This window comes from Homalodisca vitripennis, chromosome 1, assembly GCF_021130785.1.
Source record: "Homalodisca vitripennis isolate AUS2020 chromosome 1, UT_GWSS_2.1, whole genome shotgun sequence".
Classification (NCBI taxonomy): Eukaryota; Metazoa; Arthropoda; class Insecta; order Hemiptera; family Cicadellidae; genus Homalodisca; species Homalodisca vitripennis.
The window spans coordinates 144,778,134-144,844,267 of NC_060207.1; the positions used below are offsets into that span (position 1 = coordinate 144,778,134).

A 66,134-nucleotide genomic window follows, 5' to 3' on the forward strand; every position below is an offset into this window, starting at 1 on the left:
TACAATCAAAACATCCTTTAGTTTGTTACGTCCAGTATTTTTCTGTTTCTTATGAACAAACAGTGATCGTTTGTGTACTTTAACGTGCAGCTCTAGAGAGCAATGTAAAGAGCTGTTTTACCATTATTGCTACCCATTTGTAACAAAAATGTAAGCTATAGAGATTATGGTCAAAACCAATTATATTTACAGCACATTACCTAAAATTACATTTTATTAATTAAAATTGGAGTGAGAGAGGAAACAGTATGGCGCGGTAGGAAAGTTCCATGTAACCCACAAGAGAATTGCCACCCTCGGCTATCTCAGGTTATCTAAGTTGAACTTATAACTAACTCTTGTTAAAAAAACCCCAATGTTTATCTTAAATTTTATTTTATTTGTTTTACGTAAAATGTGTTGTAAACATTAAGGCGCAATGATATATGAAGATTATTAATTCTAGTAAGTTATTATTTGGGTTTTTTTAGTTATTCTATTAAGTTTATTGTATACATATAATATAACTCACAACAAATCTAATTAATTTATTTAAAATTAAGCATATATACGCCAATTAACTGTTCATACGTTCTTAACGTGTATTTTATTTGTTAGCGATTACCAACTAATACGTACCTGAAAGAAGGTCTAGTAGTAGCCGACGACGGCCATGTTGACGCTGGTCCTTTCCTTGCCCATGTTAAGTAAGAGTCGGATGTTTCGCTGGGGAAATATCTGATACTGGAGTAGGCAGAGCGGTGGCTTTTATAGTGACCATGTGACCTTGTTAATGTATGCAATAACGGGGTCAGCACATCAGGCGATAGGTCAAAGTAACGTTTTCATTTTTATCACTGGAGTCTGTTAAAAAAACAAATATCTAATGGACAAATTAAGTGACCATAATAATCTATTAATACTATTTCTTAAAATTTACGTTTATAGTATTGTTAATACATATAAGTATTAATATCTATGTTGAAGTTATTGAACTCTTTTAATCTGATTAATATAAAAAATTGTATACAAATTAACAATTTCGAACTGTTGTTTTCCATTTGTAACGTCTTTCAGTTTAATCTAAATTTTCTTTTTGGGGGAAACAAAACCTCATTTGAATCAGCTGGAAAAAAATTAAACATAATAGTTGTACAGTGTAAAATACCTTTAATTTAATATATAACAAGGCCTTCCATAACATTTGAAACTTGTTAGTTAATCTAGGTTTTGCTTACTGAAAAAATGGGGTAGAGGCAGTAATCAACAAACATTTTAATAATTCTGTCTTTTTGGAGTATAAGAACAACAACATGAGACAACCAATAACTATTCGGGGATACATACTGTATCTTAAGATGTTACTTCTCTGTAGCCTAAGATGAAAACTGCGCTTCTCTAATACAAGATTGACCTCAACCGATACATTTAACATTAAAGAATATATTCTTCTAATTAATATATGTAAGAATCATTTTTTGCTCCGGTCCAACAATCTGTCATTTTTACTGCCAAACATATGGAACAGCGATGGGAAACCCTCTCCCTTGTTTAATTGCAAATATTTTTATGAGTAATTTCAAAATTGTGATTTAGCGACTCTCTAACATGCTCTCCTTAAATATGAATTCCTTAAATCTTGATGGCTTTATAAATGAACTATGAAAAATAAACTCTTGAAATTGAATCCAACAACTCAAACCCCTTTTTAAATGTCTTAGTAATCAAAGATACAGCTTAAAGTGATTATAGTTTCTTATATTTATCGTAAACTAACCCACACTGATCGCTTTATAACATATCAATGAAATCATCCACCAGAACAAAAACAAGCAGTCTTCCACTCATTATTTTACTAACTTAAATTATTAACCATTACAATGCAGGGTCTTATGTAGACTGTGACGACGATTTATCCGGCGCTCAAGGTTTTATCCAGCGATAGTCAAGTAACTATATAATGTGTTATTAAACCAGATTCAAAAAGAACTATATAAATAGTACGCTTTTAATGGAAATAAGGCAGATTTCAGTTTTAAATTTTGGTGGAAGATATCGTAACAGAGCTAACCACCTGTTCTTCCAAGGTGACATGATTAAGATTGTACCCATTATCTCGCAATGATAACATGGAATCTCGACAAAATGCAGTCCCTACTCCTGCGTTACTCATCCTGAATATATTTTCACTCCTGAAGCAGCGCAAAGGTTCTGTTAGGACGAAATGCAATGATATGTTTCTGAAATGTTTGGCTTACAGTATTACAGGATTTCGGACATTTGTCATCGTTATATTTTACAAAAGGAATAACACAACGTTTCAAGGATTGGAATCTATTCTCTTCATCAGGTGGGGATATATTAATACTTACAAAAATAAAGAACAGAAAGAAGAAAAGAAGGGAAAGAAACGTTAATTTTTGTACTCCCCCCCCACCTGGCGAATAAGATAAATTCCAATTTTCGAAACGTTGTGTTACAGCTTTTGTAACATATAACAACCCGAAATCCTGCTATACTTTAAAATCTTCTATCGCCAATATCAAACGTTAAACAAAGAACATTTGACCTAAGTGAACAACAAGATGGACCACATTGTTATACATTTTGTCTTTTAACGCAATATGCTCTTAAGACATGTATATAACATTTTAAAATTGGTTTAAAAATTCATTTTTCTATGATATGGCTGCAGCCTCTCTAGCCTCTAGAGCTCTCCACCACGTCTTTGGACAACATCTGAACAACAACCTCGCGAGCTTTCCTGTCGCCGGCGATCCTTTTTGTACAGTTTTTTTTTACAAAATAGGCTTAAGAAATTTCGTAGAAATGCTCTCTTTGATATGAAGACATCCTCAAGTACCCTATAATTCAGTGACAATACTCGGCCAGTTTTAAAATCGTCTAGAACGTATGTTATTTTTTGAACTGTTTTCTCTTAAAGCATAGTTTATTGTATCAGTTTATGTCTAGATCATAAGTTATATAGTTTGTGTTTTCAACAACCAGATTTTTAAAAATTTCGACACCTATATCACTTCAAAGTTGTTCTCTTATTTTTAAGCTGTTTATTTTTATACCAATATACAGAAAATAATTGACTTACAGACAAGGTAGGAGTATACCACACGTAATAGGCTTCACAAAGGTTGCATGCAAATTTTCAGATCTACAGTTCAGTTCATTCTTGAGATGTCCTACATACAGACGGAGATGAAGAAGAGATTTTTAACCCCCCACCGGAAGATGAAAGAGATATTGGTGAGCTTCCTGAGTGAGGATTCAACGACCCTCAGCAAAATCCCATGGAGTGACATACACCGTCATAGAACTAATTCTTGTTTATGTAGCAATGAACTTTCTCGCAATGCCTTAAGCCTACAGGTGAAATCTTCCCAAGATATCTTACAGATAATTAGGCTTAATGTGTGACATGTTAGAAAGTCATGTGATTATATTTAATTTTTTATACTGGCCATCTCGAATTAGTTCCCTCCTTTTGATACAATTGATAAAATTGTGGATGATTGCAATTATTTAAAAATGTAAATTCTCTTAACCTGGCTGTCGTCAAAATGACCTGAGGTAATATTCAATTTAGATTCAACTTTATGTTTCTGTGACAAATACTAGACTTCCAGTGTGGTAAAGGTAACTCTGTTGATGTTATTTTACAAAAATATTCTTGTGTGTACCTGGAATTTCTCTTTTCATAAAATGTCATTATTATTTTAGAAGTTAATGATGAACAATAAAGTACAAGATTTTTTATTGTTTTTACAATAGTATGATGAGTACATACAATGTTACATAATTGGATCAACCCTCCGCCACCCCTCAGCCATGTGTTATGTACAGGACCAAGACTACTCCTCGACGTACAATTTTGAAGTACCCAGCTGTGGAGAGTATGTAAACAATAGTAAGTAACATTAATTGTCAGCAAGGATTATTGTCCTTGTACCCAGTGAGCAAGCCTGAAGATCGGTTACTCAACGTAGAATTTCTTTACCGCTGATGTCCAGTTCAGTTGGTTTCAGCAGTACGTAAGACACAGGATTTCGTGTTCACGAAGAATTTCTTTACCACTGATGTCCAGTTTAGTTGGTTTCAGCAGTACGTAAGACACAGGATTTCGTGTTCACGAAGAATTTCTTTACCACTGATGTCCAGTTCAGTTGGTTTCAGCAGTACGTAAGACACAGGATTTCGTGTTCACGAAGAATTTCTTTACCGCTAATGTCCAGTTCAGTTGGTTTCAGCAGTACGTAAGACACAGGATTTCGTGTTCACGAAGAATTTCTTTACCACTGATGTCCAGTTCAGTTGGTTTCAGCAGTACGTAAGACACAGGATTTCGTGTTCACGAAGAATTTCTTTACCGCTGATGTCCAGTTCAGTTGGTTTCAGCAGTACGTAAGACACAGGATTTCGTGTTCACGAAGAATTTTCTTTACCACTGATGTCCAGTTCAGTTGGTTTCAGCAGTACGTAAGACACAGGATTTCGTGTTCACGAAGAATTTCTTTACCGCTAATGTCCAGTTCAGTTGGTTTCAGCAGTACGTAAGACACAGGATTTCGTGTTCACGAAGAATTTCCTTACCGCTGATGTCCAGTTCAGTTGGTTTCAGCAGTACGTAAAACACAGGATTTCGTGTTCACGAAGAATTTCTTTACCGCTGTTGTCCGATTGCTTTGGTTTCAGCAGTACGTTTCAGCAAGATAGACGATTTGTTATCTTGCGGAGATTTTCATTGAATATGGGTGACACTTGTTGAATGAATTCACTGATGCATCACTTTACAACCATGATACCAAATAATCACCTTTAGTCATTTTAAACCGGAGGTGGCATCGTCTTCTTGGCCCATTGATCAGCCCCATTGATCAGCTTCTAACAACATTTCTTTAATTAACATTACTTATGGAGAGCGATTCAAAATAAATTGGTACAGCTGGGATTGTGAGTTTGTTTAAATCGGACCTAAACTTCATAGCATGTTGATGCTCCAATTTTGAATTTAGAATGATTTCAAATATTAATTACCATGGAAACAATTTTCCTCGATTGTTTGTATTTTTTGTTTAAATTTAAATTTCTAAATTTTCTCCAGCTGCCTATTCAGGTGAGTGCTCAGAATACTCTAGGATATCAGTTGTCTGGACCCCCCCCCCCAAAAAAAAAATAAATTCCTGGCTACGTTCTTGAAGGACAAGTTCCTTTATTATGGATAAGCTCCAAAATACTTAATTGAATAAAAAAAATTATACCATGTTATACGACAACTTAAACAGATCTAGGAGTTCCCAACTGATTGTAAGTATATTAACAATTATTATTAATAACTTTATATATTGCCTACTACGTGCTTATATTTTACTAGCTTCATACACACATGATAAACGACGTGATATTTGAAATCGCTACAGCATTTTTATACTTTTTAGCGGTTTTTTGCCTAGTTCAAAACTTATACTTGTAAATGAACATACGTTTACTACAATAACTAAAGCGGTATGTAATATACATAGATGATCCGCATGCATGAAACGTTCAATATTCTGCGTCAAACAGGAATATAATTACATTTTAACTTAAATACAAGTTATAAGAATTTGAATTGTAAGTTTTAAGAACATTTCAAATTAACTGTGTTGTAGACTACTTGAACTTTCAAAATGTAAATTTTGTAAATTGTACGTAAATAGAGAACCGCGTAAAACGTCATATAGGAAGTCTTCCTCCGAAGGAAATTTACGTGAATAATAATTTTATTACATACATTATAACCTAATACGGGGGAAAATTTATATTTCACTAGCAGTTACACGCGGTTTCATACGCAATTTCTTAAGCTTTGCACGTGTATGGGATCTGCTGGTTCGAGTGAATTATATTTACGATGTTGAGTTTGTCTTGTCACGATTAAGACAATATGTAAAAAAGTGTATATGAATGTCAATTTTAATTTACTCCGCTCTTAGTGTTTATTGTTCCATAGTCGATTTTGCCTTTTCCTATCAAGAAAATGTATATACATACACAGCTTTGAGAAGCCTACTTCTATCAAAAAGCAACTAATATAGGTTTCATAACATTCTTTAGATGTATAGTAAATATTAGATTACTTTGTATTTTGTATCTGTAGCGGTTGTTTGTTCAAGTGAATTATATTTCCGTCTCAAATATTGGGTTGATTTTGCATAGTTTTCTGATCAAGAAAGTATATATGGGAGATCAGAGAAGCCTACGTCTGTCAAAGACAACTAACATGGGTTTTATAAAAATTTTTTAAATCAGGCTAAAAAATATAAACTTGTCTTTTATATATTATACTTAATAATTGCAAAAAAACGTACAGTTAGAAGTACATTAACGGTGACACTATTTACGTATTTGTTTCTTTATAAACTGAAATATATTTCTAATATCTTAGAGCATTTTGAGCTGGAATTGGTACATTAATTCAAAGGCATAGTCCAGCTAACTTTCATCTGGCATAATTCTTGCCGACTGCTTCAAAGGCAGTCTTCGAGTCAAATTCTGACTATGTTATGTTGTAAGACATATTTTAAGGTAGATTTCTAAGTTAGAATACTTACCTAATCGTTGAAATCTAAAACCGGCATGAAAACTAATAGTTACTTCTTTTACATGCCATAAATGTAAACGATATTAAAAATAATATCATATATTTGTCAAAAATCAATTAAAGATAAGTTTATATTGTCATACCAATCTTTTTACATAGAACAGTTTTGATTACAATTTAAAGGATATTTCAATTTTACAACTTAAAAGACCAAGGTGGGATGTCTGCAACTTTAGAGACCAGTGGGGCAAATAATAATAGGCCTGTAATCATCCCATGGACCGTAGGAATGTCCATGTGAAATTTCAATACAAGCGTTTGAACAGTTTACGCGTGAACGTAAAACAAACAAACAAAGTCACTTTTGCATTTGTAATATTATTGGGATTAGGATCGCAGACATATTTGGCTGTATACAATATATGAGTACAGACGATATTGTATATGTATTGACAATATTCTACTACTCTCTCTCAGTCGCATAACAGAAATTCGGTTGAATGTTAGTAGTACAACTATCCTATAAAATTAGTAGTTGGTAAAATAAATAAAACAGGGGGAAAAATCAATAAATGTACAGACAAAAATTATGTATATCCATGTTTAAAACAAAGGAATAGTTAAGGGTTTTAATAATTTTGGATGGTTCAGCATTATGTTCAAGTTTCACAGTACGTTGGAATATACCACTACAAAAACACAATGTTACCATGGATAACAACCTGATTGAAAGACTTACTTACTTTTATTATTTAGAAATATCAATTTCTGTTGTCACTACCTCCCGTTACCAAAACAGTTTACACCCTAGTCTCAACGAATAATAACAACACAGCATACAACACTAAAAATGTTCATATTTAATTTTTACGCGATTACTAACCAAACATAATTTAATTTTTTGTTGATTGCCTGATCGAGATTCCTTTAATTTTGTAAATATTGCTATATTTTTGAACAAGATTTGCTAAACTTGCGTAAAGAGGTGATTACGTAGTGGAAAATTAGACCTGTTTTAACATAGTTGATCAGGAATTAATAGATTTATAAAAGAAGCATATTCTTATTTCTAACAACCATCTTTATGGCATATTTTTAAAAGGCTAAATACTGTTTAATAGTTCAAATTTAATGTATCATAAAACCAGTAGAATACCATTTGGTAAAGAAATATAGTTTTTACCTCTATCAATTAATTACTGAAACTTACATCATACTCTCTTTAATTGTACAAGAAACAAACACATGTCAATTGAAGTCATAGGATTTTATACGTGCAATGCTCTAATAAACTCCATTGTGACTATCAAATATTTGACCTTCTCGCTTTGTCTAATCTTTAATTTTCGTTTCTTGTCAAGAATAATGTGCTATAGGAAAGAACATTCAATAGCTGTACTTTGACATGTGGCTACTTGCGGAAAAACATAATAACCAGAACGTCCCTAGTAGAAATTTGTTACCACCCTGGTAGCTGAGAGATTACTGTCTCAGCCCATAACAATTAGGGCTCGAGTTCAAGTCACGGTATGAGCACGCTATTTTCGCACGCTAAAAATCGCCTTAGCCTAGCCTGAAGTAATGAAGATTTATAAAAATGTAAACATCTTCGTTAGCAATATAAATTTAGTAACAGTATCAATAAATCCTAAAAATTGCTATAGAGTGTTACTGCAATAATTTTGCAATATATTTAAAATTACCCTTGACCGTCGCGAATAATGTTGGACATTTAAAACAGTAGAATCAGTGCACAGTGATTTCCTTTCATTTGACGTCCGGAAATCAATTTAATTTGTTGCGTCGTCTTTAAGATTTTGCACTCTGACGCAACCTTTTAACATAATATGTAAGCTTTTTATTCATGTGTTCTTACATCCCTTTCCATGAACGGTGAGCTTGTTTTCTTTTGCTGTTTTTAAATGGTGAAGATCTCTAAGATACCTTTCATTTGAGAGCGCTTTCGTTTCCAACTTTATTTGGATATTCGATTTATTGGCATTTAAATCTCTATAGTTTTTTTATATTATTAAAACAAAAATGCCTGCTATAGCAACAAATGGCACCTGGGTTTTTATATGTTATAGTGGTAGTAGATGATGTGCAAGGTACAAAATTTGTTTATCTGAGAGTATGTATGTATATTAGGTGAGATTGCCCACACACTATACACACCACTGTTTGATTTATAGTGGAGGTTTTTAACACCAAATTTCACTATTGGATAGAAAGACACTGAAGTCACCTTTCATACTTACTTTAAGTACCATGAGTAAATTAAAACTCGTTTGTTGGTAGGTTTAAAATTTAAGTCTAAGGTATTTGGCACATTGATTACACTTTGGATCTGAGCATACATAATTAGTAAAATCTATTAAAGATTAACTATTTTCAAAATGATGTCTGACAGACAACTGTTGAACAATTTACAGTAGAGCAAATATTGGCAAATTAGTGTATGCTAGATAACTGATACTAAACTAAATAATATATCTATTATGTTTAATAATTTAAAATTAATTCATATTACAAACTGTTTCAGACAGTTTAGTGGAGCAATGTAGTATATTTAGTAATATAAATGTAGCAAAGTATATGTAGCAATGTAGTAATAGACTCACCATATCTAACTATAAATATGTCATAACCTGTAAATACTTAACTTTTTCGCTGTTACGTTCTGTGACTCAATAGCTCGCCCAAAATAATGCTTTTCTTTCTTTAGTAAATACGTTTTATAAAAATGCTATTAAGAGTATTTTTGGGCGGTATTTCAAATAATATGTTACTGTGATTGAATATTATATTTTCGAATTAAGTATTTCAGAGTTAACTACTAGAAATTTTACTTTAAGATGTCCTACTTTTGAATGGTATTAATTAGGGTTCACTAATCACATTTGACATTTTGATGTGTACATATTACGAAAAAATATATTGTTCTTTCTTTGTGATCGGAAAATTTTCTTAAAATTCTTTAGAAGAAAAAATAGAGTAATAGAACGCTTGAGTAATTGTGAGTGATTTTAAGTTCTTTACGTAAAAGTATAATCTGTTATACAGGATGCTTATATGTATATCCTAATTTGTTTGTATTTCTCATAAAATTCAGAAACTCCCGTTTTAGAACACTCATCTATTGTGCATAAAATGCCACTAACGTACAAGAAAGTGTCATAAACGTGATAATAGTTATACGTTGAGGGAGTAACAGTTACACTGTAACGCTGCATATGAACGCAAAATCTCAATAAATATTTATCCTAACTGATAGAAACGTGAAGTGATCTGCACTTAAAACAAAACCTTGATTACGTGCGCTTTGCTATTAATCTATAAGCTTACTAAATCTATTATATACCCTCTGAATAAAACGAAATATTCTATGTCATATGTCTATATAGTTTTATTAGTTAGAACTTCGTGCATATGGTTATGAATATTTTTTTTAAGGAACTTTGAAAGTTCAGTATGTTGCCCATTATTTAAATTAAAGGTAAATTTTAAAAATCGATGTGGGGTTTCTAGATGTAGTGAAAGCGAATGGTTAATAAGCATGGAAACGTGTAACCAAAACTTTTAGAGAATTTAATTCCGAAGAGAATAATATAAAACGGGCTAATAATAAACTAATACACAGTTTGAAAAAATCATGTTTAATTAAATCAATGCAATTTCCCTAAGTAAGAAAATATATATTAGTTGTTTGAAAAATAGACTTTAGCCAAACATCTACTGTGGATGTTTTATCTTTATTAAATTTATTTTAAATTTCCATATAAGACGTGAGGCACGTGAGTGCCAAATCTTATTTCTCTAGGACAAAAGGAAGTTAAAAAAAACAAAAATAAAGTTATTCTTTGTGAGGGTGCAGCCCCGTTTTAACATCTAGAGATGTTTAATATTTATGAAAATGCTTTAATGTTCTATTTAGTTCATAAAGTATACTTGTGCCAAATTTAAAATTCCTGAGATATTCGGAAACTGGAGACTTGTGATGAGTGAGTGAAGGATTTGCCTTTTATATTTAAAGGTTAATGTTTATTCTAACAATAAAAGAGCTTCTTCTAACTTGCAACTAAGGAATTTATGAATTTATTATATTATTAAATATATTGTTTTGTTTTGAACAATATGAAAATGTTTTTAAATGTTTTCCTTTAAAAAACTTATCTTATAACGATCTCCATACCGATTTATTTAACACTATGTTAGGTGCTAGGAACATGAGTGCATTAAGTCGAATGTAACAATCGTATACTTAATGTTGAAGTAAACATCGTAAAAACTTCTATTAGAAGTAAAATGAGGTGTCCTGACCGTACTAAATCTTTAGAATAATAATCGTACCCTTAAATCTCCTAAATAATTCAAGAAACAAAATAAACCACCAAATTACATGAAGGGGATTTTTCCTAATATTGTAATCATGTTTTGTGTATAACACGTGGAGATCTCGCGTTTTTGCACATTTAGCCTATAGATTTTAACTCACAGATAAATACATATATTTGTCTGTGATGTCAATAGTCTAAGATGACATGAGATGTTTTGGAAAACAGTTGTACTGAGAAACGCTTGCAATAAAAGGCATTTTTATTTATTTCTCATATTTCCATTTTAAAATGTTCAAATGTAATCTGACGACAATTTGTACAAAAAGCTTTAGTAAAAATATTTAAAGAAATATTCAGGGCCCCCCGTGATAATTGGAAAGAAATATACTTAATATTGGTTACTAAATGGTGCATATTTAAGGAGTCGAAGTCTAATTAGAAGGGAATAAACACCTATTCTAGATTTTACTCAAATAACGAAACTTTTTGAAGTAAAATTGAAAAATTCTAATTCTGAATGTAAATTTTTTTAAATCAAATAACATTTGAAGCTATATATATGGCCAAACAACCAAACTAAACATTCCAGAATGTGCCACCTAATATAAAAACGTGCTCAATACGCAAGCTTCAAAATGGTATGCTCGTATTTACAACAATTTCATGCCATAAAAATATTTTGAAAAAGTTAAAATCTGTAATAATTGTAAATGTGTAAATGGAAGATTATATCATGTGATTCCTTATTTTAAACGTCGTGGTATAAGAACATTTTATACTCAAACCATGCATTATAACTAACAGCCAAATAAAAACTGTTTTTATTTTTAAAAGTTAAGACCCTGTGGCTTACTATTTCTGTAGGTTATCAATTGAAAATATTTTGGTTTGTGGTTTTAAAAATACTTGTAAACAAATAAAGATTTTGGTAAAAATCAATCCTTATTTAATTTAATGTTTAATTCGCTAAGCACACGTTAACTGAACCTGTATAATATCCAAGTATTTCGTTACTTATATCGTTTCAGTGTATTCTTAACACATTATACATTTTTTTCGTATTCAGATATACTTTAAAAATTGTTTGCGTATTTACCTAAAACCTATTTTATTTTCTTCGTATAATGCCAATGTATATCAAATAAATGTCATTGACAAATATTTGTCATCTTTTCATGTTCAGATAACCAATATTCTGTTTAATGGTCTTACTTTATTATTAATATAATTAGTATTTTGTTATAAACAGAAGTAAAAAAAAAGAAAAGGATAGAATAATTGAACAACAATTACGGAAAATTTTGATTTATTTGGTTATTGTAGGCCTACTGAAAATAGTCAATCAGGTTGAGGTGTAATCCGGGAGAGCTAGCATCGTGTTGTCCGTGTCCAGAGCGTGTCCGTGTACAGAAGCCGGGTCATGTCCGTGTTGTACTAGCCTTCCATCTGCTGGAACATAATTAATTACAAATTAATCAAAACGGAATAATTGTTTAAAATAAAGTAAGGTTGAAGGACAAATAATATTAATTTCAATGAAGTAAAATTACATGGAATTAAGTATAGAAAATTGCACATAGACCACGAGAAAATATTTATAATTTAGCTATAAAAATCATTTGAGAAGTAGTAAAACTCAAATACTTTTTCATTGGATTATTGTTAAGAATCGCAAGTCGAGAATCATAATGTAATGATTTTTATTTTTATTTTGTCCATATCCTGTTTAGTAAATAGTTACTTGCAATGGAAGTTTTATATCCTTGACGTTGACAAGGCCACAAATAAATAATATACAAATGGAAGGAACGTCGGAAGTACATAACAGTGATTTTCAGTAAGTGAAAAACGTATGATTTCTAGTAGTTTGTAAATTATTATAAATTCCTTCACCACTAAGTTTTCAAAAATTGTAATGGTTCTACCACTCTTAATGAAGCCAAAATTAAATAAAATGTGACGAAATGTACCACAATGAAAATTTAGTGCATTAAAACAAAGATAAAAATACTTTATAACCCATATACATAACACGGCATTGGCTGTATAAAAGCCTTAAAGATAAATTATTGACCAAATTTATAAACCTTTATGTATTTACACATTAATAATTCGAGTTTGATTCATATACTTGTTAATAAAATAAAGTTCAAGCAGCTGTAAACGTTTTAAATTTTCGTATTTCATTGAGATTAATAAACTGATGCAACTTATTTTAATATTATGTTATTAAAAGTGAGCTCAAAAATACCTGAAGAGAGGTCTAGTAGTAGCCGACGACGGCCATGTTGACGTTGGTCCTTTCCTTGCCCATGTTAATAAGAGTCGGATGTTTCTCGGGGGAAATATCTGATAACGCAGCAGAGAGAGTTGCAGCTTAAATAGCAACTATGTGACCTTGGTTGGCCAATCAGAGCGCGGACTAACATCAGGCGATTGGTCAAAGTGAGAAGTTTATTTTGTTTGACATACGACTCCATTTCGCAAATAGAAGTTATTATATTATCAATTGTTTGTAATGAATACTCTGCACCAAAACGCCATTTAATGTTATTTTGGCAAGCTCAAGCTATTACCTCCAAGTTGGACTTAGAGACTGTAGTTAAATTGTGATTTAATTATACATTAATATTAATACACAACACATCTTTTTAAACTATGAACTGAGCTGTACAATTCTAAGCATTGTGAAATACAGTTCTAAAAGTAATATATTTAAAATTGTATGGTAATACAGGTTAATATGCTGCTAAAATTACATGTTTTATAATACTATATGTACTTTTATTAGTAAAACCTTATTGTTAATAATTTATAGTATATACTTGATGCGAAAGCTGTTGTTATTGCCATTGTTTTATACTATCAAGCATACCAACTATAATATCTATGATGTTATTAAAATATTAAAATAAATTTATTAGAATTAATTAACAATTTTCTTGCTAGCTATATCAAATAGCTTTGTCTATGCTTCGTGGATATGAACCACCTATACATTTTATACCTTCGTTGAAATACAGGAAATACGTACTTGTTGTACGTAAGACTTATCGAATTATTTTGGTGCCTAATAACATAAAAGTGTAGAAATTACTTTATTTTCTTGTGCTATCGTGTGTATATTTCAGATTTTTGCAACTTTCTTTATAGGAAAACAACTTAGGAATCTATTCAAACAATACAAAATTGATAATAAGGCAGAGATTTACAACTTCCTGTATAATGTTTGTAAAATAATTGTTGCTATTTACATCAATACTTTTCAGAGGTTGGAGGAATTATTTGATTACATAGCGAATAAATAAATAAAATACAATATATGGTAAAAATTACATAAAATTATTAATAGTGTATAATTTAATAATGTGTAACGATTAACAATGTTATTAAATATTAAATCTTACTTTTTATTGATTTAGTGTCTATGACTGACTTAAGCCTTATAGTTTTCTATTCAATTTTAATTAGTAGACAGCTCTGATTTGACTTATCATAGTAAGTTGATATAGTAACTAAGCAGAGCTTGGGGTGTCGCATAACTTCATGTAAGAATAATATCTTGAAACATTGTTATTCCTTATTTAAATTTTTAATTTCCTCATTTCCTTACTTAAATATAATGAAGCATGCGAAAGAAAACCTGTAGTAACTGTCCAACATTATTCATAGTTGTGTTAGGTTGTTTTTAACTCGTAATTATGAAACTGAAAGTAAATAACATATTTTTAATTCCAAAAATTGCTAATTATACCAAATTATTATTAATTATTATTAATTATTGCTTGGTATTATTGCTATACCAAGAGGTACCCGCTCTAAGACACTTTTCTGCAGAAGATTTAGGCCCACATATTATGCATCAAACCATGGAATATGCAGACTTCTAAAACTGGGTAGCGAGGCAGCGCACATCGACTTTTTTCACGATTCAAAATACACCCTGAAAAACAAATTATTAAATGTAAACACCTAACACATGCTTAAACAGATCCACTTACAGTAACTAACAGCTACGATTGTATTAATATTATTGATAGTATATTGTTGAGTTTCTAAATTTTATTAATGTTATAGCATTGGTCAACTATTTATTTATCGTTGCTGTTACTGTATTGTTATTATTACTTGTTATTTATTGTTGTTTTTGTTATTTATATTTATAGTATATCACTCTGTTATTGCCTATGTTGTTCAAGTTAGAGCTTACATAAGACTGTGTATATTGATTATGATTTGTCATCTTGATTGCTAAGTACTTGATTTGTTGAATTACTTTTGTAAAAATGGTGGAACCGTTGAAATAAATAACATATTTTTAATTCCAAAAATTGCTAATTATAAGTAATATCGTATAACATTTTATACAATCACTCTTAATTTTAAAGTCCTTAAATTTGCAAGTCAAAATAAATATGTCATAACAGAACAGAAACAGATTTTTATGATCATAATCATCAGCATGATTCACACAGTAGAGATATGGAGGGCGAAAAAACTTGATTGACGTATTTTCAAAGTTGTGCCATGGATGATACATATACTGTACTTCAAAACAGTATTGAATGAAATTTTAATAGCATTACACAAACCCTAGAGGCATTAGCTCAAAGTAACTAGAGAATCTTCACTTGTTAATCGGGTAAACAAACGTACTCACACTTGCGTAATTACTGTTCTTACACGCCCATTCATCTGCCGGTGCCAATAGAAATAGTCACACTCCACCCCATATTATGTCGATCGTAGGACTAATAATCATGCATTATCAATGGCAAGAGTTTGTACAAGCATCGGATAAGGAACTAAGTTTTCAACAACATAAGTAGACAAGAACTATCTTCTGTCTCCTGTTCTCAAATTTATGGCAGATTGGAAAACATACGTTGTTATAAATTAAGTTATTCTATCAACGTACCTGAATAACCAGACATGTATGATACTTACACCTTTCCACCAATAACTCACAAGTTTTTTTCTGGTGTAGTAACATCATCCACACTAGATGTGGTGGATCGTTGCAACTGGAACTGTCTCACCGTTTGCTCCGTAACTGGAACGGTTACAGAGCTAGTACATCGAATAAGTAATAACTCCACTGGAATTATCTCTAAAACACGACAGTGGCAACGGATTCTGGACGGGTACCGTACTGGTACTTGATCGTTAACTGGAATCATTGATTCTGGAATGAAAACCGTGACAATAAACGAGTTCAGAGAGGCTATATAATATTCCCATCTTTCTCCTTCTTCAACAAAATATGATTATTTTATTTCTATTTAACAATTTTTAAAACTATTACGTTTCTATGTTTTACTTATTCGAAATCTTGAATTATATTTGTAAACAATTATATAATTTATTTCCTGTTTTATGCCATTATCAACATTTAATTTGTATCTTAATCAAAATATAAATTAATGTTTTTATATACTATAAATTGGGTAATTTTTGTATGTTTAACACAAAAAACTAAATATAAATGTTGAAATAGAAATATTTAGATGTCACGTGTTTGTAAAAGTTTTTATAATTTTAACTACGGATTATTAATTGGTACGTCCTTTAACTTGGTCACGTTGTGTCCAAGACAATCCTATATATACACGATGCAACGCTGACGGGTCGAATGAAATGAATAAAAGGCGATCTGTTGCAATTGAATTGCTAGCCGAAACTGCTCCAAGGTTGCCACGAACGTATTTAACGGTTCCACGGTTGGAACAACTTGTCACACCTCTATCGTCCTGTTCCTCATGGCTTCCTCATGTTTGGCTTTTAAATCACAAAACAATGTCGACAAGGTGGTCTGCTAATTTAATTTATTGACTGTACAGTTTATATGTATACATATATTAAAGAAATGCCGATTCATCTTTCCTTTATAAAACAATTTAACCTAACTCGATCACAAAATAAATAACACTTCGCATAGTATGATAACCCACAACGGAAGAATTGGAGATACAGCAAGAGTAATAATGAGTTTTACTTTTTAATTCTCAGTTTTCTTACATTATTTTACAAAAAAATAAATTATGTACCTCATGCGCTGTTGCTATACAGTTACATAACTTAAACATAATCATGGTTTTCCTGCAAATTTTGCCTGCCTCAATACAGATATTGAGGTGTATTATAAACTAAGTACACATACCTTATTTCGTATACATTTGGTGTTTTCAGGCTTAAACGAAAACTAGAAATTTTATATCTTAAGCACAAAGTTGGAAAATCCGACATACAAAATTAACAGAAAACTAAAAAAACTGTTGTGGATTGTAACACGAAACTGGTTGGTTTCAAAATACATATAAATGTGTAGAGCACCAACTTTAAATACATACAGTTCATGTAATTTCCCATGAATTTTCATGAAAATTGTATTGTTGCGTGTAATCTCAAATACAGATCAAAGAAGACCATGTACTTCCGGCTATTAATTACTATACTGGCAGTTAGTAGCCTAATAATACATTGCATTTCATTTCCATCACTATAAACTACTACCTGGCATACTCAATAACAAAATATCTCAAGAACTATATTCGTACCTTTAATAAAGCACATTCCATCCCTCTAATATATATATATATATATATATATATATATATATATATATATATATATATATATATATATATATATAAATTAAACAATTTAATTAACATTAACAAAACATATCATTCAAAGGGCTGGTGAAATTGAATTTCTGCCTGTCTGTATGCCCACACGATATGTATGAATCGATACATATGATTATGAATTTCATAAAAAGCTTCATTTCTTTAAGTAAAACATTTAGTTAAATGATAGTAGGCCTACATTTTGGCTACGCGTTAGCGAACATTTTTACATTGGTCTTTATGAGTAATCATGATAGCAAAGTGAACATGAGTAACACATTTAGCTATAGTCTTGAAATTGTGCATACTACCTCAGCAAACCATATTACACGATCCATATGGGGAGTGTGTAGCAGAAAATGTATTTGGTAAAGTTAATTCTTTTCGTTCAATTATTGATAACACTTCCATAAACAATTACGTTCAGACTTTTAATCCATTTCAATCTCATAGCAAACCCCTAATTTTATAATTATATTTTAAATGTTGAGTATTTTTTATTATTGTCACAGTTTACATAATATAATGTGTTTAATAATTTGTTGTTGTAATACATTTATAATCGCTATTTCCTTGCTTTGCCGCAATATGGCACACAACCACAACGTTTCAAGTAGGAACAAGTGTTTGTATACATAATGAAGTTCCCATAGCCTGACACATAATGAAAGGCGGTACATGGTGTCGCATACTCCTACCTTCTATTTTAATATCGCATGGGGTCAACTCTGAGTACAGTCTCAGATATCTTGGCATAGTCTGGTGATGTGACGGTTGGCTCTCTAATTGGCTGAATTAAGTCACGCTATCACTATAAAAGGCTTTACTCTGTCTACTGCAGTATCAGATATTTCCTCAACGAAACATCCGACTCTTACTTAACATGGGCAAGGAAAGGACCAGCGTCAACATGGCCGTCGTCGGCTACTACTAGACCTGCCATCAGGTAAATTAATATGTTTTCTGGTTTAATTGTACCAGATTTTAACTAAAATTAGTTCTTCATTTTCTATTTATTTGTCACCAATAATATAGAAAATTTATAATTTCATGATTTTACATAGATAGTATTATGTAATATGAGAATATTATACAAACTGTGAAGTATACAATATACGTATTATAAATACGTGGTAGATAGACCAGAGTTCATTATTGAAATTAAGAGGCAATGTTAAATATAGCGGTTATTTTTAATACTATTTAATCACGGAGTTCAAATTTTGCCTTATATTTCAATAAATTCCTCTATAAACTTTTGATGGATGCGGTCATTGGGCATACAAAGTGGGATCCGTAGCTATTTAATAGTATCAAACATTTTTGTATGTGTTAATCTTTAATAGTATCAAACATTTTTGTATGTGTTAATCTTTAAATTTATGTTTCTATCTTTCTGAAATGTAGTTTGATAATGTAACCAATCACTTTGGTTTACATAGATTGGTAAAGATTTAAATTTTGCTTTAATTATATTCTGCTACTATTTTATTTATAAAAGTTGAAGAAAAGAACCGGTATACTTCTCTTTCTCATTTTATGTTATACTTATTATCAGAATAATAATGATATTTATATGAACAAACATGTAACATTCCTTAAACCGTTTACTCTATTCATAAACTACCAATATCGAATAAACTGGAAGTATAATGTGAAATATTTTGCTACACTAACTCTTCATCATTCTTTTGTAGTAACAATTAAATTATCCAACAATATACTATAAACAATGTAAATTAAAAGTATCTGTACTAATACTCAGTTTGAAGCAAAAAGGAGGGAAAAAAGTACAGCTCCCGATTATTGAGCTCCGGTCTAGTGAGTGTTTCATTGAAGCAAATATAGGAAATTAGTTTTTAGTAAATATTTGATAATTTTATACTTAACATAAACATTTCATTATCTTCACAACTATATCTATCCACTAACAATGTTTCAATAGGGAAATATTTATTAACAAAATCTCATATTGATAAAGTTTCCGAAATATTTTATTGATTTTAAAGTATTATTATTTGCTTCATTTTTAGGATGATTGCATATAAATAAATTGAATGAGTTTTATGTGTTCCAGAAGATGGACAGCTAGTACATCACGGATATGACCCGGCTTCTGTACACGGACACGCTCTGGACACGGACAACACGATGCTAGCTCTCCCGGATCACACCTCAACTTGATTGGCTTTTTATACATAATAATTAAATAAACATAAAATTATCTGCTTATTGGACGCTTTATTAAAACCCTTAAAACGTAGAATTTTCAGCATGGGTTAGTTTATTAGATTCACGTTTATTAGTATAGAATAACTGTATATTCATAACGTGAAAATTTTATCTAGCATAACGTCAACTATATTTATACTGCTGTTTTTTTGCAATGTTCTAAGTTATAGAATTCAAGAATTAGGTGAAAGAAGAATGCATAGAGATATATTTACAACGATAGTTTTCCACAATATATTGATGGGGGAGACCCTACGGTGTCATTTATATTTGTAATTTATCTATGTACTTTTTTGTCTCCACCAAAATTTAACAGTGAACTAATTCAATTTTTTAAACTTATTAACCACTAATGTGTAAATAAAATATCTGGTGATTTAATTTTCACTAAATAGTCAATAAAAGACTGTCTGCCAAGTCTTTATATTTTATTTTGTAACCTTTGTACGATTATCAATTAATAGGACACTAATGCATAAGGTATACTTTAATTATATATATATATATATATATATTATATATATATATATAATTTATATATAATATATATATATATAATATTAAATTAAGTTTTCTATGAACGTAGAAGTTGTGTTGGGTCCATTACATTTTATGGAACTCAAGTTTCAGCCTTTCATGTTAAAATTGAGACTTTCATATCTGTTTATTGAATTTAGTCCATTCCATATCAAAATTAAATAATGACAAAAATTAAAACCATTTCAAAGGCTACATGTTTTGCTTATTTAAGGTAGAAGCCTAAATATTGGCTTCTTTGCATTAATTACAATCAACCACAATTTACAGTTAAAAATACTCTATATTACTCCCTTACGCGTAAAAGTATAAGTAAGTAAGTATAAGTTATATAAATCCGGGTGTTAGTGATTATAGTGTAATACTCGTATAATCCAATCTTATGTTAAGTATTTAAAACTTGTCCAAAGAAAATGTTAAAATGGTGTACGTCTTTATACAAGAAAAAAATCTTTTAAATGAAATGTACAAATGAAATAATTGAAGGTGTAAAAACATAGTCCCACATTCTTGCAATCCCGGCTAACTGGTATTATAATTATAATGATCGTATAAGAGCGTTTTTGTAGGTTTCAAGAACTCGGTCTTATTGTAATCATGCTTATGACAGAATTTCTTAAAATATTTAATTATTTTCGCCAAATATAAGTCTTAAAATCCTAAAATTGAAAATTATTGTATTTTGGATTACGCAACCAATTGTGAGATTGTGAACAGGTAACGTACAGCCAACCAACACCTCATAACTAATAATTCTGGCCAAACTTGGTATAGGAATGATACTTACACGTGCTTTTGATCATTTCATTAGCGAACATCATTCAATAAACATTTTCAAGAATGCGACCACTTCTATTTGTGTAATATTTCTCTCTCGAATATTACATGATACAGATCAAAAATAAAACTTCAGCTTACACAATTTTAATGTTTTAAGAAGATAGCCGTTCTAAGATCTATAAGACAAAAGTTATACCTCAACATAATACACCACGAAAATTCTCAGTACATACACATTTATAAGTGTATTTCATTAAGTGCTAATGCAGGTCGTAAAACATTTGCAGTAATATACAACAATAGGAAGATGTACAGTAACTGTCATATTTTCAACTGACACTAATCAAACTGGCATAACATTCTTACAAGTGCACATGCTCAAGTTTTTTGGACAGTTTCCAGATGGAAAACGTTCGCGTTTGTTAAAATATTCTGTCTCGCCATTACACAAAACAAAACAGAAATAAACAGATTTTGTAACTAGGCTACACGTAATTCAAAACCAGTGTTATATTTATTAATTTTTCATATATTAAAACATATGGGTGGCAGATTGTTAAACACTTCCATAGTCAATGTTATATCTCATTTATCAAGGATTGTGGAGTAAAACTTTGTAGACTATATGACGAAGAAGGTAACACATGTCTTTGATTTCCTCTCATACCCTTCCCCTCAATATAAATCATATCAACACAATAACCTGGTGGCAGCAATTACGGCCAGTTCTGAATCCAGATTGGTTCACCAGGGATGCTGGGATTGAGAATGGAAGAGTCGAGCGTACAGGAGCTTCTAACACAAACTTATAACAGATATTGGGCGGTTACTGATTGCTCAGATTATTTCCTTACTTGAAGACTGCGATTGTCAGATACTTTAAAGGATGTAGGCACTGGCAGCCTACCGTTTGGTAGGATTTCATAGCAGACAGTCAATAGCCAAGTTCTTACCTTTAAGCCAGTGTTCTTCAAATATTCTGAAAATACGATGTCCATTCCGGCCACTTTTCCTACTGATTGTGATTGCCACATTTCAGGTCTTCCAAAGTAAAGTTTCTACAAGAAAGGTTGCTGACTCTTATTTAATTCGTGAAGCCTATGTATGTCACAAACATAAGTATCAGTAGGTTATCGTTTTATTTGTAATAAAGCACAACTACCACTAAATACGATAATTGTAATTATTTAAAAGTCATCGCAATCAAATCTGGCACGATTGAGTTTAAAATGCTCTGGGTGAGTTTTAACTCATGTTTTCTCAATTAAAACTCTCAATATAGTCCTATACATTACATTTTCTAATTTTTTATGTTTCTACATAAATGTAGACTAAATCTAAATGTAGGTAGCGTAGTTTGTACAGTTTGTAAAACAATTGTGAGTTTTTAAACCTATACAACTTTTTTATGTAGGTAAAGACACATTAAAAAATAATGTGTTTGGAAACCACATTTGAAAAACCACATAATAGATACTTATAAATATCTAGTAGCGTTCAAAGATAGTGGGGGATCTTTTGATGACACAACATATATTTAGACGACAGTCCTCGTGTTGGTATTCAAGGTAATAACTTTGTACAAATTAAATTAACCTTCAAAACTATTTATTTATATATCCAGGCAGGCACAAATGGAATATAACTTCCTTTCGACTTTGCCGGAAATATTTTTTGTACGCTAATGAAGTTTCATTTCATGCCACAACAACATCCCTTTTTTAAGGTATCCCTTTTCTGATTTATTGAGATTTTAACAAATGAATTTTAATATATCAGTTTGTTATATAATTTTATGTCGTTCTCGTTGGTAATTAATTACTACTAAAATGATTTACATAATTATCTATAATATTTCACTTCTACTTATTCATGTATTGACATATTTCATAAATATTCTGTGCATGAACACATTTTAAGAGGGCTGCAAAAAAGAAATTAAACGAAATAACTGTCAATCTCATCAGAATAATTAGTTATTTACAGAAGCAATAGTTTGTCTCTGCAGAATTTACAAATTTGAATTTGGCATCACTAGGATCTCCTGTTACCGGTTAGCAAGAGCGTGTTACAACAGTGCGAGAGAGCGTCTTATACACTTTTGTTAGTGGCTTTTAACATGTACTTTCCTCTCTATTTTTATTGTTTACTCTACGCAACAAGTATGTACCGTAAATTAGTTAATTAAATTTCATACAATGTAAATTTCGCAACCTAATCAGCCAGTACAATATAATATTATTTTACATCCAATGTTTTCGGAACTAAATTATTGGGCGGAGTAACTACCTAATTGGCACGCGTATGAATCTTTTCTTCTAACCCTTTGTAGCAGCCCAACTACGTAACCGATCAGACCTCGCGCGCTTTGTCCGTAAGTAAAATTTATCTTTTCGTATTATTAAATTAACCCTTTGATGCCAAACGTATAAAATGAATGTAACGTAAAGTAAAGATGTGAATAGTAAAGTAACTTACCCTTGAAGATCTTTTAATTGCTTGATTGAGATAGATAAAGGTTGTGGCGTCGCCCTTATGGCGACGAGCACGTTGTTATAAATAGTAATTTGTATCATTAAATGGCTAATACCGTCGCGAATTTGTTTTAGGCGAGTTTACGTAGCTGATGTATCTCACGTGTTGTTTGAATAGATGGCTACCACTTCCCAACTCTACTCCTCTTCTAGAAATAACCGTTCTTAGACTACAGCATCAATGTCTCGTGCCAAGACGCTGACACCCGGGTTGTGAGTCTACCTATTGCGAAGGGAAGTGAAATATTATTGTTTTGTAAAGTAAAACGTCGTACGCATAATTCAATAGAACATTGGATATTTTAGGCCCACCTAGAAGATATACTTTTTAGTTATTATATTCTAATTGGCAGCAACGTGGCATTACATAAATTTTCCTTTACCATCTAAAAGTGGTGCTTTTAAGTTTTCGTAATTAAACTGAACTTATAAGTAAACTTTGTATTTCTAGTATTTATTACTACGACCTCAGAAGTCACCACCCCCATGTGTTATCGTCATACGGTACAAGTATATAAGACATGCTCATGCTAACTACAAAACAGGATGAGAGTACCAGGATGCCAAACCAATTAAGGACGAACACATCAGTCTGTAGCCAAACAAACAATAAAATGATTTTGCAAATGTTCTGTTGTCAGAGCACTTGTAAAATCATCAACCATAAAAAATCATTGTGGTATTTACAGTGGCGTGGTATTATGTATTGGTAGTCAGAATTGTTGCCAACCAACAAAAACAGAATTACAGATGTAACTACAACAGTAATCCATAAATTACAGATTTTTGAGACTAAAATTGTTTGGATTATAGAAATAGACCTTGAATTTATATACCCGGTATATTCCATTTTTATAAATGAGCTGCCGGTTGAGTGTGAGAAGCCTAACTCTTCATTGAAGTAACTATACTATTAATAAAATAAATAATATAAATTGAAAAGAATTATATTCGTAGGAAACATATCCATGTGTGGCCCTTTCTTACATTTAACCTGCAGAAAGTAGTTCTTGAAATGTAATACATTAATTAATTAAACCTATAGATTTAAAAAATGAATAATTTCCATTCCATATTAAATATACAAAATAATCGAATACGAGTATGTTAACATGCAAATGAAATAATTGACAAACAAATTTAATAAACCACTTCAAAGAGTTAATAAACAAATCTTGTATGGATACTAAATAAATTTTTAATTCTAATGTGCATAGACACATTTTTAGTGTCTTAGGAATTGTAAAATTGTGGGCAATTAAAATATTAGGAATGATAGGTACTTCTTGACCTTTAAAATATTTATGTTGTTGGTAATATCAAAAACAGTGCAAACATTCAGTAATGAAACTACAGTATGCTACCAGGATATCAAATGTACCAAATTATATTTGTTCTATTTAGACTCTGTGTTCACCTTGCACTAATTAAACATTTCACACAATTCGTCTCCGATAATGAGGAAATGACGCACTTGGACCAATATTGTTGGAAAGGATGAAGAATCAAGATGACCCGGTTGCCGAGGAAGTTCCGACGCGGTCATGTGGGGGGGGGGGAGCCGCAGGCAGTGGACCGGCTAACTACAACTGGACAGACAGGTGGAGAAAGGTGTCAGCTCACAGAGGTGTTTAGCTTCCTTCTTTCCTCTCCACAGGTACGCTAATATTGCTCAGTGCATATTTTATATAGGGATGCTCATTTTAAATTTAAATAGGTACTAATGTAGCCCGATTGTTCTAGTTAAGGTTACACTATTATGCATTTATGTCAATCCACTTTATAGTATATACCTAAGTTGCATCTCTAAGGTAAAATATATCTTACACAGCCAAGATATGGCCTAAATGATTTTGTAGTCACACTTTGTAATTGTAATATATATATATATATATATATATATATATATATATATATATATATATATATATATATATATATATATATATATAATATACACTTCTTTTGATTAAAACATCTATAAAAATATCATGACTCAAATGATTCAATTGACTAGGTTATTTTCGTAAAATTAAAAAATTAAAGTTGTATTACCTTGTCTAGAAAATAACCAATAATAATAATAGTATAATAATGATATCAAAATATTAAAATATCTTAAGTATATTCATCATTTGGCATGAGATAGCCAAATAGCCGCTTGTACATGAACAAATATTTATTCTCATTTATTTTTCACATACTAGCCTTTATTCTAATCAAACCTATTCAAAAAAATATTTTGCCAGCCACTTTCGCTATCAACTCAATAATAAGACTGTAAAAGATAACTTCTCACAACAAACATCAATTAACGCATTTGATAACGTTGACTAATGATGCCATTAAAACATCAACATAACTCTTTTGATAGCCCACAGTGATTATTTGTGACAATATTTGTATTTGTTACAATACAACTTTATTTCTTCCTCCTTCAACCCATAAAACTAATATTCCATGTTGATAAAATTTAATGATTGGTTGTATTGTTTTATAATCAGTGACATTTAATAGGTGATGCAAAACAAATACAATTTTCTTTTTTTAAGAAAAATGAACCGATTTTAAAAATTTCAACAGCGAAATCGGTAGTACATAAGTAGCCATAATAAACATTGAATGCTGTGTTGGCCCCAAAGTATTGAGTATTATTATAATAGGTCTGTAGGAGGTTACTTCATCATGTAAACATAAATCACTAATACAGATATTTAATCTTTCTTTTCACCGAAGAGAAATGCGTCCAAACAATCTAATTAGTCTGGCCTTACCATGAGATTTTACACGTATCATTTTTTAAATGATTACCTGGTTATAAACTGGTCCAATCCGTAAGAACTGGGGTGGTCCTCTTTTTTAAACAGCATTCATCAAAATAGATTCGATAGTATCGAAAACATGTGCGGACAAACATAAAAAGATGTATACAGGCCGATTTTATAAGTTTTATAATATTGTCTCCTTGTTTTTAAGGTCAGTTAAAAATACAAAAATATAAGAGTTTTTATAGTAGGAATTTGGACAACAAAAACAGAGGAATTATGGAGGGTACAATAAGCGTATCATTATTATACTATATTACTACATGTTCCATGAAACAAGGAGTAGTGAAACACTGTAGCCATTTAACATAACTTGTTCAACAAGGTTATGTTACATCACTGTTATTCTAGACAGACGTTATATTGGGTATTACCTCTATGGTGTGAAGACTGGGTTCGATGTGTCGTGTTTTCTTATTCCGCCCGTCGCGTCGTTCAAAAGAGTACACTATTCATTTGTAATTCACCGGGTACCATCTTCTGAGAAGACAATCATCCTGGTTGATGGTAATAACCTGTAAGCCTCAAGCCTCTAAGGGTTGGGTTTGTAACTATTTGGTAGAATTAGTCTTTGGGAAAAAATAAGGCCGTAAATGGCATTTTATTGCCGAGCTAATCAAGATTTTCCCTACTATTTATCGTGTTGTATCCCATATATCCATACTAAAACCAATAATATATTATTTCTTATGCTTATACTGTTTTATAAAGCCATTATATTTTTCAGGAAAGAAAATGGAATAGCTTTTGTGAAAATGATACATTAATAAAAACTCAAAATGATCAAGTTTGATTACAAAATCTGTTCATAATATTGAAATGCATATTTTTAAAACAATCATCAGAATTTACCATATCATGTATGTAATAAACTTATTATTTAATATAAATTCAGTAGTACATGATAAAATAATAAATGGTTCTTGTAATTTCAATACAAAAAGTGTAAATATTTTATACCATTTGGGGAACTATTTTTTATAATACGTAATTTATTTGAAGTTACAATACTCCTCGTGAAGTTTGACAATAATTTTAATTATACTGCTATGCTGAGTCTTGCAAAATTGTTATTTCTTAAGTTAGTTCTCAATAAGACAAATCTTGAAACGTTACACCGTTACAGTTCACAGAGGTTTGAACTATCGGTTCATTAATTATACTGCTATTCTGAGTCTTGCAAAATTGTTATTTCTGAAGTTGTTCTCAATAAGACAAATCTTGAAACGTTACAACCGTTACAGTTCACAGAGGTTTGAACTATCGGTTCATTAATTATACTGCTATGCTGAGTCTTGCAAAATTGTTATTTCTGAAATTAGTTCTCAATAAGACAAATCTTGAAACGTTACACCGTTACAGTTCACGGAGGTTTGAACTATCGGTTCATAAATTAAACATGTACTGAGAAAAAGATGTTAAAAGAAATTAAGCAAGGTTGTGGTCGGAGCAAAGTTTTAGTAGTTCTAACAATAGTTAAAAACTTCAAAAATGTGTGTACGTTATAACATAACAGGACTGTCCGTGTTTAGTGTGTTTAGACATCAGTGTAATTATTTACACATTTTTTCAATATTTTTAAATCGTTGGTGTGTTTGACAAATTCAATACTGTAAATGTGCCGTAGATTTTTATAGATACTTTATAACAAACGAGAATAATGTTTTAAGTACAATATTGATTTGCTAATCATCAAATATATTATAATGATTTATTTATTGTATGTTTGTGCAAAGGTACAGAATTATTTTTATACTGTCATATTTTTGTGTAGGATAAACTATGCATGTTTGTTGAGTAAATCTATTATAATGGACATTATAAACAATGCACAAACTTTGTATGACAATACGATTGTTTCATATTTTTAAAATATATTTTTTGTAAAACCAAAATTATGTCAAAATTGCAATTTTATGTTAGCAATGTTTTGACGAAGTGTGAACCGGTTAATAGAGTAAACGCGGAAGACTAAGAACTGAAATATAAAATAAATCATTGTTTTCAGCCCTAATAGATTTTTAAAATAGTTTTGATAGCTCATTTTCAGTTAATCCGTTTGAAAATAAGTAAATAATTGTGATATATAAGTATTAGTTAATAAGATTACAATACTGTTGCCCAACAAATAGAGATTTAGCTCAGGAATACACTAACTTCAAAAGAATTATAGCAGTATAAACTCGTAGTTAAGACAGTACTGTAAGCGTCAACGTTCAGTAACCTTAACATTGACCTTGAGCGCGTCAGCTGATCGTATAATTATGTCACGGCCATTGCTTTCATAACAGCGATAAAGATTCTTACAGATTACATTTTCTTCGGCTTACCAAACTTGAAAGTGACATACACAAGTTAATTTAGCTTCAGCCAACAAAGCACTTTGGTTTATACATCTCACAGTTGGTTATTAATAAAATGAATTATAAAAATTGTAGTTATTGGTTTTAATAAAAATACATCTCACGTTTCAAACTAAATAAAATGAAACCTTATATAAAAATGTATCGTTTGATTCTTTAACACCTTCAATATCCTCCCATTCTGGTTTCCAGCAAGTCTGGTACGGCTGACAATCAACTTCTTTCTTAGGAATTATTCTACTATTGACTTCACGAAACCATGGTTGTGAGCTTATTACGAAGCATATTGGCTCTTGACTCCTCCCGTGCGAAGAAGCCAGTTTTATATATCCCGTCTTAAAATAATTTAACAAAATCATCCAAATTAAAATTCGTACGTAAATAAGTACCAAAAAAAAAAAAAACACAATGGTTTATCAAAATGTTTGACAGAAAATTAATGCTCAATTTCTTAAACTGTAATGGCCAGTGTTGTATATTCGTAGTAAACAAAAATTTAAAAAATACATCAGCCAATAAATAGCTTAATCATTAACACAGTGATAGGTTTTGCTTATACATTGGTGTACAGTGACAGTTTTGAAATGACATTCAAAAAGTACAACATTAAGTTCCTAAAACGTACATACTTTACATTTTTACACGTACATTGAAATAAAAAAAAAAACAGGTATAGTATTTAATTTAGGATATAGGCTATTTACGACGATTGCCAGACTTTTATTAGGGTAGGTTTACGACCGACCCAACCGATATATCAAAGGTGCGTTGATGATCAGTTTCTATTGTAGGCCTTCATCTCCACAAGCCGTCTCTCCCGATCCTCAGGAGCGGCGTTAGGGTAGGGCGCGGTTGGGTGACCGCCCATGGACGCCGGACGAAAAGGGGCTCCGGTAGCCTTTTTTCGTATGTAATTGAATTGCAGTTAGGGGGCACCGAAGAAATCTCGCCCAGGGCGCTAGTAATGCTAAAAACCGGCACTGCCGATCCTCCTGGTGCGGCAGATAATCCAATTCTGAGCAACTAAGCTTATTGAAGCATCTTAAACCACATATGAATGCTGTATGCCAAAAAATTGACATTTTGGTTTTTATTTCTTTTATGAAGTATGAACTCATAACAAATATTTTGATACATAATACATTAAGAAAATATATCTTTAAGTGCACAAAATATTTTTATTTTTATTGTTGACCAGCACGAAATGTCAAGAAATAATGTTAGTCTGTTGTTATTACTTACAAACGGTACTGATTTCTGTTTTTGAGGTTACCTAACCTGGTTTACTACCAACTGTCTTTATTATATAAACTGTGATGTGTTTGTTTACTGTTGTTATAACAAATTTTATTTCTGTTGGACGTTACTGGAAAGATAAATGAGATAAGGATACATGACATGATATTAATAATGTGTTCTGATTATTTAGGAACTTGCTATGGCGTAACGAACCTTAAGTTTTATATCATATAATTATTTAAGGTTGTAGAATTATGGGACATGTCTCATTTTAAGCGGCAAAACTTACTGAGTATAAATCAAAGGGTTGTCCTGGTTGTAGTAAACGCAAACAGGATTTGTACTATAACTCTGAAATAAGAGCTTAAAATGGGAGTAAAATTCAAATTTAATCTAAATGTGTGATTACAATATGAATAATGTTGATGTAGTGACCCTATGACTATTCTATTGAAACTAAACCATTCCACTCATTATTTATTTATTAATACTAAGTTTATATGGTAGTCTTTGGGATATTGATCCATTGTCCCATTGCATTTAGTTACTGGGACAAGGCAGGGGGAAATCGGCTGTTAATTAAAAAGCTAAGATAATGGTATAAATTACTGTTGGTGTAAGTCGAAACTTGTGTTTAACATTACAACTAGATAATACTTTTCACATCATTCTTTTAGGTTTTTAGGAACCTTAGGTTTTAAAAAACTTATTAGCTAACTTAACTATTTCGTAATTGTCACTACAATTATTATATTATCGCGAAATTTGAGAATTTGAGAATCCTCATTTGTGTTAAAGAGATGCTTATCTTCATTGCTGTATTATCTGTAGTAAAACAATAAAATGATTTGTATACATTATTATTAATATAAATTACTAATATAAATAATAATAGAGTTTTTTGCTACGTTCTATTTATATACTCGTATTTATTTTCAGTATCAATTTAAGGAAACTATGCTGATGTGAAGAGATCGTCGAAATTAATTATAAACAAACATTTATCACACAAGTTTTGTCAGCAGTACTATCAGACTGGTGGCCTTTATCATTAAGTGTATGTATTGGCTTTCAGACGACCATCATTTTAAGAATTTGAAGTCAAATCTTTAAAGAGCTTTTACACTTTACTATTTATGTTCAAAAAGCTTCATTGTAATATATATATATATATATATATATATATATATATATATATATATATATATATATATATATATATAATTTATAATTCAACAGGTCCAGTTTTCAACTAACGAGATGACCTACTTCGTTTTACTGCCATTGCTGGCTAACCTGATGTTCCTGTCAGCCAAAGCATCCTACTCTGCAGGTTGCATAGAGCGTGATCTCTTCGGCACATACCGAGTGCCAGAGCGGGGCGGCCTGGAGATGCCGGTCTACCGCTATACTCTGACCAACGGACAGACTTCGGCTCAGGTTGTAGAGTATGGAGCCACCCTCACGTCAGTCAAGGTGCCTGACAGCAGCGGTTTCGTAGAAGATGTCGTCCTGGGCTATGATACCCTTACAGGTTAGTTGGATGCTCTATGGTTGCTATCACTAGGGTACGGTACATACGATATGTAAGGGTCATTTTTTGTAGAAGATGATATGCCGTATTACGAACTGTTATAGATCTTTGTAAAGACATTTTAAAGGATGTCCCTAGAAAGATATGTCGCAGCGTTCACGTCCACAATGGCTGAGCAGTTAACGCGGACTGGCCAAGGTCTGCTTTCGAGATGTTTGACACACTTCCGGAAGGTGAAGACGTTTTCACATGGATTTAATGAGTGAATTTCCCTCAAGAACAAATTCTTTTAAACTAATTTTAATAAGGGTCACTTTATAAAATACTTATTTTTTTTGTTTTATTCTAATCAATTTCCTATAATTTTCTTTTTATAAGTATACCTCATGTTTCCACGTTAACTATATGTAATACGTACAAACTGATGTTTAAATCAGTTTAAAATTTTACCCCATTTCACTAATATTATACTACCTTTCAAGCGTATTGTTGTTATTATTTTGTCCATAAATACATTTCTTTTTTTTATAAACTGGCTACATTACATGGAAAATGTATCAAACTAAAGACTAGGAGTAGAAACGAATCTTTAAATAACCAACCTTTTGCTACGAGAAACTATCCTGTCTGGAGCTATTTTAATGGTAACACTGGTAACAACGCCAGAAACGTATCTTTCTTGTTCCGACTTAATCCACAAAGCACTGATGATGGGTGCAAGCTTATTTTGAATGCAAACCCGTTTCAACATTATCTTTATAGAAAATAAGTTAAAAAGTTAAGTTAAATTAAACCTTACCATAATTAAAAGAATAATTTTGAAGAAGGGAAGGATAGAAATAGATATTCTATCGTATGCTCCTTAGATGTATTAAAGTGGTTCGTTAAAAATATATTGTGTAGTTTTTTACTGTTTCCCTTGGGTTTAAATTATACGCAATAATATGTTCTCTGAATGAAAACTATTAACATTTCTAATAAGAAATATGTTTGTTAATATATATTCTTTTTAAGAATTGACTCATTTAAAAAGTTGTTACTTAAAAAGGTACAATATATCCAAATATTTTCTTAGAGTCACATTGTTTCCTTCCAGCTATATATTATGATCTTATGACTGTATGAAAAAGTCCTTCGAAACTACAAACATAAGAAAGAATTAAGCTGATTCAAAAGATTTCAATTGTAACTGTTAATTTTTCAAGATTATTAAAGCTTCAACTCGGTAAATATTCTACAACCAATTGCACTAGTTGTATGTAATTTTATAATCTTTGGATCAATCTCCAACACGACTATTAAAAGTTCGTTTTCACAATTCAACATTTACTTGAGAATTATTGTTTCTGCACCTTAAGTTAATCTTCTGATAACTGATAATACTGTAACTACAGCTAAGATGTGTAAAATAACGGGCCGAGCAATCTAGGAACTAAAACATGTAGGTCTATCATCAAACTTAATCCACGAAAACTTAATGAATTATCAATGATGCAGCTCACCTAAAGATAAAGAGTACTGGAATAGTAATGTTATATTAATTTTAACTCTACATAAAAAGTTGTTTGTTCAGTATTTCTTCACCTCAATTACAACCGCATTCAATAAAAACAATTCATGTAAGAATTACCTTTTTATAAACAATAGATTTCGATAACGTTGTACTAATTTAATTAATCACGTAGCAGGTGTCTTGATCAATTCAGAACTAATCCTTGTGTGATAGAAGAGCTATTATAAATTACCAAATATATTAACTGATGTAAAATAGTGTTGCTCTTATAAACCTTATCATTTCCACCCAGAGATATTACTAACCCTGTTTCAGAAATGTTCAGCCCCGACAACCCTTACTTCGGTTCCACGGTGGGGAGGGTGGCCAACAGGATAGGAGGAGGAGAGTTCATTGTGGACGGCGTAAAGTACAGAGTGTCCCGGAACATCGGCAACGACACTTTGCACGGCGGCTTCAGGGCGTTCGACAAGGTCAGTTTCCTGTATGAGGTACAGTACCTTACTTTGCATTCAAGTTAGTTACTGTTGAATGGATCTCCATTAAGGTTCATCATGTTTCAGGCAGTTTCTCCAGAAAATTAAATTGCCGATTCAACACTTTGATAGTGTTCAGAACTTTCTAATTTTATTCTGCAAACAAATATTTATGTGTAGTAAATAACAAAAATTGTATACATTCTAGTTGTTACCTCACAGCTTATACTTATACTATAGGCTACATCAGTGATGAAACCAATGGAAAGGAATAGAGACTGAAACCCACTTTGGACTTTAGTTCAATTATTGTTGTTAATACTACGACTTGGAGCATTTTAACAGTTATTGTTTAACTCCCATGTTAAATAGTGCTAATTAAAACTATTAAGTATTGCCATTAATGGTTTTATTTCCTTTAATATGACAATTTCGTTTTTAAATTACTTTTTCCACCAGAATTCTAAATTAACTAGAACTGCAATTAAATCTATATTGGAATAAAAAATTATAAAGCAGTGACATTTTTTTGTGTACAGAAATTATGGAGCAGCCGGATGGAGGGAGGTAGAGTTCTGATGGAGTACACCAGCGAGGATGGAGAGGAAGGGTTCCCAGGCCAGGTGTCAGTGACTGTAGCGTACTCTCTCCTGGAGGATAACACTCTCGTCATCGAGTACAAGGCGACGTCCTCCAAGCGTACTCCCATCAACCTCACAAATCACGCGTACTTCAATTTGGCTGGACATGTAAGTAATAACACACTGACATCTGGCAGTTGTGCGTCATGCAAACCCTCTTCTTTTTAACCCTGATTTAACCCTCTTTATTTTGTTAATTAGTTTTTTTTCTTTATGTGTATATATTTCCAATATTTAACAGTAGTTGGGATGATCTTCATAAGGAGCTATTTTAAACCGTACGTTTATGAAATAAATACTAAATCGAAATATGCTTAAATCGTCGATAATGTTATTTTTATAATAAAACATATAATTAACAAAGATTAAAAATAATTAAAAAGCTTATTTTATTGTGGAAGATAACTGGTAGAATGGGTAGGATTCCTTTAGTGTTAAAGGAGTTTTGCATACTCAAACGTTTGGTAGATACTCCCGCCTCCCCTGCGCGCGTTGAATGGGAGAGGCGGGAACAGAGCTATATTTCCATTCGACTGAGATTGTGCCTGTTATCAATCCATGGTGGATGTCAATTGAGTTCTCAGCAGGCGGCCATTACTACTTCCAACCTTACAGATCTTGATTATCCTGTCACACCGGAAGAAGTTCACAATTCCTTCTAGGACCAATGCAATAAGTTTCCTTAGCTTTTTGTCTCAAGTGAACAAAAACAGCAAAATACATCCTACAGATCCATGATTGTTAATGTAAGTAAAATTATTTTACTGTGTCATAAAAGGCGACTCATTCCTAATACTGTAATTAATTAATGTTTTGTCAATGTCCTAATGTTTTTACAATCAAAACAATTACTCACTTGTTTTAAAATACAATTTATTGTTTAAAATGTTTGTAACTAGAGATAAATAGAGACAGTTTAGTATGAAATCAACAGAATCTTTGAGTGTTGTCGTTAGTTTAATGTTTTTACCGAGATCTTTGGTTCTCTCCTGTAGAAACCAAAGAATGGGCATTTAGCCAAAGTACTCATATCATTCTCATTTTATGGCATTCATTTGGAACTAGTAACAAAAAGACAAGAAATTATCACAAAAGCATATTCAAATAATGTTAACTTTTCTTGTATTAATTAGCATTGCAACAGGAACGTCGTGATATGGCAGACGTATGTAACAAATTATGCCTGAACAATATCTTTAAATTAACATTTTACAGGCCAAAATTAAGATGGAGCTAAAAACATTGTGATAGTCTTCAGTAATGCTCTCTACTTCGCAAATATTCTCGTGGTTTTTTCGAAAATTTTTATATGTTCATAACTGGCGTATCAATGGATGGCGTATTGGCGTGGGTTTTTATTGAGTATCACAGTTAATATGATTATGTTTCGAGCAATAACACAAAAGATACAGATTATATGCCTGAGTGTAATTATTGTGCAGCTATGTGTTTTGTATTATTCTTTTTAGTGTCACGTCTAAAATATTTCATATAATAACGTATATTACATATGCATATACATTATATATTTTTATTTTTATATAATATAAAAAATAATCAATTCTTAGTTTATATTTTTAGTTTCCTTTAGTCTGAGCTGAACTATGGTACAAAAATTGTAGAACACTGCTTGTAAACTATAAATTATTACGTAAACGGGATGGGTATGTTCTATACTTTAGGAATACCTGCTTTAAAACGTAGTTGTTTACTCATATATATGCATTGTTCTGATCGTACTTATTCAATTGCATTTCTATTTTAACACATATTTTAAAAAGAACCGACAAAAGTTATTCAGTATGATGACTGGAAGTTGTAGACCTTTTGGAGAACGATTCGCTTCAAATTTTAATAGTTACGTTATTTATTTGTTCATGAAACTTCATCCGATAAAAAATATATTCGAACTTTGAAACTTGTCAATATTCAAAATAGTCTCATTTTAGTTTATTACAAAAAAATATAGTATGTTGATTTGATGTGTTCCTTTTAGAATTTAGAGAAATTCTAATTCATTTCAGAAATGATTATATAGTTTCGATACTCCTTCAAAAGTAAATATTAACTCAAATTTTCACATGCATATGAATAAAATAATTTAAGGTTAACACTGATATAAGAGGAGAAACGAATTATAGCCATATTTAACTGAAATTTATATGTATTTACTCATTATGTACAGACAATATTGCCAATTAGGTTGAGGTATAGTCCGGGAGAGCTACCATCGTGTTGTCCGTGTCCAGAGCGTGTCCGTGTACAGAAGCCGGGTCATATCCGTGTTGTACTAGCCGTCCATCTGCTGAAACATGAAACATATTTTTTATGTGCTGGAACAAAACATAGGTACAGACTTTAAAGTTACTGTATTTATATCGTTTCATTAATATTGGTACTACCTTTTTATTTTTTTATATACGTATAAATATAAAATCTTTGTAGAAATCAATCTGATTTTCATAACAACACAAATAGACTGTCTAATGTACTTTTTGAAAGAAGATGTCCAAAACATCTTGTTGATAAACAAATCATAGCATCTAAAAACAATTTCAGTGCTATTAATTCTAAATTTAAATTCTAAATTCTAAATGATCCAAAATTTATTACTCAAAAACTTCCTGACCTTCATGAAATCAAAACAATTCTGAAGGTTTTTTTCCCATTTTGGAATATTTCCTGAAACTAGAAATGTATATAGGTTTATATATATATATATATATATATATATATATATATATATATATTCTTTTAAGAAACGTTTCGTTCTATCATGCTTGCACTTTACCATGGCATTGTTTTATTAAAATTATCTGCTTACTTTCAAGAGTAATACAACTATAATCATGTATACAGAATGATTAACTGAATACATAGGTAAAAGAGTATGATGAAAAGAGTACGCGGTTTACATATTTAAATTCATGCACTTCCACAGTAATGCTTCAAATTTAATAAAATGCTTTATTCTTTATTAGTAATACTAATGTTTCATCGTGGCATTTAGTCAGATCTTTTCCTGGCTTTACGTCTTACATCTTATGCTGGAGTGTAAGAGAACAACAACCAGAAGAATCAAAATATTACCTGTAATGGAATTTTTAATTTACACCAAGAAGGAACTAATCAGTAGTAAACATTGTTTTTTTAATAATTTATGCATATAAAACGTCTTAGTAATTGCTCATTAAATAAGGATCAGCAACTTTCCTGTAGTTCAAATATTTCATAACAAGTTTCGTTAGAAATATCTGGCACTTTTTATATTTTTAAATAAAATTATCTTCTAATAGTACAAATAACAGTGCGGAATTAGGCATTACTCTAAGTCATTTTATATAATATAACAAAGATGACCATATAATAGTTAATATACTGACTTCCTGCCGTCATAAAAAATCTATGCATGATCTGGAAGGATTGCAGCTGTTCATGAAATCGGATTTTTTATTGTTACTTTATTTATATTTGTATTAATTTACCTGATGGTAGGTCTAGTAGTAGCCGACGACGGCCATGTTGACGCTGGTCCTTTCCTTGCCCATGTTAGTAAGAGTCGGATGTTTCGCTGAGGAAATATCTGATACTGCAGCAGACAGAGCGGCGGCTTATATACCGATTAATTGACCTTACTCTACCAATCAGAGAGTGCTAAGATTACAATTACAGTTTGGACCATCGCGCGATGGATTATCAGTCCTAATTAACTATTTGACTCAAAATAAAATATTGACTCTAGTCAATGAACAAATTAAATAAAAAAGAGTAACATAGTTCTTGACATAACAACTTCTTGACTTTGGCAAACCATTACTGATACACCTGCTGTTGTTTGATCCAAATTTTTATTTTTGTTTCTATGTTTATCCTTCTTTATGTCTATACAATCTTTAGTTAGGCACTAACTTTCCTCTTACACAAAACAAAACGTCAATCATTTATTTAAATGAGAAGCGCACTTTTTAGAGTAAAGTGTATTTTATAGAAAAGTGAGAGTAATCTTACTAAATCATATTTGCATTGTTAAAGGGCAATTTTACCAATTTTTTAATCGCTTCTAAATTTAATACTCGACTGAGATCCATTTGAAATAAACACTATAGAGTTTAATAAAACATCAATATTTAATGCTGCTCCGAAAAATTTGTCCCATTAATTTACTATATTTATAATCTCTATGTATGTTAGTCAATGTTCACAACAAAAGTTATTAACGACACATGTATCCAATCATGTGAATTTATAGTTGTTTGTAAACTGATCGTTTAATTATTTAAAATAAAAATACTAGGCAAATAAATTATTTTAACGTTGCGTTACATGTAAGAATATATTTAAGGATTTAACTACCCAGAGAAAGTCCCAACATTTAATGTGTGTTTAGAAATCGACGAGTTAATTATATTCTAAATGTTTTATCGTCACAACTTCTAATAATAATTTAAGAAAAATTCTAAAGAATAAAAAAATCCTTCCCAATAATTAAAAAAATTAACAGATTCAGTAAAAAACTATACCAGTATACCATTAAACTAAATATTCTTATCGTGAACTAATATGTTTGAATGAATTATATACACAAGTCAACAACCAAATTTAAAACATATACAACACAACAAATAAGAATATATTAAAACCATCACCGCTTAGAGTTATTGAGGGAAACCTACATATGTTTTAAAATTGTAACTGAACACATAGAGTAAAAGACATTCAAATATATTAATTATGCGTATAAAAATTGTTTCCTTCATTCCCTTGGATATATAGGCTAGTATGGATTACAAGTTTCAACCTGTAAAATAAATTGACATTCTCGTACGCGTAATTGTTAAGAAAAATCCAAAGATAAAATATTTTTAATATTAATATTACACCTTCTTGTAGTGTTCTTGTGATTCTCATTAAATCAGTTGTAAAGAAATGTTTATGTCATAGGACCGACGTTTATTGAATCAGTAAAATAACTTTGGACAAAATAATAGTAAAATATCAGTTTTTGAGCGATAACAGCAGCCGTAATTCGGCACTTTAAATTTTCCTTATAGATGTGATGAGATAGAAGGTTAGTAGAGTCAAGTGAACTACTTCAAACCAAGACTTAAGGCTGCAGTGAGTGATTCACTAAGAGGAAGCTAAACTCATTTTTCCGTAACAGCAATCTATTATCGTGTATAACATAGGTAACAATTTTATAACTAAAGGTAACTCTTGTACAATACGCGGATCAATCCTGGTTCATCAAGTGGATTAGCAGTGCAGAAATTGGTGCTGTATAGCCTACACTGATCCGATTTGAAGAGTTACTACGTCTGTCTAAGGGCCAAGAGCCAATTATCGTATAAGCACAACCTGCGTTTTTGATATCGATAAATAATTGTTTTTAAAGATAGGGATTGATCTTTAAACAGTCTAGTTTTAGTTGAGGTCGAATTACAAGGATTACCTAAGGGATTCAAAATATAAAACAAAAAATTTTCCTCAGATTATGTTTTTCTGGCTTTAATACACTTAAAATCAAACGTCAGACCCAAACATTAAAAGCTGTAAGACCGCCAGACGACTACTAGATAAGAGACTGAAACCCACCACTTTATTTATGTGTCTGACGGTTGAATTTAATTTTGGTCAAACTGAGAAACATAATCTGACAAAAAATATATTTTTGACTATCTTGATAGCCTCCTATTCCGGCCTCTACCAAATCTAGCGATGCTAACGATTGATTTCTATCCTACATCGATTTTAATTAAAACCTAGGTTGTGCTTATACAGTGACAATTGGCTTTCAGCTCCTGGACTACATCTGAAACAAGGAATTTACGTCTCAAGGTGTATATTTCTTTGCTATATTTTACAATAATCGAAGAAATTGAACTTGCTGGGTAAAAAGCTTAGTATTAAGAAACGAGTATAGTCTCATATTCGAACTGATCTCATATCAGAATGAGGAAGTGAAAGGAATTAAGGGTTCATTAATGATAGCCATGAAAATCATATTATTACGGGTTGTATTACAACGAACTCAGTGATATGCATATGGAGGAGAGTTTATAATTAGTAACTACTTTTAAACTGTTATTACGCACGTTTTGATTGTAGGTATTGTAAATACACTTTTTAATGTACATTACATGAATGTATGTGGGTTAACTGATTTAAGTCATTTATTTTTGTCAAACTGTATACGTGTGCAATTTCTGTTCTTCCTCAATCCGGATGCGGCCCAAAGCTTGCCTACGTGTCTGTAATGCTCCTAGTTATACGTAGCCTGACACAGCCGGGTGGGTGGAGGTTTCCCAAGTTGTCATTTATGGATAGAAATAATGTTGATACAAAGCAATATTGGTCTGTTACTTATAATGTATTATTGCTTAATTCTTAAAGTATAATGAAAAATAAATATGGGGTTTTAATATCAATAAGATTTTGGTATATGTAAATTATTTATTAAAATTGAGGCTGAATTCATCCATTTATACTTATATGCTCAGCACATAATCACCAAGATAAAAATAAAGGATGATTTACAAACTATTTCGAATTGGCTTATTAAGAATAAACTACGGATAAAATAATACAAATCCAAATTTTTTTGATACGAGTTCTTGTACAGATAACTTTGTACATTTATTATGATGTGATATATATATTATATATCACCATCTATGTAACTTATATATGTTTTTGTTCAAACATTGATGTTGTTGAAAGGTACGGTAATTGGGAGTTTGCTTGGATGGAAATCTAAGATGGCAACATCATGTAAGATATTTAACACAAAAATGTCTAAGGTAAATTCAGTATATCGTATTAGAAATTATATTAGACCTGATTATTTCGTACAGTTATATATTTCTTGGGTAGAAAATGCTAAGTGATTTGGAGTAATTAATTACGGTGGAACGTTTTCCTCAGTTTTGAAACTACGTGTAAGTGCTCAGAGATTTTATGAGAAAAGTTATAAATAGACTAAGCCTTGTTATAAATGAAAATAAAATATTGGTTTTTAAACAGATATTATGTTCAATTTACGCACACACCTTTTTACACAATTATAATTTTTGGGAGTATGGTAGAAATGCAATAGCAACGGAATTTCTAAACCTAACTGTATAAAGTCTTAAAAAAAGAAAGTAGTAGAAATCAGTACTGTTACAGTGGAAAGAGTGTATTAAACTTTATAGTATTGCATTTTGGAAACTACTTAATCTATTATTTAAAAAGACCCAAACTCCATAATAAAAACTACGCTTTAATTATTAATATTTGCCTAATCGTATTTATAATTAATATAGAAGAAGTGAAGAACTCTGATTTTGTTTCTCGGCTGCGTCAGGAATCAGTTTAACTTTCACATAATAATAATCAGTAATGTCTAAGGTTTCAACATCCCGTAAAATCGTATAACATTTTTTGAAATACGTATTAAAGCGTTATTCAGACAAGAAATAGAATGTCCAATTCTAGTAGGGACGTAGTGTAATTTTTAAAGCTACAAGAGTTATTTAATTTCATTAAAATGGTCGTCGTTAACCTGTTTGTTTAAGTATAAAAACATTCAAATCGCCAATTATCAAAATAGGGTCTGATGTGTTTTAAGAACATTTCCAAAACTTAACGAATTAGATTTAAATTTACATTGACGATATACAGCAAAACTGAGACCTTAATATTAGATTTATATTGGTAAGGAAAGTACAATGTTAATACATGTCGAATTGAACTTTCCTGCAGTACTTCTCTGCAGTATAAATCAATATCAGCTGGTGGTCGAAGGTCAACTCGGTTCTTAAGTACACAGCGACACCTCCATGGTTATCTTACCGTGGTTGAACAAGCATACTGAAACCTGTCAATTCAAATCTTGTTTATTCTTCAGCCTCTTATCTATATTTCAGTAAAAACTAGATCTTATGTTTATAATTTAATAGATGGATTATCTAAGTACAGTAAAAGTTCATCGTACTTCTAATGCTGAAGTGAAGAATGTTTATTATTTTAGTTTTATTACTTTCAAACACACATATAAATGGACTGACTTTTTTCATTAAACTGAGAAAAAAATTCATGAAATATTTTGTTGGTTTTTGGCCCTCTTTAGTATTGTTTCTACCTCAGTTCATGATTGTAAAATTATAGTTGTGTCATCTTTCGATACACTTGTCCTCGCTAAACTATCTTTAGGCCAAATAAACTAAAATCCAATCTTCTTTCACTCCTTAGCTTTTTACAATAGTTCCTTATTGTACTTAGCAAGGTGTTCATTGGCATAAACAGTTAGTTCCGGTACATTTATAATGGAAGAGATTCAGTTTATTTCCAAAGATTTAGCTTTTTCAAAAAAGTATCCTTTATTTTTCTATTTGTGAACTAGACAATTATAGGCTTTAGATCAGATTTCTTTCTAGTAGGCACCCTATAGGCAGCCTGTATGTCAGATTTAGAGTCAATAGGCTCATGGATACTGTCTGAGAGCTTAAAAATACAGTCTGCATATTTTCATATTCGTTAAATTAAATACCAAATACCAATACTGTTGTTCCAATTACATTGAAGTGTCTTAAACTGAATATTAAGTTCATGAAAATTATTGTTTAATGTCTTATTTCATTTGTCAGGTATTGTGTTGTTGTATTTAGAGGAATACACCCGAAACAGATTTGTATTAGTCTGCTCTATTGAAGCCAAACAATATTCGTGTAATTTACCTATAGCTTCATTTGTACAGATTTATTTCAACGTACTTCACATCTCCATGTTTCTTTAGGCGTCTGTCCTATTGCTGTCCAGGTACTCTGGGCACTGCCTGCTTAATCAAAGTGCAATTTGCTTTGGTGTACAGAGCAAAACGTGAACTCCACATTTGACGGAACAGGATCGGAACAAACAACATAGCTATCACTCATGTCGATCTTGATAAGAGAGCAAAGAGCACACACAACCATCCTCTGTCACTGCACTGACTGCACTCAGTATCAAATTGTAAACATTATTAGCAAGCAACGTTTGCCTTTAATTATCTAGGCGTAAATGTGGTATTTCTCCAATAAAATCCAATTAATATAATTTACTTTTGCAGCAAAAGTTACCTCTTCAAAAACAATACAAATTAAGATTGTTTTATTTGTCATAATTTCTTATGAATTCTTACTTACTGCGTTAAGTAAAATAAGAAAGCGATTGAGTTTTTAAATATTAGTTGCAATTTCTCCCACTTGCACTAATGTTAAGAACACTTGTGTTTCCTATAAACAGGTAACGAGTGATAGTTAAACTGAGACATTCCCCGCACTCTTGTTGTATATTACTTCTGATTATAAAATATATGGAGTGATTAAAGGTTTTGCATACTCATATTTTGGCATTTCAACAGGTTTATTGAATAATTATTATAAATGTATGTACGTTTTGCTAACAAAGCAAATAGCTTCAATAAAAATTACTTTAAATATAATTTTATTGACATATTACATAAAACCGTATTAGGGGAATATCTGGTGTACTGATATAGTCAAAAAAAATTATGTTTTTCACCCTCTAGACATTGTCAAACTCGCTTTGCCTCGAGAATTTAACTCGACTTTCATGGCCACAATCTATCATTTTACATCGAAAAAAGTGAGTAATTGTTATACATTATATTACTTAGTAAAATATCAAAAGGATATACATTTACTATAACTGAATATTTTGTAATAACATTTTCTGAAAAACCAAGCATTCTTCTACACTCTAAGTTAAATTTGTAACAATACTGCAAATGGTCTTGTTTCATGAGGTGTGTCATCAACACACAAATTACATAATATATAATACTTCATTATATATTACAACTTAAATATAAGTCAGTGAATCAAGCAAAATTGTTATAACCTCAGCGTTTTGGATAAGTATAACATCACTTTTAAGTGATATACTATACATGTTATGGTGCAAATTTCCTTTCGGTTTTGATGTCATATTTGACCGTTTGGCGTAAACATTAGATTACTTTATTACCAACATTATTTCAACGGACTATCTAAGAGTTTGTTCACTTATTAAATAAGATAAAACATACATTTGCGGAAAATTTCATTTATTAAACAAAAAAAACAGCCAATTATGTTGTAGTGTATACATTCCAGATCATTAAAGCATCATGCGGTCCTTGTCCAAATCATGTCCGTGTGTAGCAGCAGTGTTGTACCGTTTGTTCGCCAACTCTGGAACATAACACATTGACTTAATATCTAAATAGATACAAAACTAATAAGGAATACAATTTTTTCAAAGTAAATATAAACGTTGTCCATATTGTTTCTCCGCGAAATACACATAAAATGTACTACTAAATAGGTTTACTTTTTTTATTAATTTATATACATTGTTACATTTTATTTAAAACTGTTAGTTACCTGCAAAAATACACTGAAATATTTACTACTTAAAAAACTACGAAACTCTGATTTATTAATATAGGCTTCTGCCGTTTCTATGTAATCATCATTATATTTCAATATAAAAAAATAATTATTTAAAGGGTTTAGATTATAATACTGCAATGTTTTTATAAAACAGCAACACATGAATTTGTATTTAAATTACATCTGTCATACATCATATAGGCTAAATATATTAAAATTACATATTTATAAAGCCAAAACATTTTACCATAGTTATCAAAATATAAAATAATAGAATGATATAAATTAAGATCCTTACAAATTTCATATTAGATAGGGTGGAAAACAGAACTTCATTAGTCTATGAAATACATATTTGACCCATTTTACTGTAAAATACTTCTCAGAGCGTTTTCTTCAAAGCAGATTTATTCATTACAATTTTTAGTATTATTTAAATAACTCCGATAATATCCGCAAAATATGTAAAAATATTTTCGTTGGCACTTAATAATAATTATTTCTCTTAAACCTTACCTAAAGGATGGTCTAGTAGTAGCCGACGACGGCCATGTTGACGCTGGTCCTTTCCTTGCCCATGTTAAGTAAGAGTCTGATGTTTCGCTAGGGAAATATCTGATAATACAACAGAATGAACGACGGCTTATATACTGCTGGCCAGTTGATCACGTGACAACGGTTGACCAATCAAAGCTGTTGGCTAACCTTACGATGTGAACCCTCCTCGTATGATGAAGTTATCAGCAGACACAAAACACCGTGTATTTATCTACTCTATTATACATTAAATTTGCTATGAATACAATAATTAGCAGATAATTAATGTATTAGTGACTACAATAATCATGGATTCATACTTGTAGTAGCTTTTACTAATTCACAAAATACAGTAGTATATTTAAATAAAATATCTATTCTTAACTGTTATTAAATCATACTTGTTTATATCAAAACGAAAGTACATCATAATCCAAATTATAAATATTCCTTGCATTCCATAGCCATAACAAACAACTAGAATATTGTTATATTACAAGACACTGGAGCAGCTGCGTTGTACAACCACACTGTCACTATCACAGCCGACTATAAGATTTGCTTGACGTAGGGAGCTGAAGCAGCTGCGTTGTACAACCACGCTGTCACTATCACAGACGACTATAATATATGCATGTTGTAGGGAACTGGAGCAGCTGTGTTGTACAACCACACTGTCACTATCACAGCCAACTATAAGATTTGCTTGTTGTAGGGAGCTGAAGCAGCTGCGTTGTACAACCACGCTGTCACTATCACAGACGACTATAAGATATGCATGTTGTAGGGAGCTGGAGCAGCTGCATTGTACAACCACGCTGTCACTATCACAGTCGACTATAAGATTTGCTAGTTGTAGGGAGCTCAAGCAGCTGCGTTGTACAACCACGCTGTCACTATCACAGACGACTATAAGATTTGCTTGTTGTAGGGAGCTGAAGCAGCTGCGTTGTACAACCACACTGCCACTATCACAGCCAACTATAAGATTTGCTTGTTGTAGGGAGCTGAAGCAACTGCGTTGTACAACCACGCTGTCACTATCACAGTCGACTATAAGATACGCATGTTGTAGGGAACTGGAGCAGCTGCGTTGTACAACCACACTGTCACTATCACAGCCAACTATAAGATTTGCTTGTTGTAGGGAGCTGAAGCAGCTGCGTTGTACAACCACGCTGTCACTATCACAGACGACTATAAGATATGCATGTTGTAGGGAACTAGAGCAGCTGTGTTGTACAACCACACTGTCACTATCACAGCCAACTATAAGATTTGCTTGTTGTAGGGAGCTGAAGCAGCTGCGTTGTACAACCACGCTGTCACTATCACAGACAACTATAAGATTTGCTTGTTGTAGGGAGCTGGAGCAGCTGCGTTGTACAACCACGCTGTCACTATCACAGACGACTATAAGATATGCATGTTGTAGGGAGCTCAAGCAGCTGCGTTGTACAACCACACTGTCACTATCACAGCCAACTATAAGATTTGCTTGTTGTAGGGAGCTGAAGCAGCTGCGTTGTACAACCACGCTGTCACTATCACAGACGACTATAAGATATGCTTGTTGTAGGGAGCTGAAGCAGCTGCGTTGTACAACCACGCTGTCACTATCACAGCCAACTATAAGATTTGCTTGTTGTAGGGAGCTGGAAGCAGCTGCGTTGTACAACCACGCTGTCACTATTACAGACGACTATAAGATTTGCTTGTTGTAGGGAGCTGAAGCAGCTGCGTTGTACAACCACGCTGTCGCTATCACAGACGACTATAACATATGCATGTTGTAGGGAGCTGGAGCAGCTGCGTTGTACAACCACGCTCTCACTATCACAGTCGACTATAAGATATGCATGTTGTAGGGAGCTGGAGCAGCTGCGTTGTACAACCACGCTGTCACTATCACAGTCGACTATAAGATTTGCATGTTGTAGGGAGCTGGAGCAGATGCATTGTACATCCACACTGTCACTATCACAGTTGACTATAAGATATGCATGTTGTAGGGAGCTGGAGCAGCTGCGTTGTACAACCACACTGTCACTATCACAGACGACTATAAGATTTGCTTGTTGTAGGGAGCTGAAGCAGCTGCGTTGCACAACCACACTGTCACTATCACAGCCAACTATAAGATTTGCTTGTTGTAGGGAGCTGAAGCAGCTGCGTTGTACAACCACGCTGTCACTATCACAGACGACTATAAGATATGCATGTTGTAGGGAGCTGGAGCAGCTGCATTGTACAACCACACTGTCACTATCACAGTCGACTATAAGATTTGCTTGTTGTAGGGAGCTGAAGCAGCTGCGTTGTACAACCACGCTGTCACTATCACAGACGACTATAAGATTTGCTTGTTGTAGGGAGCTGGAAGCAGCTGCGTTGTACAACCACAATGTCACTATCACAGCCGACTATAAGATATGCTTGTTGTAGGGAGCTGGAGCAGCTGCGTTGTACAATCACACTGTCACTATTACAGTTGACTATAAGATTTGCTTGTTGTAGGGAGCTGAAGCAGCGGCGTTGTACAACCACGCTGTCGCTATCACAGACGACTATAAGATATGCATGTTGTAGGGAGCTGGAGCAGCTGCGTTGTACAACCACGCTCTTACTATCACAGTCGACTATAAGATATGCATGTTGTAGGGAGCTGGAGCAGCTGCGTTGTACAACCACGCTGTCACTATCACATACGACTATAAGATATGCATGTTGTAGGGAGCTGGAGCAGATGCATTGTACATCCACACTGTCACTATCACAGTTGACTATAAGATATGCATGTTGTAGGGAGCTGGAGCAGCTGCGTTGTACAACCACACTGTCACTATCACAGCTGACTACATTACAGAAACTAGCGCGGAATTTATACCCACAGGTGAATTCTTTTAATGTGATTTCTTTCTTTAATTAGATTTATTTGTTGTTATTTTGTCTGTAAATTGAAAATAAACTCAATCAATATTTACGCTAGACTAGTTTACCACTGATAGGCTACTTAACCATGTCTTCCTTATACGTATAAACTATTTATTTAATGTGTTTTGCATATATGTAAATATTTGGGGAAATTTACGAATATTTGCAAGCAGGATTGGCAAGGGCATTTTTTACGGTGAAAGTAGTAACTAGGTTTACAATCGGAACAATGAATGAATATAGCTGACTCCCTGAATGTAATTCAAAATCAATCAATTCAGCACCACTCTAACTAAACTGGATTAAGACTTGTTTTTATATTCTCGACAACAAGAAAGTGAATAAAGATTTGTGCAAGAACAAAATTAATAATATAATACGCCCTGATATCCACATCACAATAAACCCTGAAACTCCCTCCCCTCAAACAACTGCCGAAGACTTTTTACAGGTGTAAAAACACCCCGAAGGTACTCAGAGTGGAATAGGGGTGAAAAAAGTCACCACCATCAGTGTCCCCTCATGCAGGGTTAGCCAATATATTCGTAACAATCATTCGTATTAAAGACAATGACTGAAATGATCTTGAACTTATGAACATTTATTCATGTTTTGTAATACGTTATGTTGTCCTTCGCACAAATGATAGTTTTCACTAATACAAAGGTTTATATTAAATCAATTATTTATACAATTTCGTGTTATTAGGCAAACTGATTCCGGTGGGTGGAACCGAGTTCGACCTGAGACAGACGATGAACTTAGGAGCTGCCATCAAGAAGACTGCTATTGACGGGTTTGACAACAACTTTGTTCTACCGGAGGACAGAGAGGACGGTGTTGTTGCTGTGTAAGCAGTAGTAAAGATACAGCCATTAAATAACGGTAGTGTAATAGTATCACAATAGAACTATTGAAATACAATTGCTTACGCAATCACATGCTTGAAGTACTCAAAGAACATAATTGCATCAGCAATGTTTCGACTCAGTGTTAACAGTAAAACATAAATTAGTTATTTAAGCCTAAGAGGTAATACTATTTTCCTTTGTAGAAACAATCACATAACCTCAGTGATGGGTAGCAGCAAACATTCTTTGAAGAAATCCAAATCCTTACAATCCTATAGTTCAATGATAATCTCATGTGTGAATTAATTTCATAACTGGGAACGTTACACCAAACATTTTTTAAAGAAATCCATAAAAACACATTTGCACATTTTTATTGACCTTCCCGGGAATCGAACACGTGACCTCTCGGTTAGAGAATCGCAGCCTAACCACCACGCTACGGTGACCATATACAAACCGAGGTCCATTTTTTGTAGATTAAGGGGAGCCAGACCGGGGAAAATTTTTTTTTTACACATTTTTAGTTTTTTTAAAATTATTATACTCCATTTCATTCTCTTTAAAATGATATAATTGTCATCACTGTAACTTACGTATAAGCCCTTGAAAAAATTAAAACAATATATCAAGACACAGAGTTTTTTCTCTGAGCAACGTCAATAGTGTAGCTAGTATACTCCTGGCATTTAGTATAGTACCATTGGTTTTATACTCTGCATTTTTGTTTGTGTAGTTGGTCATAGTGACAGTTGACTAAACATCAGTTTATCCGTCAGCTGTCGTCTGTTGTTTTGGTTCCTTTCACAATACCGAACATGTAAACTTGTTTCTTGTTTACATTTTGTATTTTGTTCAAAGAAGACACTGATTTGGTGAATTGTTGTGTTATTTTTCGAAACATATTTGTTTGTTTAGTGGAACTCGCGATGCCAAGGAAACAATTGAGTTATAAAACCAAGAGTAAACATCATGTAGGTAACCAGTACAGTAGGCCTAGGCCTACATTGGTAGGTTCAGAAACTTTGTCAGGAACTCAAGAAACACCTAACAAAGAACTTGGGAGTAGTTCTACTAAAGTATCTTCTGCAAAGAAGTTGTCCTTTGATAGCTATGAAACATTTCAATCTTCTGGAGCAGGAAATTGTATTTTTGATGTCCACTTATTGTCTTGTGCAATAAAAAAATTTGTTAAATGTAAGTATTGTGATTCAACAGACACAATCGAACTTATTGTGTGTTATGATGACTCTGAGAACTCTGGGTTAGTATTATCAACTAAGTTAGAATGTACAGCATGCTCAGAATGAAGGCCACAGCAGCAAACTGGACCTCTACAAAAGACTTGGGACTGAGTTTGTGTGAAAAATCCGTCAAAACTTTGCGGGAGATGGATATTTTGAGACAGCGTAAAAGTGAGAAAGCGGCTGAAAGTATCACGAAGGAGGCTAGACAAGCAAGAAGAAAAAGGCGGCTCATGGAGGAAGACCATGAAGAGGAAACAGATGATCCCAAATATGGAGCTGGCCTATTTTAAGGTAGATATTGTATGCCTTTTAGTTTATTGAGTTCAGTCGCAATTTGCCGAAAGTTGCATTTTATTAAACAAAGGTACACTTATCTCTGTAAATAATTAACCTACATACCTGAAATTTTTTACACATCATTGTTGGGGTATAAGTAATATTTAGACCCATTTTTATTAATCTCACATTACTAGTTTTGTAATAAAAAATTTATGTTTTGTAAAAATGTTTAATTTTTTTTAGTGTTCTATGAAAAAAATGATTTTTTAAGGTAATATTTGATTAGCAGGTGTAAAATTGGGTCTGTCAACACAAAAAGAGTTGGTAAATATAGCCCTAAAATTTGAAAGTCATAGCTTTACAACTTTTGAAGAAAAGTGTACCTAAAGATGGCAAATTTAACATTGGCGAGATAGGCCTTTTCCCGCTCCCCTTAATCAATCAAATTTAAAAGTTACTTTTCAGTTATTCAATAACAGATTGTAATGGAAACACGACTGTCGAAATTTTAAACCACTTATATATTTATAACTCATATAATACGATGGTAAGCGATGTGCAATAATTATGAAATTAATGATAAGACAGCATAATCGAGTCAATGACAGATATCTTGGTGCTAAAGATACCTAACTGACAGAACTGAAAATGTTTAAAACTGAGGAAATGGTGAGTACACGTGGTGCTGAAATTCTATCGGAATTACCTCTCGGAACGGGACTCAACATGTAAATCAAAACACTCAAATATGGATAACATAGTAAAACATTCATTGTTACACTGCCTTAAAATGTGTTACGTTTAGATAAGTCAATGCAATGGTTTATTTCTAACTACCTACACTATTCGTACATTGATCAATCAAATACAACGCAATCGTCTGCCTACATCACACGAACGAGTATGACAGTGATATGTAAAAGTTACTAAAATATGAAACATGACGTGTAAAGTAGTAAACAGTATTGTTTGCTTTCAGTTATTTTTGCCTCCACTAGATTTATGAAAAACAACTCTTCCCCTGACTACTACCTCTTCACTTAGTGCGTATTTAAAGAAATGTTTTATGTTTGTTTTCATATCAACTTTCACTTTAGTGTGTTTATTGCCATATTATAGCATATTCTTTGCATGCGTAAACTCATAGAATATTTTAGAATTTGACATCTGAAGAAAAGAGTAGATATCAGAAAATTTGGATTTCCGTTGTAACATATAATTATGGCTGATTTCCGTAAATGGCTGAGCGTTAGTAAAAACTCGAGGGGCTGGTAAAATTTAATTTCTGTTTAATTAATCTGCCTCTATCCGCACGATAACTTCAAAACGAACTTACCTATGAACTTAAAATTTAAATGAAGCTTTATTTCTGTTTAGGCAACACTAAGTTCGATGGAGGTACATGTCACTCTATGGGATTTGGCTGAAAGTTAGTGAATAGTTTACATTGGTCTTATGGCTAACCATGATGGTAATGATACAATAGCAAAATAAATCAATCAATAAAAACATATTACAGTCATATGATATTTTAATATGTGACATAGTAACACGTGCATAAATACTCCCACACGTATATTTCAATGACTTGGTACGTAGAATTTTATTACTCGTATTTAATCACTGATATTAAACCCAACTTAATGAACAAAAGTGTAAATGTATCATACGACAAAGATATTTTGAGAAAGATTTAATTTGAGCTTTTAAATTCTTCATTTGTACATAGACAAGTATACGTTCTATGGCGGTGTACGTAACACATTTTCTTTTTTTTAATCAGCCATAGTCCTGAAATTTAAATGCAACCTCGTTGAAGCCTAAGGTGCGTATGCCTACCTTGTTTACATAATCCGTTTCATGCATTCATGGATTTTCTCAGATGTAGATAGTTCCAGGGCCTAAAAAACTAGATACTGAACCTAGAAGGTTATATAATTGTTTAGAGGATATTTATAACCTGATCAATTATGTCCGTGTGTCCTGATAGTTAGTTGTGTAGGGTGGAGGACCCTGCCAGTGGGAGACGTCTAGAAGTAAGGACGACTCAGCCAGGTCTACAGTTCTACACGTCCAACTCGATATCTTCTATTCCTGGCAAGGGAGGTAATACCTACACCAGACACGCGGCCTTCTGTTTGGAGGCTCAAAACTTCCCTGATGCGGTGAACCACGTGAGTACACGTTAACTTAGTTTGGTCAATTGGTTCAGTTAATAAGTATTTCCTGCACTATAAATAATTGCCAACTATAAATTTATTCTATATTTAAGCATTGTCATGGTATTGTTTATAGCAGTGTTAAATTTTAAGACACCTTAAAATGTCTACTTAGAAGATTGTTTCAAATTCACTATTAGGGAAATATCACTTATCGCAAAACCAGTGATTTTAACAGCCCAGTAAAATCTGGAAAATAAGGTTATTACATGGAGCTTGGAGGTAAAAAGCATATTTTTCCACAGATGATCCTTATAGTGTATTTAAGTATGTCCCAAGGAGTCCCTCCCACTTACTTCTTTTTAGCTGGATTAGTGCTTATAAGGGCTTGAAAATGAAATATCATGACAAAAAAGGAAAATAAAAATAAAAATTTGTTTTATTTTATAATTACAAATAATTCAGTCAAACATTATGACATACTTTAATGGAATTGAATATTAATGGCACTTAACCGCGCCTTCACCCGCAATTTTCTACTGAATAGTTGGGTCGTCAGCTAATACATTTTAAGTGGTATATAAAACGCCATAGATATAGTGTAATGGCGACTAAAATATATGCCAGTCTCCTGAACCATAACTAGTGCAGAGATTTGGGATCCTGAATTAAAAGCGAAACTCGTTTTATAAATATCCTACCAACCAAATGCTAAATCGTATTTCTCTGCATTCCATGTATTTTAATTAAATAAACCAAACGATTTAAGGTACTATAACTATTTTAAACCATTTTGAAGGAAACCTAAAGTCGAAGTTCGTAGCTTTCTTAGTGAAATGATTTGTGAGAATCCTACGATATTTTAAGTAGGCATAAGTCCTACGTAAAAAAGGAATTAAGCGTATAGCAGATACACATTTTCAGTTCAATTCAATAAAATTTAAAAACATACTTTATTAATAACAAAATAAGTCTAAATAAATTCTTTGAATTCAGCCAAGTTTAAATACATGCGTGACCAATAAACAATAGACTAACAGATAATACACCTAGTACAACTACCTTTTTGTTGTTTTATAGCAGAGCAAGTTTCACATTTTGAAAATACCTATTGACTTACTGCATGGCAGAATTATGTATACTGAATTAAACTAATGGAAAAATATAGAACAGCATTCACTAATTTAATTGATTCATTTTTGTACTAATTATAAACTAAAACAAAATACCAAATAATAGAAAACGGACAATAAATGTGAGCTTCTAATATAAATATTATTCAGTTTTATGGATAAGCGAAACTGAGAGTGGTTCTTATTTCAAGATTTGTGCTTCACGACCACTTCTGGTTCTAATTATTATTCCGAAGAAAACTTTGTGTTAGCTTTTTTATGCCAATAAACAATATAATAGAGACCTATGTAACAGTATGAAAACAAATTGTCGATTAACTGGTATGTAATATGTGTGTAACCTTGAACGAAATTTAGCTATACTGAAATTTTACTATCCCTCCAATGTCTGTTAGTTTAAAAATCTTTGTCTAAATCGTTTTAAGTTAATGCAATTTTCGAAATATTTTTTTTGTATTTTCTAATATGTGATTAGAGACATTATTACTCTTAAATTAATGATGATAGTTTTGTCAATATAATCTGTGCAAAATAATACCGACAAACACGTTGAACTAAGAAGCCTACTGCAATCAAAAAGCGCTTGCTTACATCCACGCTTGTACTCCATGTGAAAAGTTCTATCTCCGCCTGTGTCTCACTCTTCAATATACCTAGGGTGCGAAAGCTCTTCTATGTAGTAAAACGGGTTTCGAGATTATGTGTAGAGAAACCTATGGGACTATACACACAAACATACAAAGATATTAACTTTTAAAACCATATCGAGTTACTAATAATATTTACGGTTAGTGTAATTTCCTAAAAGTAAATGTATGCCTACTTTGAGTACCATTCGGCTCGTTGTCATTGTTTCTAGTCTCGGTAATCGTTTTTCGCAGAGATGAATATCGCATACACATACAACGCTCCCGCTACTCAATAGCTAGCTGTTTGCTATGTCATCTTATCATTTTGCTTTAATCTAGGCATTATATAAACACTATATGCCTAATCAGTATCGTAGGCCTCATCAGTTAACAACATATGCTATGCCACGATTTTCTGTCTTACAAATTTGCATATAGTGTTAGTAAATAGCTTTGTGTTTTCATTTGCTATGGTCATGTGTTCACTGCACTTGGTCGTTTTGTAAAATTGTAGTCAGGGATCGAATAGTCCATTGAACCATGTTAGTTACCGGATCCCTTCGTTTTTGTTCCTTAAGCTAATGTAAATATGCCGTCCCACAATAGCAAAGGAAACCAAGTTTTACTAATTTACATGTATACATTCTTAATTTCGTTCCCTTTTAACCCCAGCCATTTTTCCATGGACTTGCCAGAAAGCCCATGGCGATAAGGGACCGTAGTGCAGAATTGAGGGAAAATTCATCTAGTTTTCTTATTTTTGAAGATAATTTTTAGGTTTTTGTTTTAAATTGTTCACAAATAAGTGTACTCTTAGATGTAATAGTTAAAAAGTACTTTTACAGAATGATTTGTTTTTTTAGCGTATTTATACATAAAAATTTTTTTATTTTTTATAGTTTGGACATACATAAACGGTAGAAAAAAAAATTGTAGCCCCTGAAAAATGAAGCAATTTTGTTGTACACATATTTCTTACTACACACACAAAATTTTTAGAACTTTCCTTGATAAATGCAGGAGATATATCCAATTAATTGTATTGCTGCATAAGCACTTCTTCATATATTTCCACATACACGTCAGTAGAAGTATACAGATATGTTTACTTGTTTTTGCACTTTTGAAATAATAACAATTGTAAAATAACACAAACTGATTGTAATGGTTTGTAAGACTAAAACTTGTTTAATTTTTCAAAAAAGTAAAAGAAATAATATTTACAATATATACATTTTATGGTACTTTGGGAATGGGGTCAGATTCCGTTATATGCCCCCAACGCTTAAACCTTTTTCAATGAACTTAGAACGTTATAAAACGATGTAGTTGAGTAACAGAACTAACATTCCATTAATCAACAAGCATTTCCAGGTATTGTGATCGGTATTTTTGTCGCTGTTATCTTATCTTTCTCGAGAATCCCGATTACGGCAGGCCGCGCGGCGGGACTCTGCAATCACTTATCTACTAGACCGGTCGACTTTGACCTCTGTCTGAGGATGGGGAGGGGTTTGCGATAAGACAATTCCTGTTTTATATTGACGAAATATTGTTCTACGCTAATCTAGTAATCAGTAGAAGCAAAATGTCAAATAACGATTCATGTATGGGTGTGGTCGGTATAATCCCAAAGTACCAGTGTTTATCAAAGTGTTTTCACTCACTGGTAACTTTTCTCTACGACGTTTACTCATGTTTTTTTACTAATAATACAATAAATCACACGAAAAACAACCGCTTTCAATCACGCAAACTAATTGAGGTTATAAGTTAGCATACAACAACAATGCAACTGAAGTCGTCTGACAACTTACATCGACAAATAAACTACGCTCAATGACGACGAAATACGATGCCAATTGGAAGGTTTATTATTTTTGCATGTAGCCCGTTTCTTCACCGACTACTATACCGAAACTGATGGCATTTGGACATATTATTAGCCAGTTACATTAAATTCTCGAGACGTCCGGTATATCGGACGTTGGGCATTTTAGCTAGACCACCTCTGTCCGATATGTCGGACGCCGGGGCTAAAAGGGTTAAGTAAAATCCAGAATAAACTAGTTAGTTTCAATTTTCACTGCTGCAAGGACCATTTACAAGTACATTTGTATTTACACTATAATCTCCTATTCAATATACGGACCTGGGGACCTCTATAATAAAGTATATAGACGTAGAATCACTTACAAGTATAATTTTTATTTACACTATAATGTATGTCTTTTTCAGCAAGATGAATTTCCCAATTCAATATACGGACCAGGGGACGTCTACAATCAAGTTATCAAGTACAAGTTTTAATCATCGATTATAAAAAGTGAGGAAAACAATAATTTGAAATAAAAATTAATAAGCAATAAATGGAATACAATTTTCATTAGCACAGAAGTGTTTGTTTTGTTTGTTTTGTTTGTTTGTTTTGTTTGTTTTGGAACTTCTCTAAAGAGAGGGAATGTAGAAACACAAAAATATAGGCATAACTATGAATTTTTGGCAAGTTATTCCCAGGCCCAAATGAAAAGGGCAGAAAATTAAAATATTAATTTGTTACAGTTTGTGCATGGGTTACAGTTTTAGAGAATTGCATATTTTTCATAAAATATTAATTAAGGAATTATTTTGTTATCAGTATAAAACATTCCATTCCCTCCACTTTGTTTACGTAAGTTTTTCATACGTAAACGCTCTATAACGTTTTTAAGCCATTATTCATTAGCCAATATCATAGCTTAGAACGCTGTGATTTTTTATTATAAAATATTTACCTAACCATACACTGTACCGTAGATAATAACATTATTTTTAACAATCCCAGACTTTTTTATTCCGACGGAGGATTTTATGAACAACGATGGTGAATTTTGATTGCCTAAAGTTGACAGGAAAGTATTGTATTTATGAAGGATAGCACGCTTGCTAAGGATTTTGTATTTTGGTATGAAGATGTTAACTAATAACTTATTCTTTTATATATTTCACGTATGAATTGTACTCTGCAACTTGGTTAAGACATTAGATGATTATAACTTAGTAAATAAAATGTAATTGTTATTTAAATTATTTTTTTGTTATTATTATTATAAATAAAATTATTAAAGTATGAATGTCTTTTATTTTACTGTTAAATTATGCTAACCACCAGAATTTCGTGAAGAAAGGTTTCACCATAAATGTGAAACATTTGCTTGCTAAGTTGATTTTAACAACTTTTAGACTATTAAGGACTCTCAATTTTAACGGTTCCAAATTTTACCTTAGTGAAATCACATTTTAAATAATTTTACTTTATAAAAAAGACTAAAAATTGAATATTTAACTATGATGAAATCATTAGTATCTTACAATTAATCTACTCTGGATTGGTTGGCGCTTCGTTGAACCCCTAAACTGGAACATTAGAAGGCGATAGTATTAGCCAGCAACAAGAAGGTAATTAAGCGTGTTTTCCTTATTAATTTAAAAAATTGAATTTCATTTTTTAATCCTGTGCCAGTGAAGCTCGAGATGCAGAAACATTGCATTTCTGCCTGTCGTTCAATCTCGAGAACGAATTTTGCACGACGTTTTATTTCTATATAGGCAACATTGAGTAATGATACACGTTAAGATTTTGTTGAATGTCAGTTAACATTTTTACACTAGTATTACGGGTAACCATGATGACAAGAAGAAAATCACAGAATACATAAATTTGTGCATTGAGCAAAGTCATAATATATGTAAAAAGGTTTTATCTGTGTGTTTTTTACTTGCCTCTATCTATCCATAGAACAAATCAACAATGATATAAACTACAAAAATATTAAGAACCTCAGCGAACCCTGTTACGCGACAAGGGGTATGGGACGTAAGTTACTTGTATTTAGAACAATACACATGAGTATTTGGAGTTGAATCTTTTAAATCTTAAGAATAAGCATGTATATAGTATTTAAACCCTTTTAGGTTTTGAAAAATTGTGCTGAAATTACTATTCGCATACTCATTTTTTTAAGTGGATCAAAATACGAGTAAGATTGGGAATTTAAGATATTGCAAGTCTCATAAGTTGATGCATAATAAAGGTAATTTGGTATTGACGTATAACTATATTATTAGGTAAGGTTTTTATACCTTTTTTATATAACAAATCCTATAAACCATAACTGTAACTGGGATCTTACTTTTTTGTTGTTATTAATGTTTCAGTAATATAATTTCTTCAGTACTGAAATTTCCTTCAGTAATATAACCTGATTTAAAATAAATCCCTAAGTGCGATTTAAACATTTCTTTCAATATTTTTGAGGCACTATTAAACGCTTTTGGTACAACATAGTGTCTATAAAACACAGCATTGTGTGATTTCATACACAATAAATTATTATTAAAATCACTAATTAATTAATAGTCTAATTAATGCATTAATTCATTATTAGTAATGGTATCCATGGAATTGCGATTACTTTACTCTATATTATTTTAATTTTTAATATAACTTTGACATATTTTTAATACATTTTTCAAAAAATACTTACAATTGATCCTACTTATTACGTTTATTTTAAAACTATTTCCTTATATATAAATAATTCATTTCCTTACAATAATTATTACTTGCGAAATGGTAAGTAAATTGAAAACCAACAATCGGTAAATTTTGATTTATTTGGTCAATGTAGGCCTACAAATAGAATGAGGTGTGATCCGGGAGAGATCGTGTTGTCCGTGTCCAGAGCGTGTCCATGTACAGAAGCCGGGTCAATTCCGTGTTGTACTATCCGTCCATCTGCTGCAACATGAACAATATTATGGTCATAATTGGTTAGAATTGTTTAAAAAGTAAAATATCATAAATAATGTAATTCACCATACCCTACAATATTTCCAAACATAATAATATAGCTTATAAAGGAAAATACAGCTTTGTAGGGTTTTGCTCAAGCAGGTTTAGATTATTTTCTCTGATGAAGTCGTTACGATAAACAGGATCACATTTTTAAATAAAAATACCAAAAATATCAAGGAACATATTTTGCGTTAGAATTCGTTTTTTAACTCATGTACAAAATAAGTCTCCAATCTATTATTGAAATAAATAGCACTTTTTTATGTTGAAGCATAAGCTAAAAAGTTTTCCATTTAATTCGTAGCTACTTTTCTATTTCAGAAACATGTTGTATAAGTAGTTTTTCACGTAACAGTACAAACATTACAACATTATTTGAGAAATATATTTTTTAATTATATCTAATACCTCAATGCATATTTTTACCTGATGGAGGGTCTAGTAGTAGCCGACGACGGCCATGTTGACGCTGGTCCTTTCCTTGCCCATGTTAAGTAAGAGTCTGATGTTTCGCTGGGGAAATATCTGATATTGAATCAGACAGAACGGCGATTTATATACTGTTATTCAGTGGACCACGTGATCTCTTCCAGCCAATGAGAATCTGCGCTTAGTGGCCTTATATCTTTATCTTACACGCAAATAGTTTTTTCTTTGTGTTACATCTTTTAATGTACTAAATACGAGGCTCGTACAACAGGATATTTCTAGAATGAAGGTCTACAGAAAATCTTACATACAACGGCGTGAAACAAATTACTTTTACAAGAATAAAATTTAGTGACAATAATGTACAAAAACTAAGAGTATTTAAATTTTTCAAGTTTATAACACCAATTCACATGAAATGTAAATTATATTTTAAATGTTTAAATTACAATTCATCATTTTTATTATATAACAGTAAAATCATTTCTTTATGAGTTTTATTTTTTAAATTCCAAAAATAACATATTTATACTACTGACTAAAGTTAATCAAAGCTAAACAATAATTTAAACTTTGGAAATATACTCACCCGATAACAGGAAATAATCTAACTGAATAGGGTTGGAAAACTTTGGAATGTGTTCCTCATGCAAAAATAAATAAAATTTTAATTTCCTTCTCCTAGTGAGATTAATTTATAATTTTAATAAAACAGTATTTTAACACTATCGCGTTTATGTTTGATTCCTGACCCGTAACAACATTTTCAATTTCGAAAACACAAACAAATAGCATATGTTTAAATTCAGCAATGGTATATTTATCTCGTAAATTTGAAAATTATAATGGTCGCTGTAAAAATTATCTCCTTGGTATATAACACTCTTAGAATTTATGGTGAGAATTCCGCTAATTAAAATGCAAGTTGTAATGGTTCATTTTTATTCGTCTTTCCATTTCTGCTATGCACTTATTATGACCTTTAAAAATTTGTAATACCATTCTTGTTGTTTAAAAGTTTAAAAAGTTTCTATTTAGGCCTATAATTAAGAAAGTTGGATACGCTGTATACTACACGTATACAAATTACGAAATTCCATGAGAATGTAAAATAATAAAATCACTTGGCCCTAGAGATAACAGGTCTTATTTTTAACCTGTTTTTTATTTAAAACAGAATATTTACTTTAAAATATTTCATAGTTCAAACAACCCATAACCTCCAACTCCTTGCTAACTCGTTAAAACCCTTTCGTGAAGACGGAAAGCAAACTCTTACATGACAGGAAATACTTTAGGAAACTGAATAATGACAAACATCCATAATTTCCTTGAATGTTTTGATTGATACAATAACGAGGAGATGAGACATTGCAACATTTTATATCAAATTTATAGAAAGATTACTCAATAATTGATGATTCCCTCTTTCTACTTTACTGTAATAAGCACCTTTCGTCCAATAAATAAACAATGCATCATTTTAGCGATATTAAACCAATTATTTAAGCGAATGCTTCTTTTAATTAGCTATAGACATTAAAATTCGTTCAAAAAAGAGTTTGGCTGTCTGCTTGAGACAGTTTTTACATTCGTCCAATTACTATGAAAGTTAGTTTTAAGATTTCCTTAGGTAATGAGAGGGAATGCAAATATTTTTGCTAACATCAAGTGTGTGGTATTATAGCCTTCAAGAGTCAATGTTGATGATCTAACTAAAGTATTTTTTTCTGAACCCACAAAACTTAAATAAAGGCAGTATCTTTATAAAAATAGCCTGTTTCAAGTTGTATGGAATTATTAAATTAAATTAAATATGTTGTATTAAATCTCTATGGAATATATTTAAAGACTCTTTATTTTTATGTAAGGAATCCGCTTGCAAAGTGTACCAACGAATTCAGCAAGGATATGTTCTATCGAGTGGTTCTTATTTCCCACAGTTTAAAGGTGTACAATTAATATAATTTACCTGCTAATAGACAATAATAAGTAAATAGCGTGCAAAATGTGACAACGTGCAATTTTTATAAAAATGCCTTCGATAACTAAAATGTTATGTCAACTGGATCACATTCCTGAACGACAAGATGCCTCTAGTTTCACTGAGATTGGGAGAAACTCCCAACTAGACATATCTTTGTCTCGTTTCAGTGTAGTTCCCATGACATCGAGGCCGACAACAGCAGTGACATCCCTCCACCCAAGCCGTTTTACCGCGCCGCGCGTCGGAAAGTATCTCACCTGAAAGCATGGGCTGCTTAGCTTCCAACGTTGATAGGCCAAATCGTAATAGAACAATTATCACAAACAAAAGAATATATTTTTAATAATAAATCTGTTAACTATTATTTTGAATATATAGTAGCATAGAAGATGGTCTAAGAATTAGATAGGTAGATATAGATAGGCTAAGATATTTATGATATACAGTAAACGAATCTGTGCGTTGAACTTTCCTCTAGTTTTTCAATGTCTGGAAGGTACTTAAATTATCTTGCTATATTTCTCCAGTTCTGTTTTCAGAGTTTTCATCGACTTCCGCTTTCACCTTTTCTACTAATTACCGACGTTCTACCCATCTCAAAGATAGTAGAACCATGAGTAGGTTTTCCACGCATCAAAATGAAATATTTAAGATCATATTGATTAACACTGTATTATGCAGTGGTAAATTTTTCCCAAAATCTTCAAAACCATTTTGAAACGTACATTTATGTAGATTTAATATCATTCTGCCTATTGCAATCGCCTCATGATGGAATCTTCGTTAGGTGTTTTTTTTCTCCAATCATGACCCTCCAGAATCCAAATTTACCATAATTCAATAATGTATATATATATATATATATATATATATATATATATATATATATATATATATACGACTGTATATTGTTTTGCCAAGCCATGTCACACTTTTTAACTACTTTATTAACAGTATATAAAGCACAAGAACATAGGATTATAATTTACTTTAATACAGTTTTACATTGGTTTATCTGAGTTCAACATATGCACCATGAATCGCCCTGCAGAAGTCCAAGCGAACTTTTATCTCTTCCCAATTCTTTGATCAGGACTTATGGGGTAACTGATTCATCATAGCCCTGATTCGAGTTCAATATACGAACGTAATGAAGATGCACATATCCAGGTAAGTGAAAGATAGCCTCATCACTTGCGGTATGTAACATTTTGATTCATTAAATTTTCATAGAGAATAACTACAGCAAGGTATGTCTCTTTGATTTGTTATCAGACTTCAAATCTTGCCTGATGGAAAATATGGTTGAGGTTTGGTTACATTTCAGTATTTCCTTCAAAACATTGAAGTGATTTGCTAAGGACATCAACTCACGTCCACGTTTCCGCAAAGACTTTTTAGAACCTTTTATAAGAATGTTTTGAGAGTTCTCAACGGTTTCATCTCATGTTCAATGAGCTGCCTGTTTCCTTAACTTCTTGTCCCATTTATAAATGCTTCGTCTGTCATAGAGACTTTCATGAACATTCGTCCATAATCACGTTACACTTAAATAACAAAATTAATTTATGATTCAGTTGTAAAAATTTTTGAAACTAAAAGTAGCAAAATTGTAGATAATTTTGATATAAGATTGTAATGGTTAGCTGCCGTAAACATGTAAAAAATGAAAATTTTATCGTCAATTGCAGCCGTTAAAAAGCATGTACACACACGCGCGCTTTTTAACGGCTGTATACATAGTATGTATATATATATATATATATATATATATATATAAATTACTGACCGAAAATTATGATACAGATGTCAAAATGTTTGTAATTAAATATTACAACTGTTATTATTATTTACGATTAAATAGTCTTAATATTTTAGTTTTTATGGTATTAAGCTTTAAAAATTTCAACCGCCCGCCATCTTGAAACGTGAAATGTTATATAGTAGTACTAATTTTTCTTTTGATTTTAGAGTTTATTAAATATAATTTTAACAAATTTGAGTTTTTTATCTTTGCTTTTTTCTGAAATAAAAATTTAAAGCTAAAAAACGCATACAGTCAGACAGACATTTAAATAAATTACTATGCGTTATAGCTCAAAACAGAAACATGTTTTATATTTCACGGGTTATCTTTGTTTATACGTATATTTAGTTACTTCTCGTAAGGTTTTCAATTAGCGAAGGTTTTAAGTTTCAAGTAGTATACAATATTAAGTTACTGGAATAATTGTAAACACGATCACTGCTTAATAGATTCAGACTAAACATGGTACAAAGACAATGTTTATACATAGCTTAGTTCAGTTAGTTTATCAGTCTTAACCAATAAAAAATTTTAAGATGGTGGTTATTCATATGGAAGCATAATTCTTATGTCGGGAATTTCATAACATAAATCAAAATAGGCACTTTTTTAAACTGCCAAGCAATTGCAAGCAACATTTATTCTCACGTATTTTTTTATAGCTCTTAAAATCTCAAGATGAATGCCGTTTAAAATTGTAGAAGTATCTAATATACCTGTTATAAGTGACTGTGATTACAAACATAATTTAGGATTAATTTTAATTAACTCAAGTCCACGTTTTTTACAAATACATTTATATGGTGTAAAAACGTGTCTCTTGCAAGTTTTCAAGTTTATGGAGTTTCTAAATGTTTGAATGTGTTATGATTATATTAATATACCAATATAGAATTAATATATCCCATGAGTTTTGTGCAAGTAAAAAATATATAATAATAATTATTATTACATCTCTCCGAGAACTAGAAATCTATCCCTCATAATCCTTTGCAATCACAAATGTATGAGATCCTTATCTTACATCTAAGACTTTTCCATGACTGTAAGAAGTATTTTATCAGCTAACAGTTACAATTCCTTTCTGGATCAAACCAAAGACACAATATTGGCGTTTACTTTGCAAAACAATAACAACAATTAGTTATCACTTTGCATTTTGCATGGTAACACGTTTTTATTGTTACGAGGTCAATTATAATTGACAGAGGTTAAATGAAACGGTCATTTTGAACTGTCTTATCAGTCTGATAAAAGTCTTCCAATACTTTGAACCATCAGGAGAGCCTCCGACCTTTGTGGTTTGTGTCGCCACCACAACAAACTCCAAAGCCAAAATAAAAATAAAACAAACAAAAAATTGTGTACTGGTCCGCCAAATTTCTGTATTAAACCCAATAGAATTCTAAACGTTTGTGAACTTTACTAGCCATGCTACGAATAGATTTAAAATACAAAACTATAACACTAATGTCCTCAAAGCGTATCCAATGGACACTAAAAATGTACATACCTCATTTCAGAAATGTTTTCTTTGTTTCTGGCGTTTTTGTGGACAGGAAAATAATTTATCGCAGAAAATGGTCTTGCACTGTATTAAAACTTCATATGCATATTAGTTGAATAGTCTGAAAATTTTACAGCCAATAAAAATAACAACAATTTTACAAAACAATATGTGTATGTACGTTTATAACATTCATATTTTCACATTCCTTAAGTGATAAGTACGACTTGAAACTTGTAACGACCACACAGTGCACAACTAGGAAGTATTAAATCCTCTCACATTATCAGCATCATATAATCTGATGAGTTGATTATTTAAGTTAATATACACGACACTCGCGTATCGATGTTCACTTTTCTAATACGAACTTTGGAATCCAGTATTACATGGTCATTACATGTAAGATTGTATAGCTTTAGTAAACTTTTTTTTAAATACTTTGATCATTCTTGATACCTTAAAGTTTTAATATACAAAATTTTCATGAGAAAATACCGTAAGGTTACACGTTAAGGGCATAGCAAATTAACAAATTACCTTGTATCGGTATTAGATTTTTATTTATTATTCTGCAGAAAGATTTTCAGAATATATAATATGGGAAATCCTTTGTTGGTCATAATAAAACATGATAAAACGTAATAAAATCCATTATATTTAGCCATTTACAACAGGTTTTAAAAGCTATTTGAGAAAATATAAAATAACAACACTTTACAAAGATTTGCACACACTTTTTTTGTTAATTAACCCTTAAAGCGCCAAACAGTTTCAGCTAAACTCTGGATTAGCGCTCATTTATTATAAAAAATTAAAATTAGATTTTCTCAACGCTAATTTTAATTTCTTTTTTTAGGTAACAAAATAAAACAGAAACTGCAAAAAAATATCTTTTATCATATTTATTGCCCAAAATACACATGATTTACTATGTAGCGTTCCAGCTCCTTTATAAATTTTACCCAATGCTTACTGTTTCCTTTTATTATTATGTATATCAATGATGACATTGCGTGCTTATATGTACTAGAATAGAACTAGAAAATAAGTATATTACATATTTAATACAAAGTTATAATAAAAAATTAAATTTACATGCAAAAAATTTGAAAACCAAATATTTTCCAAATTCTTAGTCCTCTAACGGGTGTTATTTTTATAATAATTAC

The 66,134-nt window shown here is 31.6% G+C and overlaps 2 protein-coding genes and 3 long non-coding RNA genes across 5 annotated transcripts in view; 1 reads left to right on the forward strand and 4 right to left on the reverse strand.

Annotated features, from left to right (window-relative positions):
- Positions 1-2,152, reverse strand: part of LOC124353546 — a 14,876-nt gene extending 12,724 nt beyond the window's left edge. Inside the window, exons 1-2 of the mRNA XM_046803436.1 lie at positions 2,088-2,152; positions 619-765 (exon numbers count right to left, since the gene is read on the reverse strand). Of these exons, the coding sequence (XP_046659392.1) occupies positions 619-765; positions 2,088-2,152 (212 nt within the window). The remainder of the gene's footprint in view (positions 1-618; positions 766-2,087) is intronic.
- A 10,048-nt stretch (positions 2,153-12,200) lies between these two features.
- Positions 12,201-13,335, reverse strand: LOC124373041. The gene is made up of 2 exons (XR_006923395.1): positions 13,163-13,335; positions 12,201-12,360 (listed from the first exon to the last, which is right to left on the reverse strand). It is a non-coding gene; the product is annotated as an uncharacterized LOC124373041 (long non-coding RNA).
- Positions 13,336-24,860: 11,525 nt separating this feature from the next.
- LOC124373020 (galactose mutarotase-like) lies at positions 24,861-57,504 on the forward strand. The gene is made up of 8 exons (XM_046831433.1): positions 24,861-25,280; positions 31,290-31,584; positions 33,413-33,570; positions 34,113-34,322; positions 47,969-48,056; positions 48,806-48,947; positions 52,477-52,648; positions 56,634-57,504. Exons 1-8 carry the CDS (start codon positions 25,134-25,136, stop codon positions 56,703-56,705), a joined length of 1,284 nt encoding a protein of 427 aa, XP_046687389.1. The 5' UTR covers positions 24,861-25,133; the 3' UTR covers positions 56,706-57,504.
- Positions 36,361-38,259, reverse strand: LOC124373059. The gene is made up of 2 exons (XR_006923398.1): positions 37,700-38,259; positions 36,361-36,519 (listed from the first exon to the last, which is right to left on the reverse strand). It is a non-coding gene; the product is annotated as an uncharacterized LOC124373059 (long non-coding RNA).
- Positions 57,505-59,032: 1,528 nt separating the features above from the next.
- Positions 59,033-60,045, reverse strand: LOC124373067. The gene is made up of 2 exons (XR_006923399.1): positions 59,659-60,045; positions 59,033-59,175 (listed from the first exon to the last, which is right to left on the reverse strand). It is a non-coding gene; the product is annotated as an uncharacterized LOC124373067 (long non-coding RNA).
- Between the last annotated feature and the right edge of the window lie 6,089 nt (positions 60,046-66,134).

Bases quoted from the DNA above. Each gene is read 5' to 3' on its own strand.
- LOC124373020 (XM_046831433.1), top strand. From the start codon at position 25,134: ATGACCCGGTTGCCGAGGAAGTTCCGACGCGGTCATGTGGGGGGGGGG. The intron at 48,057-48,805 runs GTGAATTCTTTT...TCGTGTTATTAG, and splicing joins CGCGGAATTTATACCCACAG to GCAAACTGATTCCGGTGGGT. The intron at 48,948-52,476 runs GTAAGCAGTAGT...TTAGTTGTGTAG, and splicing joins GAGGACGGTGTTGTTGCTGT to GGTGGAGGACCCTGCCAGTG.